We start from the raw sequence: 72,089 nt of genomic DNA, 5'->3' as shown, positions 1-72,089 counted from the left end.
TTGAAACTTATAAAAATTGTTCTGAAAAATTATTTGAGTGAGCCTTGTGGCCCTAAGAAAAATTGCCCGTTCAGCGTGATTACGTGAGGTTTCAGGAGGAGGAGCAGGAGGAGGAGGAGGAGGAATATTAGACACAGATTGATGAAGCAGAAATGTCCCCGTTTTGGATGGTGAGAGAGAACGTAGCTTCCATCCGCGGGTGCAGCCTACGTATTGCTTACGTATCGCTGCTGTCCGCTGGTGGAGAACAGAAGTCTGGGGAAATCCAGCCTTTGTTCATCTTGATGAGTGTTAGCCTGTCGGCACTGTCGGTTGACAAGCGGCTACGCTTATCTGTGATGATTCCCCCAGCCGCACTAAACACCCTCTCCGACAACACGCTAGCCGCAGGACAAGCAAGCACCTCCAGGGCATACAGCGCTAGTTCAGGCCACATGTCCAGCTTCGACACCCAGTAGTTGTAGGGGGCAGAGGCGTCACCAAGGATGGTCGTGCGATCCGCTACGTACTCCCTCACCATCCTTTTACAGTGCTCCCGCCGACTCAGCCGTGACTGGGGAGCGGTGACACAGTCTTGGTGGGGAGCCATAAAGCTGGCCAGGCCCTTAAAGACTGTTGCACTGCCTGGGATGTACATGCTGCTCGATCTACGCACATCCCCTGCTACCTTGCCCTCGGTACTGCGCCTTCTGCCACTAGCGCTGTCGGCTGGGAATTTTACCATCAGCTTGTCCGCAAGGGTCCTGTGGTATAGCAACACTCTCGAACCCCTTTCCTCTTCGGGAATCAGAGTGGGCAGGTTCTCCTTATACCGTGGATCGAGCAGTGTGTACACCCAGTAATCCGTAGTGGCCAGAATGCGTGCAACGCGAGGGTCACGAGAAAGGCATCCTAACATGAAGTCAGCCATGTGTGCCAGGGTACCTGTACGCAACACATGGCTGTCTTCACTAGGAAGATCACTTTCAGGATCCTCCTCCTCCTCCTCCTCCTCCTCCTCCTCAGGCCATACACGCTGAAAGGATGACAGGCAATCAGCCGGTGTACCGTCAGCAGCGGCCCAAGCTGTCTCTTCCCCCTCCTCCTCATCCTCCTCATGCTCCTCCTCCTCCTCCTGTACGCGCTGAGAAATAGACAGGAGGGTGCCCTGACTATCCAGCGGCATACTGTCTTCCCCCGCCCCCGTTTCCGAGCGCAAAGCAGCTGCCTTTATGGTTTGCAGGGAATTTCTCAAGATGCATAGCAGAGGAATGGTGACGCTAATGATTGTAGCATCGCCGCTCACCACCTGGGTAGACTCCTCAAAATTACCAAGGACATGGCAGATGTCTGCCAACCAGGCCCACTCTTCTGAAAGGAATTGAGGAGGCTGACTCCCACTGCGCCGCCCATGTTGGAGTTGGTATTCGACTATAGCTCTACGTTGTTCATAGAGCCTGGCCAACATGTGGAGCGTAGAGTTCCACCGTGTGGGCACGTCGCACAGCAGTCGGTGCACTGGCAGCTTAAAGTGATGTTGCAGGGTGTGCAGGGTGGCAGCGTCCGTGTGGGACTTGCGGAAATGTGCGCAGAGCCGGCGCGCCTTTACGAGCAGGTCTGACAAGCGTGGGTAGCTTTTCAGAAAGCGCTGAACCACCAAATTAAAGACGTGGGCCAGGCATGGCACGTGCGTGAGGCTGCCAAGCTGCAGAGCCGCCACCAGGTTACGCCCGTTGTCACACACGACCATGCCCGGTTGGAGGCTCAGCGGCGCAAGCCAGCGGTCGGTCTGCTCTGTCAGACCCTGCAGCAGTTCGTGGGCCGTGTGCCTCTTATCGCCTAAGCTGAGTAGTTTCAGCACGGCCTGCTGACGCTTGCCCACCGCTGTGCTGCCACACCGCGCGACACCGACTGCTGGCGACATGCTGCTGCTAACACATCTTGATTGCGAGACAGAGGAGGAGGAGGAGGAGGAGGGTGCTTTAGTGGAGGAAGCATACACCTCCGCAGATACCAGCACCGAGCTGGGGCCCGCAATTCTGGGGGTGGGTAGGACGTGAGCGGTCCCAGGCTCTGACTCTGTCCCAGCCTCCACTAAATTCACCCAATGTGCCGTCAGGGAGATGTAGTGGCCCTGCCCGCCTGTGCTTGTCCACGTGTCCGTAGTTAAGTGGACCGTGGCAGTAACCGCGTTGGTGAGGGCGCGCACAATGTTGCGGGAGACGTGGTCGTGCAGGGCTGGGACGGCACATCGGGAAAAGTAGTGGCGACTGGGAACTGAGTAGCGCGGGGCCGCCGCCTCCATGATACTTTTGAAGGACTCAGTTTCCACAACCCTATACGGCAGCATCTCAAGGCTGATGAATTTTGCTATGCGGACGGTTAACGTTTGAGCGTGCGGGTGCGTGGCGGCGTACTTGCGCTTGCGCTCGAACACTTGCGCAAGCGACGGCTGAACGGTGCGCTGAACTACACTGCTGGATGGGGCCGAGGACAGCGGAGATGAGGGTGTGGGTGCAGGCCATGAGGCGGTAGTGCCTGTGTCCTGAGAGGGGGGTTGCATCTCAGTGGCAGGTTGGGGCACAGGGGGAGAGGCAGGGGTGCAAACCGGAGGCGGTGAACGGCCTTCGTCCCACCTTGTGGGGTGCTTGGCCATCATATGTCTGCGCATGGTGGTGGTGGTGAGGCTGTTGGTGTTGGCTCCCCGGCTGAGCTTTGCGCAACAAAGGTTGCACACCACTGTTCGTCGGTCGTCAGGCGTCTCTGTGAAAAACTGCCAGACCTTAGAGCACCTCGGCCTCTGCAGGGTGGCATGGCGCGAGGGGGCGCTTTGGGAAACACTTGGTGGATTATTCGGTCTGGCCCTGCCTCTACCCCTGGCCCTGGCCACCGCACTGCCTCTTGCAACCTGCCCTGCTGATGCCCTTGACTCCCCCTCTGAAGACCTGTCCTCCTGAGTAAGCGTTGCACACCAGGTGGGGTCAGTCACCTCATCGTCCTGCTGCTCTTCCTCCGAATCCTCTGTGCGCTGCTCCCTTGGACTTACTGCCCTTACTACTACCTCACTGCAAGACAACTGTGTCTGATCGTCATCGTCCTCCTCACCCACAGAAAGTTGTTGAGACAGTTGGCGGAAGTCCCCAGCCTCTTCCCTCGGACCCCGGGAACTTTCGAATGGTTGGGCATCAGTGACGATAAACTCCTCTGGTGGGAGAGGAACCGCTGCTGCCCAATCTAAGCAGGGGCCCGAGAACAGTTCCTGGGAGTGTTCCCGCTCCTGAGCAGGTGTCATTGTAGTGGAGTGAGGAGGCTGGGAGGAAGGAGGAGCAGCAGACAGAGGATTCGGATTTGCAGCAGTGGACGGCGCAGAACTGCGTGTTGACGATAGGTTGCTCGAAGCACTTTCTGCCATCCAGGACAGGACCTGCTCACACTGCTCATTTTCTAATAACCGTCTCCCGCGTGGACCCATTAATTGGGCGATGAATGTGGGGACGCCAGAAACGTGCCTCTCTCCTAATCGCGCAGCAGTCGGCTGCGACACACCGGGATCAGGAGCTCGGCCTGTGCCCACACCCTGACTTGGCCCTCCGCGTCCTCGGCCGCGTCCACGTCCTCTAGGCCTACCCCTACCCCTCAGCATGCTGTATTACCAGTGATTTGATTTCACAGGCAGGAAATAAATTGGCGCAAGACTGCAGGCCAAATATAATTTTTTCCCTTTTTGGAAAACGAAAGGCCCCACTGCCTCTAGTGAATGAATAATCTAAGTTTAATAACTGTGCTGTGTCCCTGCTAATGTGTCACAGAACGTGAGGGTAGCAGAGTTATTATAACTCTGGCAGAGCAGGTATTTTTTTTCCCAATTAAGGAAAGCAAATGGCGAAGCCAGCAGTAAAGCGTAGCTGGGTGCGTATGATTTAGCAATGTTTTTCACGCAGCTCACACGTGTCCACCGCCCGTAAGGACGGACAGAGGCTGGACAAATAGATTTGTTTCCACTTGTTTTTCCACCAAAAGGCAGCACTGCGTATATTCAATGAACATGAGAAGTTTAATAACTGTGCTGTGTCCCTGCTAATGTGTCACAGAACGTGAGGGTAGCAGAGTTATTATAACTCTGGCAGAGCAGGTATTTTTTTTCCCAATTAAGGAAAGCAAATGGCGAAGCCAGCAGTAAAGCGTAGCTGGGTGCGTATGATTTAGCAATGTTTTTCACGCAGCTCACACGTGTCCACCGCCCGTAAGGACGGACAGAGGCTGGACAAATAGATTTGTTTCCACTTGTTTTTCCACCAAAAGGCAGCACTGCGTATATTCAATGAACATGAGAAGTTTAATAACTGTGCTGTGTCCCTGCTAATGTGTCACAGAACGTGAGGGTAGCAGAGTTATTATAACTCTGGCAGAGCAGGTATTTTTTTTCCCAATTAAGGAAAGCAAATGGCGAAGCCAGCAGTAAAGCGTAGCTGGGTGCGTATGATTTAGCAATGTTTTTCACGCAGCTCACACGTGTCCACCGCCCGTAAGGACGGACAGAGGCTGGACAAATAGATTTGTTTCCACTTGTTTTTCCACCAAAAGGCAGCACTGCGTATATTCAATGAACATGAGAAGTTTAATAACTGTGCTGTGTCCCTGCTAATGTGTCACAGAACGTGAGGGTAGCAGAGTTATTATAACTCTGGCAGAGCAGGTATTTTTTTTCCCAATTAAGGAAAGCAAATGGCGAAGCCAGCAGTAAAGCGTAGCTGGGTGCGTCTGATTTAGCAATGTTTTTCACGCAGCTCACACGTGTCCACCGCCCGTAAGGACGGACAGAGGCTGGACAAATAGATTTGTTTCCACTTGTTTTTCCACCAAAAGGCAGCACTGCGTATATTCAATGAACATGAGAAGTTTAATAACTGTGCTGTGTCCCTGCTAATGTGTCACAGAACGTGAGGGTAGCAGAGTTATTATAACTCTGGCAGAGCAGGTATTTTTTTTCCCAATTAAGGAAAGCAAATGGCGAAGCCAGCAGTAAAGCGTAGCTGGGTGCGTATGATTTAGCAATGTTTTTCACGCAGCTCACACGTGTCCACCGCCCGTAAGGACGGACAGAGGCTGGACAAATAGATTTGTTTCCACTTGTTTTTCCACCAAAAGGCAGCACTGCGTATATTCAATGAACATGAGAAGTTTAATAACTGTGCTGTGTCCCTGCTAATGTGTCACAGAACGTGAGGGTAGCAGAGTTATTATAACTCTGGCAGAGCAGGTATTTTTTTTCCCAATTAAGGAAAGCAAATGGCGAAGCCAGCAGTAAAGCGTAGCTGGGTGCGTATGATTTAGCAATGTTTTTCACGCAGCTCACACATGTCCACCGCCCGTAAGGACGGACAGAGGCTGGACAAATAGATTTGTTTTCACTTGTTTTTCCACCAAAAGGCAGCACTGCGTATATTCTATGAATAATAACTGTGTTGTGGCCCTGCCTATACAATTCTTTCCCTGCAGTATCAATGGAGGGTGGAATGCTCTGCAGAGGCGATTTTGAGAAGCCCAAAAAAAATGCAGCACAGCTAACAGCAGCCTGGACAGTACTGCACACGGATAAATATGGCCCTAGAAAGGACCGTTGAGGTTCTTGAAGGCTACACTCACTCCTAACACTCTCCCTGCCTATGCAGCACTTCTGTCCCTAATGCCAGGTGCAACGCTCTGCAGAGCCGATTTTGAGAAAAAAAAAATGCCACTGCTAACAGCAGCCAACACACAGCTATCAGTGGCCCTAATAAGGACCTTTGGGGGGTCTTGAAGCCTACACTAACTACCAATTCTTTCCCTACAGCAGCTCCGGTATAAACAGCACTGTCCCTCAGCTAACTCACCAGGCATCTGAGGCGAGCCGCGGGAGGGGCCGACTTTTATATTAGGCGAACACCTGATCTCGCCAGCCACTCACAGCAGGGGGGTGGTATAGGGCTTAAACGTTGCAGGGGGAAGTTGTAATGCCTTCCCTGTCTTTCAATTGGCCAGAAAAGCGCGCTAACGTCTCAGGGAAGGAAGTGAAAGTAACCAGAACACCGCATGGTGTTCGTTACGAATAACGAACATCCCGAACACCCTAATATTCGCACGAATATCAAGCTCGGACGAACGCGTTCGCTCATCTCTATTAAATACCCCTCTTGCCTTCTCCTCCAGGTTATCAGTTGTCACTAACAGCTAAGAACCCATCCTGCCTCTAATTGATTGCAGACACAGGAGGCCTAAAACGCCACCGTAATTTTACTATCAGCTGGGTTTTAAGTCTAGGACCAGGCGCCGTACACTTACCGCGCCTGGTCCTTAATGGGTTAAACAAAAAACAGGAGTACTGAGGGTTGCAGAGTTGGGTCGCCGGAGCAGAGGATGGGTAAGTACTGCTTATTTTGTTATTTTTACACATTTTCAGCTATGCTTAAAAAGTCAGCCAGTAACTGGAATACCTCTTTAAAGCACCAGAATTTTGTAGGACAACTAAATAGGATTTTTATTCTTCCATTGTGAACAATATAAATGCTCTCAAATATTTGCAGGCCCACTAAAACGATTTTATACCGTGCGAGTAATAAGAGGGGCAGGATTAATAGAACCATAAAACGCTTTTGTAGTCTTTGTAATGATACTTTAAATAGGATTTTATGACATACATCAAGGTAAACAGCCTAAGACCTAGTAACACAAAAGGTGTCTTTCTAAATATCGCTGATGCTCCTGCAATTGTCTAGAAGGAGGATTATAAATTCTTTGATGATCAGTTTAAGATTTGCTCTGTTTACTTTCCAGCCAATTACATTAAACACTTCAAAGACTAAGAGTACGTGTAAATATGAGCGAATAGTGTAGCTATATCAAGTAGAAAGAGATATAAAAAAGTGTTAACATGTTGCCTTCAATAAACCTTTGTCACGGGAAATATGTCCCACTTTATCCTGTAAACAGTGTTCTTTCAGCTGTGTTCATTGTTTAACACATGGTATGACCGTAGTCTATATTGGAAATATAGTGGTGAAGGTAGGACTGCCCAAATGAGTACAAGTTAAGTCAAATTCCAATCAATTACATGTATAACACAAATGCATTCATCACAACTGTATTATGTGCTTTCCCCCTTCCATCGTTCAAGCTCTCCATTACAAATTAAGGCTGCTTACACAGGCTGATACAATCACATTAGATTTGTATGTTGTGAGATACAGAAATCTTGAACGAATATGAACCCTATTCTTTTGAATGGGGTCATACACATGTCCTATCTTTGCGTGTTCCCTTGCATTGCCCATTGTTTTCAATAGGGTTGGCAAAGCATTGCATGGTGTCTGAGATGCACGCCAGTGTGATGCGAAGTTTCCCATTGAAATGATGCCAGGCGTTTTTAACATAAAAACACTTTGCATCCATGAATGAAATCGCAGAGGCCCGCACCGAAATGTGCGTAGGGCCGGGCCCACCTCCGCTCTGTGCATGTGGCACATCACAGAGAGAGGTGACGCCGGGAGCCGCAGTTCTCTGCAGCGGCACGGGTCCGCATCCTGCTGTGAGAATTCTCGCAGTGGGATCCAACCCAGCCGTCTGCAGGCGGCAAAAGGCACAAAACCCTAAAAGTGAGCCAAAATGGAAATGCTTATAGCATATCAGATGCCATTGTTTCATTTTGTAGTTGTTCCTCTGTAAGGTTAGGCTAATATGTGCTTTGCTCACTACTTCTATGGAGGGACGGCTGCTCTTTCAAAGCGGCTCTCTGAGCCTGGACGAACAGGGATGGCTGCACCACTTTTATGACTATCTGAGCATTAGTTTCCATCATTAGTCTTGACCAACCAGTGCAGCCCTTATGAGCAGGGCTGGCCAATCAGTGAGGCATGTAGTGTCTCATGGCCCTTTAACTTGGGCCGACAGTGAGGTGAATGACTGCACGAGCGATAACGTAACCGCTAAGGTCATTAGTGCTCATGCAGAGTGCTTAAACTCACAGACTTCACCGTTGGATCGCGGGCTTCTCGCTGAGCGCTTTACCTTCTATGCGAAGCGCTGAGCATTTACACAGAACGACAAGCCTGCGATCCAGAAATGGTTTTTAAGCTGACTGAAATTGGCTTTAAGAACCTGTGGATGAAGAGTGAGGGATTTTTCTGCATTTACACTGCACGATTATCGCTCAAATTAATTCATTTTAACGAATTTTGCGAGAGAATCGTCCCGTGTAATTGGCCTATTAGACTACCAATGAATACTACTGCAGAGTGTGCAGCGGTAGTCAGAGAAGCGGTATGGCCATCTGCTCAATTTACTCAAGATCTTTGACAAAGTATCCATGAAAAGGAAGACTAAAAGAGAAGCAATACTTTCTGGTTTTATTGAACTGACCCCAATCCCTCTTTTTGGGTTCAGAAATCGTAAACCGAAGATAAAAAACGGTTTATTAAATTATCAGGCAAATGTACTGTAAATCATCAGCAGAAGGCTTGGAATGTACGTATAACCCTTGTTAATGGCTTATTGACTCTACATAAACAGTGTAGTTGTTGTCACTACTGACTCCAAATGCTGATGCATCGCTGCCTTTGAACCGCCCATACTAACCCCTGCAGACAGCATAAGATCACATTATAAACAAGTCCACCAATGACGCCGTATGCTGGTGACAGGAATATGGGAACCCTGGAATGTCACTAGGACTCTACCTGTCTTATTGGAAATAAAGATATTGCGTGTAATTCAGAAAGCAGATACTGTAAAATGTATCCATAATTGTATGCGCTTTGGTGTTGGACATGACTTTTCTAAAAGCAGAGCATATATTAGTAAATCCCAAGTCTTACTAGGTTGGTGGACTGCCACATCACGATTTGTAATCATTCCACTCATTAAATCCAGCACATTTCACATGCATGCTTAATCGAAATTGTTAACCTTTCTTCTTTGCCTATTACAACATTAACATAAAAAGTCACGTAAAGTGCAAAGAACTATTTAAAAACACAAGCTTTCACTTAATGGAAAAAATGAGAAAGTTCCCCGTATCGGTTTCTATGCAAGTTGTAGCTCTTTCATATACAGTGAAAAGCCACTTTATTAAGTACAAGCAGAAACATGTGGCAACACTACTCATACACATTTAATATCAGAACGATATATAACTCTTATATATGCTCATCACGTAAAAAATACAAGGTTCTCAGCATATATTTTGATATGCTTTTACTATATAGTCGCAGCCATGATTTATGTCCACCTATACCAGTGATGGCGAACCTTTCAGAGACCGAGTGCCCAAACTGCAACCCAAAACCAACTTATGTATCGCAAAGTGCCAACATGTCAGGGGGCGGGGCTAATCGCAACATGATTTTACCCCCGTCGTTCTAAAAAGGACAGGGCTGCTTAAAAATAGACAGGGTGCAGATTCTGACTGCTTTTTGGATGTGGAAAATTCTGCAGCATTTCTGCATCCAAAAAGCAGTCAAAATCTGCACCCTGTCTATTTTGAAACAGCCCTGCCAGTTTCTGCCGCATGTAAACATACCCCAGTGGTAATAGTGGCCCTCCTAGCGATAATAGTGACCCCCCCCCCCCCCCCAGTGGTAATAGTGACATACCCCAGCGGTCCCCCAGCAGTAATAATGCCCGCTTCTCCCCCAGCGGTTCCCACAGCAGTCATATTACCCCCCCCCCCCCAGTGGTCCACCAGCAGTCACAATGCCACCCCCAGCTATCTGCCAGCAATAATGCCCCCCTCCCCTCAAGCGGTTCCCCCAGAAATGATAATGCGCCCCCCTCAGCGGTTCCCCCAGCAGTACTAATGCCTCACCCCCAACAGTTCCCCCAGCAGTCCTAAAGTCTTCCCCCCCAGCGATTTTCCCAGCAATCAGAATGCCCCCCCCCCCCAGCGATTTTCCCAGCAGTCAGAATGCCCCCCCTCCCCCCCCCCGCGATTTTCCCAGCAGTCAGAATGCCCCCCCCTCCCCCCCCAGCGATTTTCCCACCAGTCAGGATGCCCCCCCCCCAGCGATTTTCCCACCAGTCAGAATGCCCCCCCCCCAGCGATTTTCCCAGCAGACAGAATGCCCCCCCTCCCCCCCCAGCGATTTTCCCAGCAGACAGAATGCCCCCCCCTCCCCCCCAGCGATTTTCCCAGCAGTCACAATGCCCCCCTCCCCCCCCAGCGATTTTCCCAGCAGTCAGGATGCCCCCCCTCCCCCCCCCCAGCGATTTTCCCAGCAGTCACAATGCCCCCCTCCCCCCCCCAGCGATTTTCCCAGCAGTCAGAATGCCCCCCCAGCGATTTTCCCAGCAGTCAGAATGCCCCCCCTCCCCCCCAGCGATTTTCCCAGCAGTCAGAATGCCCCCCCTCCCCCCCCCAGCGATTTTCCCAGCAGTCACAATGCCCCCCTCCCCCCCCCAGCGATTTTCCCAGCAGTCAGAATGCCCCCCCAGCGATTTTCCCAGCAGTCAGAATGCCCCCCCAGCGATTTTCCCAGCAGTCAGAATGCCCCCCTCCCCCCCCCCAGCGATTTTCCCAGCAGTCAGAATGCCCCCCCTCCCCCCCCCAGCGATTTTCCCAGCAGTCACAATGCCCCCCTCCCCCCCCCAGCGATTTTCCCAGCAGTCAGAATGCCCCCCCAGCGATTTTCCCAGCAGTCAGAATGCCCCCCCAGCGATTTTCCCAGCAGTCAGAATGCCCCCCCTCCCCCCCCAGCGATTTTCCCAGCAGTCACAATGCCCCCCTCCCCCCCCCCAGCGATTTTCCCAGCAGTCAGAATGCCCCCCCAGCGATTTTCCCAGCAGTCAGAATGCCCCCCTTCCCCCCCCCCCCCGCGATTTTCCCAGCAGTCAGAATGCCCCCCCCCTCACCCCCACCGATTTTCCCACCAGTCAGGATGCCCCCCCCAGCGATTTTCCCACCAGTCAGAATGCCCCCCCCCCCAGTGATTTTCCCAGCAGACAGAATGCCCCCCCCTCCCCCCCCCCAGCGATTTTCCCAGCAGACAGAATGCCCCCCCCCTCCCCCCCAGCGATTTTCCCAGCAGTCACAATGCCCCCCTCCCCCCCCAGCGATTTTCCCAGTAGTCAGGATGCCCCCCCTCCCCCCCCCCAGCGATTTTCCCAGCAGTCACAATGCCCCCCTCCCCACCCCTAGCGATTTTCCCAGCAGTCAGAATGCCCCCCCAGCGATTTTCCCAGCAGTCAGAATGCCCCCCCTCCCCCCCCCCCAGCGATTTTCCCAGCAGTCAGAATGCCCCCCCCCCCCAGCGATTTTCCCAGCAGTCACAATGCCCCCCTCCCCCCCCCCCCAGCGATTTTCCCAGCAGTCAGAATGCCCCCCCAGCGATTTTCCCAGCAGTCAGAATGCCCCCCCAGCGATTTTCCCAGCAGTCAGAATGCCCCCCCTCCCCCCCCAGCGATTTTCCCAGCAGTCAGAATGCCCCCCCTCCCCTCCCCCCCCAGCGATTTTCCCAGCAATCACAATGCCCCCCTCCCCCCCCCCAGCGATTTTCCCAGCAGTCAGAATGCCCCCCCAGCGATTTTCCCAGCAGTCAGAATGCCCCCCCCCCCCCCCCCCCAGCGATTTTCCCAGCAGTCACAATGCCCCCCTCCCCCCCCCCAGCGATTTTCCCAGCAGTCAGAATGCCCCCCCAGCGATTTTCCCAGCAGTCAGAATGCCCCCCCCCCAGCGATTTTCCCAGCAGTCAGAATGCCCCCCCCCCAGCGATTTTCCCAGCAGTCAGAATGCCCCCCCCTCCCCCCCCAGCGATTCTCCCAGCAGTCAGAATGCCCCCCCTCCCCCCCCAGCGATTCTCCCAGCTGTCAGAATGCCCCCCCTCCCCCCCCAGCGATTTTCCCAGCAGTCAGAATGCTCCCCCTCCCCCCCCCCAGCGATTCTCCCAGCTGTCAGAATGCCCCCCCTCCCCTCCCCCCAGCGATTCTCCCAGCTGTCAGAATGCCCACCCCCTCCCCCACATACGTACCCCTCCTCCTCGCGGGAGCGCCGCTCCTCTCCTGCCTGATCCCAGGTGCTCACTGAAGGCAGTGTGCTGCTGTTGGATGCCTTCTCCCCCTGCTCTTGCGGAACCAAAGTAGGAGACGTCGGGGGACGGGGGAGAAGGATCCTAGCTGCACACTGACTCACAGTGTGCTCCGGGATCAGCACAGAAAGCAGTGCTGAGTGAATGTCAGCAGGGGAGCTGCGGCCCCTGCAGGCATTCACTAAGGTGGTGAGCGGCCGATGGCGACCCGTGCCAACAGGGAGGGCTCTGCGTGCCGCCTCTGGCACGCGTGCCATAGGTTCGCCACCACTGACCTATACAGTTAACCTATTTGGAAAGTGCTAACTTTAGGTTTTTTGTTGCATTTGTGGAGTAATGGCTGCCTCTGCTTATGTCCTGCACCCCCCTTAACCCATCTGCCCTACTTCCTGTTAATGAGACTTTATAATTTGATATCCTACTTTCCCTGGTTATAGTTGTAGGTTTCGGCCCAGTGAGAAGTGTCTGCTAAAAAGGTAGGGAACCCATCTATCTCAGGTCATTTTAAGTAGACCATGTACCATGGTATTTATCAGTGTTAGGACCCATCTGTAAGCATGGTCATCTGGACGTTGGTGGATGGGCCAATATGCTTTGATCAAAACATATGCTAAGAAACTTGCATTTTTTATGTGGTTAGTATATATACAATTTATGTATTTTCATGATATTAAGTGTATATGAGAGCTGTTGCCATGTGTTTCTGCTTGTACAGTACAGTCACAGACATGGTTTACGGTCACCTATAGATTTAACCTATTTGGCAAGTGCTGACTTTATGTTTTTTGGCCACTTTATTAAGTCACCGACCCTTTCACAACTGGAGACTCCCTATATGGTAATTACACATGTGACCCCGGAGTGCAGCATAAAATCAAGCAAGCACGTTTTCTGTTGATCAGTTTCCGTGGAAGGGTGAAAAGAATCGATTTGGCAAAGAAGTGATGCATAGTCAAGCAAATTGCAGCTGAAAACAGCGCTGAAGTTCCAACGAACATAAAGGTAAGTCCAACAAGAAAGAGGTTCCACCAGCGGTATAGAAACTTGCAGCCTTTATTAATACAGTGTTACAGCTTCATAGGTTACTAAAAGGGACGTGTTTCGGCCGTAAGAGGGACCAAGGCCTTACGGCGAAATGCGTCCCTTTTAGTAACCTATGAAGCTGTAATACTGTATTAATAAAGGCTGAAAGTTTCTATACCGCTGGTGGAATCTCTTTCTTGTTGGACTTACCTTTATAGATTGCGTGGAAGACTGCATGCACCACCGCGAGGAGAAACACGTACAGCCGCATTGTTTGAAGCAAGAGGACAGACAGGAGACAGTGAGCAAATCTTGTTTGTATTGCTGTTCCAACGAACATGTCCAAATGCACAATCGTCGTTTTTTAGCATGGATGGGCTATAACAGTAATCAGTCCAATTGCCATTGCTGTCTATAAAAAACAGAAAGGCAAGATACCAGTGGGCAAAAGAGCACAGAAATTGGATCAATGAGCAGCGAAAAAACATCAGTTGATTAAATGAATCAAAATTTATGTTGCACCATGCTGATGGGAGGGGAAGCAGCATTAATCAATGAGGCCTTCCTGTCAAGTGTCAGGTTGGCGGAGAAGGCGTAATCAGGGTTGGCATCTAGCTGACTCTGGCATACTGGTAGTTAAAAGAACAGCTGGTTTGCAGAAACAGGCAAAGCTGGGATGCTGATTTGGGCCTTCTTTTCTTAAAGAGGTTATGTGAGACTTCTAGGAATTTTCCCATTGATGATCTATCCCCAGAATAGGTTATCAATAGATGATCGGTCACTCTAGATCCCCATGATCGGCTATAATGATCAGCAGCTGCCAGCAAAGATAGCAATGGAAGCAGATACCACTGTCTGTATTGAAATGGCCCATTTTGGTAATATGGACAAAGCTTCCATTGAATTCAATGGTAGCTGTGCCTGCACTATCAAACTGGGCCGCTGGAGTTAGCCAAGGCAGTCTGATGGAAGATGGTCAGATTACGACCAAAACTCAACGCTCCACCGGCTGTGTAAGTATGTAACATATATATTGTTATGTGTGTGCAAATGTATGCCTGTGTATGTATGTGAAATGTATGTATGTAAAAGGGTCTCTGTGTATGCATGTATAAAACTGTGCCAACTCAATGTGTTAATGTATGGGCAATGGTATGTCCCCACAGGAAATATCTGCCGTGGATTTTGCCACAATTCCACAACAAAGCCAGCAAAGATTTTGGTGGAAAAGCTTTATGTTATACATGAGAGTCCGCTGCATAGTTTAGTTTAAATTCTCCATGGCCTTCACCCTCTCATTTAAAGTTTCCATGGGTTTCTGTTGGGTACTCAAGTTTCCTCCCACACCCAAAAACACAGAGACAGGTGAATATAGATTGTATAGTCCCAGTGGGGACAGGCCCCAGCATCAAATGATGTAAAGTGCTGCACAACATGCTTGTACTATGTAAGTGAAGGGGATTATTATTAGTAGTACCTCCTTTGCTTTCCCCTGGTCCAGTCCTGCCTGACTTCAGTTTGAATGTCCAAGTGTTAAGGCGTGTGATCATGCAACCCAGGACTCTGAAAGGACTGGTGTACCGAAGCAGTGCAACTTGAAGAACAAAAAAGGTGAGCACACTGTCTCTTTACTCTACAGCATAAGATTGGCAGGGGAACATTTTTACTGATGGAGCAACAAGGGGGGCATTATTACTGATGGAGTAACAAGGGGGCATTATTACTGATGGAGTAACAAGGGGGGTATTATTACTGATGGAGTAACAAGGGGGGTATTATTACTGATGGAGCAACAAGGGGGGTATTATTACTGATGGAGCAACAAGGGGGGTATTATTACTGATGGAGCAACAAGGGGGGCATTATTACAGATGGAGCAACAAGGGGGGCATTATTACAGATGGAGCAACAAGCGGGGGCATTATTACTGATGGAGCAACAAGGGGGGCATTATTACAGATGGAGCAACAAGGGGGGCATTATTACAGATGGAGCAACAAGCGGGGGCATTATTACTGATGGAGCAACAAGGGAGGCATTATTACAGATGGAGCAACAAGGGGGGCATTATTACAGATGGAGCAACAAGCGGGGGCATTATTACTGATGGAGTAACAAGGGGGGCATTATTACTGATGGAGTAACAAGGGGGGCATTATTACTGATGGAGCAACAAGGGGGGGCATTATTACTGATGGAGCAACAAGGGGGGGCATTATTACTGATGGAGCAACAAGGGGGGGCATTATTACTGATTGAGCAACAAGGGGGGCATTATTACTGATTGAGCAAAAAGAGGGGCATTATTACTGATGGAGCAACAAGGGAGGCATTATTACTGATGGAGCAAAAAGAGGGGCATTATTACTGATGGAGCAACAAGGGGAAGCATTATTAATGACAGGAGCAACGAGAGGGAGCATTATTAACAGGGGCATTAAAGAAGAGCATTATTACTGACTGGGGCAATAAGAGGGAACATTTTTAATGATAGGGCAATATATTAGGGAAGTATTAGTGAGGTGGCCATAAGGGTGGCATTATTACTTAGCTGGAGCATAAAAGGGTGGCATTATTACTGATTGGGGCATAAACAGGGTGTGGAAAAAGTAGAGAGGATGCTAAAAAAGCAAGAAGCAAAAGATGTTTTTGTGTCAAATTCTGCAGAAACAAATTGTGGCCGGAGAGGTTGTAGTGGTCTGGGAAGAAGAAAAAGGGAACTGAAGAAATCCAGTCAGAGAGGACGTCAGCTGTGATCATTGGATATAACTGTACTGCAATCACTTATATGGTCTGCAGAATGCCTGTGTACAGCTGCTATACACCTTTACATGGTCTATGTTTGGAGGTAATATTGGTCTTTTTATGTGTTTTTGTTTTCGTAACAGTATAGTGGTATTATGTGGTCACAGTGTGGGGGAATATTTGAACCTCATACAGTGATATTATTGGTAATCTTGATCTCTGTAGTGTTTTTTCAGTAACAGTATGGCAGTCATATGCAGTCACTATAGGCTGATTATATGTGATCATGGTGTGACTGTATTTTTTGGCCCTTATATTGTGTGCCCTCCTGCGTAATCACCTAAATACCATGGTCGCTATTGACTGTGGCATGTAGACAGTTAAATGACCAAGACTGGATTTTTTTCTCAGCCTGGCCATTACAGCAGGAGCCCAGCTGTTAGTGAACACAATGCACCCGCGATGATCACACAGGTACCGGACTCATGACACAAATACGCTTTATAGAGGCTTAAGACAAGTCAGTCTAGGACAGTGATGGCGAACCTTTTAGAGACCAAGTGCCCAATTTGCAACCCAACACCGACTTATTTATTGCAAAGTGCCAATACGGCAATGTAACCGGAAGGGCGGTTTCAGAGGAGTTTGAATGGCCTGATTTTAAAAAAAACTGTTCATGCGCAACTATGCTCTGTAGTGGCGGGCATAATTACACATATGGCCTTCTGTTTTAACCCTGAGGGGTAGTTTTTAGGCGAACGTGGTTTCCCCCCTTATGCTGCTGTAATATTCACGGCCATATAACGGGACAAAAAAACCACTGAAGCCAATGGATTTCAGTGGTTGTGTTTTAACTAGTTCTTTACTTGCCCTTTAATACTATGGCCGAGAAAAGATTAGCCCTGCTCTGTAGTAAATAGGTTGTGCGGGGAAGATCGGGCAATGCCTATTTTCCCACAGTTTTTTTTCCAATTCCTGCGCTCTGGTGCAGTATGTGAATGACCAGCAAAAGGGAAGAAATTGCCCTCAGTCAGGCGCAACTGCGCCCCGTGCAGGTGAGCGGAGGTGCGCATACGGCCATCTGTTTTCACCCTAAATGGCCTACTCTGGTCTTCAGCTCAGTTGTGTAGGCAGAGATAAGGTAGGCTTAGGGCCCCCACCCACTTGCGTTTTTTTAATGCTGTGATATCGCTGGGTTTTTTTTAACGCGATTGTCAATGGGACTTACTAATGTTAAAAACGCATCACACTAAAATCACAAAGCACAAACTTGGGATGTGTTTTTAACATTAGAAAGTCCCATTGACAATCGCAGCGATATCGCAGCGTTAAAAAAAAACACAAGTGGGTGTGAGCCGTCATTGAGAGGGATATACTTTGCAACAAAGACAGCGATAAAATTGACAGGTCGCGGATTAAATTCCGCACGACAAGTCTCTCTTCATACAGAGTGGGTGAAAGCTGTTTACTACAGCTGAATCCCACGGGCAATAGCTGCAATCAGCAGCAACTTTTAAATTCCCGCAATCGATGTTTGGGGGTCCCGTACGCCCACCTCCCCTGTGAGATGGCTTGATAGGCTGCCTGTCAGATCGCAGTATGATGTAATGCTATTTAATTTTTAAAAATTAAATGTGTTTGAAAAAAATAAAAATACTGAAAAAATAAACTATTAGTTAGGTATTGTAGTAATTGTACTGATCCGTAAAGTTTAACAGGTCATTTTTGTTGCAGTTTGTGCGCCATAGAATCAAAATGCACCGAAAGATGACGGAATGTTTTTTTTTTTCATTTACTCCACTTAGAATTTTTTTTAAGTTTTTCAGTACATTATATGGTAAATTAAATAGCACCCTTGAAAAATACAACTCGTCCCGCAAAAAACAAGCCCTCATACAACGACGTCGATGGATAAATAAAGGAGTTACGATTTTTTTAAAGGGGGGAGGAAAAAACGAAAATGGAAAAAAAAGGGGCGGCGTCATTAAGGGGTTAAATGTGACCTTTAAGACACCTGCACACAGCTGGGTCAGATCCCGCAGCGGAATCCAACCCTGAGCCTGGCCAGTGACCTCCGCTTACCTATCTGGATTCTTCATAGTCTGTACAGCGGATGTGTCAGACAGCACGTATGCGCAGTACAGATTATGCCGCGCTGACACTGGTCCTGTGGTCATTCTGCAATCATGACTGCAAAATTGGCGCAGGACAAACTGCTTTCATTGACTTCAATGGAAGCCGTCCATGCGTAGCCCTCACAGAATTGCTGCATGCTGCGATTTCTCCTCTGCGAGCAGAAAATTGCAATTTCTGTTGATGAAAGTGAGACCACGTATTTCCCCAGCATGCTATGGGGCGGTATGTGCTGTGGAGTCCGGAGGTGGACGCCCGCTGTGGACTCCGCAATGCAAATCCGCTGTGTGCATTTGGCCAAAATAGAACATGCTGAGATTTTCCATCCACGAGCGAAAAGTCGCAATTGACTTCTGCTCGTTGACTTGGAAAAGTGATTTTCCACAGCGTGTCTGTGCAGTATTTGCTGTGGAGTCCGGAGGTGGACGTCCGCTCCGGATTCTGTAATGCAAATCCGCCCGTGTTTATGTGTGCAGCGTGAGCTGAGAAGGGTTTAGCAGTGAAACCATTGTCAGTTACTTTCTTCCACAAGCTTCTGTACATTCAGGTGTTTCTTACAGGATCTTATACTAATGATGCCCTTATCTTTGCAGTAAGTGCTGTTATCTTCCATTACCCAGGCAGCTACAGTCTTGGTCTTCCTTTTAACCTCCGCCCAGGTTTTCCTTACTGCTGCACACCAGCTCCACTCCACTCGCTCACAGGGCAATCCCACTGAGTGCAGGCTGCCGTCGGCTCCGCATATGAATTGCCCGCCTTCCTTCTGACAGGGGAGGAAGTGCTCTGATTAGGCTGCTGTGCGGAGGGGGGACAAGGAGCTGCTAGATAACAGCGTGCGCCGGCAATCCCCTTCACCTGAGGCTGCCGTCAGCGCTGGATTTGAACTGCCCGCCTATACTTCTGACAGGGGAGGAAGCTCTCCTATTGAGCTGCAGTGCGGAGGAGCGGGTGATACTAGCGAACAGCACGCGTGACGGCAGAAAGGGCTCGGCGTGCCCTCTCCGGCACGCGTGCCATAGGTTCGCCAACACTGGTATAGGTCATCAGTAGAGATGAGCGAGCACCAAAATGCTCGGGTGCTCGTTACTCGAGACGAACTTTCCGCGATGCTCGAGGGTTCGTTTCGAGTAACGAACCCCATTGAAGTCAATGGGCGACCCGAGCATTTTTGTATATCGCCGATGCTCGCTAAAGTTTTCATTTGTGAAAATCTGGGCAATTCAAGAAAGTGATGGGAACGACACAGCAACGGATAGGGCAGGCGAGGGGCTACATGTTGGGCTGCATCTCAAGTTCCCAGGTCCCACTATTAAGCCACAATACCGGCAAGAGTGGCCCCCCCCCCCCAACAACTTTTACTTCTGAAAAGCCCTCATTAGCAATGCATACCTTAGCTAAGCACCACACTACCTCCAACAAAGCACAATCACTGCCTGCATGACACTCCGCTGCCACTTCTCCTGGGTTACATGCTGCCCAACCCCCCCCTGCACGATCCTGTGTCCACAGCGCACACCAAATTGTCCCTGCGCAGCCTTCAGCTGCCCTCATGCCACGCCACACTCATGTCTATTTAGAAGTGCGTCTGCCATGAGGAGGAACCGCAGGCACACACTGCAGAGGGTTGGTACGGCTAGGCAGCGACCCTCTTTAAAAGGGGCGGGGCGATAGCCCACAATGCTGTACAGAAGCAATGAGAAATATAATCCTGTGCCACCGCCATCAGGAGCTGCACACGTGCGCATAGCAATGGGGAACCTATGTGCCACACACTATTCATTCTGTCAAGGTGTCTGCATGCCCCAGTCAGACCGCGGTTTTTTATAGTCACAGGCAGGTACAACTGGGAATCCCCAACTCCGCAATGGGAATTCCGTGTGCACCCACAGCATGGGTGGCTCCCTGGAACCCACCGGCTGTACATAAATGTATCCCATTGCAGTGCCCTGGACAGCAGAGCTAACGTCAGATTAAATGCAGGTGGGCTTCGGCCCACACTGCATGCCCCAACCTGACCGGGCTTTTTAATTCATAGACACAGGCAGGTACAACTCCCTATTGTGAAGTCCCTGTGGACCGACAGCATGGGTGGGTACCAGGAAGCCACAGGCGGCACATAAATATATCCCATAGCATTGCCCATCACAGCTGAGGTAATGTCATGTTTAATGCAGGTGGGCTTCGGCCCACACTGCATGCCCCAACCTGACCGGGCTTTTTAATTCATAGACACAGGCAGGTACAACTCCCTATTGTGAAGTCCCTGTGGACCGACAGCATGGGTGGGTACCAGGAAGCCACAGGCGGCACATAAATATATCCCATAGCATTGCCCATCACAGCTGAGGTAATGTCATGTTTAATGCAGGTGGGCTTCGGCCCACACTGCATGCCCCAGTCAGACTGGGGTTCTTTAGAAGTGGCCACATGTAGTTACAACTCCGTGTGGACCGACAGCATGGGTGGCTCCCTGGAACCCACCGGCGGTACATAAATATATCCCATTGCAGTGCCCAGCACAGCTGATGTAACGTCAGCTGTAATGCAGGTGGGCTAAAAATTAATTGGATTACACTGTAGGCGAGGGCCCCAAAAAATTGGTGTACCAACAGTACTAATGTACCTCAGAAAAATTGCCCATGCCCAACCAAGAGGGCAGGTGAAACCCATTAATCGCTTTGGTTAATGTGGCTTAATTGGTAACTAGGCCTGGAGGCAGCCCAGTTAAAATAAAAATTGGTTCAGGTGCAAGTTTCAACGCTTTAATGAGCATTGAAACGTATAAAAATTGTTTACAAAAATTATATGAGTGAGCCTTGTGGCGCTAAGAAAAATTACCCGTTCGGCGTGATTACGTCAGGTTTCAGGAGGAGCAGGAGGAGGAGGATGAATAGAATACACAGATTGATGAAGCAAAAATGTCCCCGTTTTTGATGGTGATAGAGAACGATGCTTCCATCCGCGGGTGCAGCCTACGTATTGCTTAGGTATCGCTGCTGTCCACTGGTGAAGAAGAGAAGTCTGGGAAAATCCAGGCTTTGTTCATCTTGATGAGTGTAAGCCTGCCGGCACTGTCGGTTGACAGGGGGGTACACTTATCCGTGATGATTCCCCCAGCCACACTAAACACCCTCTCTGACAAGACGCTAGCCGCAGGACAAGCAAGCACCTCCAGGGCATACAGCGCGAGTTCAGGCCACGTGTCCAGCTTCGACACCCAGTAGTTGTAGGGGGCAGAGGCGTCACCGAGGATGGTCGTGCGATCGGCTACGTACTCCCTCACCATCCTTTTACAGTGCTCCCGCCAACTCAGCCTTGACTGGGGAGCGGTGACACAGTCTTGCTGGGGAGCCATAAAGCTGGCAAAGGCCTTGGAGAATGTTCCCCTGCCTGCGCTGTACATGCTGCCTGATCTCTGTGCCTCCCCTGCTACCTGGCCCTCGGAACTGCGCCTTCTGCCACTAGCGCTGTCAGATGGGAATGTTACCATCAGTTTGTCCGCCAGGGTCCTGTGGTATAGCATCACTCTCGAACCCCTTTCCTCTTCGGGTATGAGAGTGGAAAGGTTCTCCTTATACCGTGGGTCGAGCAGTGTGTACACCCAGTAATCCGTAGTGGCCAGAATGCGTGTAACGCGAGGGTCACGAGAAAGGCATCCTAACATGAAGTCAGCCATGTGTGCCAGGGTACCTGTACGCAACACATGGCTGTCCTCACTAGGAAGATCACTTTCAGGATCCTCCTCCTCCGGCCATACACGCTGAAAGGATGACAGGCAAGCAGCATGGGTACCCTCAGCAGTGGGCCAAGCTGTCTCTTCCCCCTCCTCCTCATGCTCCTCCCCCTCCTCCTCAGCATGCTAAGATATAGACATGAGGGTGCTCTGACTATCCAGCGACATACTGTCTTCCCCCGCCTCCGTTTCCAAGCTCAAAGCGTCTGCCTTTATGCTTTGCAGGGAACTTCTCAAGAGGCATAGCAGAGGAATGGTGACACTAATGATTGCAGCATCCCCGCTCACCATCTGGGTAGACTCCTCAAAGTTTCCAAGGACCTGGCAGATGTCTGCCAACCAGGCCCACTCTTCTGTAAAGAATTGAGGAGGCTGACTCCCACTACGCCGCCCATGTTGGAGTTGGTATTCCACTATAGCTCTACGCTGCTCATAGAGTCTGGCCAACATGTGGAGCATAGAGTTCCACCGTGTGGGCACGTCGCACAGCAGTCGGTGCACTGGCATATTAAACCGATGTTGCAGGGTCCGCAGGGTGACAGCGTCCGTCTTGGAGTTGCGGAAATGTGCACTGACCCGGCACACCTTTCCGAGCAGGTATGACAACTGTGGGTAGCTTTTCAGAAAGCGCTGAACCACCAAATTAAAGACATGGGCCAGGCATGGCACGTGCATGAGGCTGCCGAGCTGCAGAGCCACCACCAGGTTACGGCCGTTGTCACAAACGACCATGCCCGGTTGGAGGCTGAGCGGCGAAAGCCAGCGGTCGGTCTGCTCTGTCAGACCCTGCAGCAGTTCGTGGGCCGTGTGCCTCTTCTCTCCTAAGCTGAGTAGTTTCAGCACAGCCTGCTGACACTTGCCCACCGCTGTGCTGCCACGCCACGTGACAGCGACTGCTGGCGACGTGCTGCTGCTGCTGACACATCTTGATTGCGAGACAGAGGTTGCGTTGGAGGAGGAGGAGGAGGAGGGTGGTTTAGTGGAGGAAGCATACACCGCCGCAGATACCAGCACCGAGCTGGGGCCCGCAATTCTGGGGGTGGGTAGGACGTGAGCGGTCCCAGGCTCTGACTCGGTCCCAGCCTCCACTAAATTCACCCAATGTGCCGTCAGGGAGATATAGTGGCCCTGCCCGCCTGTGCTTGTCCACGTGTCCGTTGTTAAGTGGACCTTGGCAGTAACCGCGTTGGTGAGGGCACGTACAATGTTGCGGGAGACGTGGTCGTGCAGGGCTGGGACGGCACATCGGGAAAAGTAGTGGCAACTGGGAACTGAGTAGCGCGGGGCCGCCGCCACCATCATCATGCTTTTGAAAGCCTCCGTTTCCACAAGCCTATACGGCAGCATCTCCAGGCTGATCAATTTGGCAATGTGCACGTTTAACGCTTGAGCGTGCGGGTGCGTGGCGGCGTACTTGCGCTTGCGCTCAAACAGTGGCGCTAGCGACGTCTGGACGCTGCGCTGAGAGACATTGCTGGATGGGGCCGAGGACAGCGGAGGTGAGGGTGTGGGTGCAGGCCAAGAGATGGTAGTGCCTGTGTCCTCAGAGGGGGGTTGGATCTCAGTGGCAGGTTGGGGCACAGGGGGAGAGGCAGTGGTGCAAACCGGAGGCGGTGACTGGCCTTCGTCCCACCTTGTGGGGTGCTTGGCCATCATATGCCTGCGCATGCTGGTGGTGGTGGCTCCCCAGCTGATCTTGGCGCGACAAAGGTTGCACACCACTGTTCATCGGTCGTCAGGAGTCTCTGTGAAAAACTGCCACACCGTAGAGCACCTTGACCTCTGCAGGGTGGCATGGCGCGAGGGGGTGCTTTGGGAAACAGTTGGTGGATTATTCGGTTTGGCCCTGCCTCTACCCCTGGCCACCGCACTGGCTCGGCCTGTGCCCACACCCTGACTTTGGCCTCCGCGTCCTCGCCCGCGTCCACGTCCTCTAGGCCTACCCCTACCCCTCAGCATGCTGTATTACCAGTAGTGCAGAAACAGAACGCTGTAATTAAATGTGCCACTTATTGGTCTGTGGTTGGAGGCTGACTTCGCTTACGGAACGCACAGCAGAGCCAGGAAATAATTTTGCGCAAGCCTGCTGTAACACTTAGCTGGCTGCGTATGAATTAGGACAACTACCCCCAGCACAGACCCAGTACACTGAGGACGGTCACATTTTTTTCCCATTGATTTCAACAGGTTTACAAAGAAACTGAAGGTTTTCAATTAGCTTCAGTTTTTTACCCAAACAAATAATAAAGTTTGCTACACTATTTGTTCCAGTACAAAAACTGACACATAATGCAACTGAAGCAAACTGAAAGCATTTGTTGTTTTACAAAAAACAATTGTAATCAATGGGGGGAAAAAAACTGAAATGTTTATTTCAGTTTTAATTCTCTGCTCCAAAAACGGAACAGAGACGGAAAGCCTCGACTGAGGTAAAACAGCAGTGTAGAAGGCACCTGTGTAATATACTAGAGCAGTGGTGGTGAACCTATGGCACGCGTGCCAGAGGTGGCAAGCACAGCCCTCCCTGCTGGCACACGCTGCCATCGGCCTTTCACCACTTGTGAATACCAGCAGGGGCCGCAGCTCCCCTGCCGGCATTCACACAGCTGCACTGGGTACTTGTGTATTATGTCGCCGCCGGGTGTTAGGGGTGGCGACATAATACATCAGCATGCATTGCCAACTGTTAATGCCCCCAGCTTCTGATTAGCTGGGGGCGTGGTTATCTCCACAACTCCCGGCCTGGTCGGGGAGCACAGCGGGAGCAGCGGCAGGGCCAAATCCAGTACCGTCCTGCTCCTGAAGAAGAGGCCGAACCTCGGCATCGGCAACAGCGCGGCGGCAGAGACGGCAGCGGTGGCCCCTATTGCAGATCCGTCCTGGGAGCAGCAGAGACGGCGCTAATGCAAGGGGGACCCTCCAGGCAAGGTAAAAAGGAATAGTGGGCCGCAGTAGGCCTCCCATTACCATGTGGGGTGACGCTGTTACACAGGGGTTGGGGGTGTTCGCTGTTACACTGGGGGGCTGCTGGGGGGGTAGCTGTTATACTGGGGGGATGCTGTTATGCTTGGTAGTAGCTGTAGGGGGGTTGCTGTTACACTGGGGGGCTGCTGTGTGGGGGGTCACTGTTACACTGGGGGGCTGCTGTGGGGGTGGGGGGGTGTCGCTGTTACACTGGGGGGCCACTGTGGGGGGTGTCGCTAATACACTGGGGGGCCACTGTGGGGGATGTTGCTGTCACACTGGGGGGGAGCCGCTGTTACACTGGGGAGCCGCTGTTACACTGGGGGGCCACTGTGGGGGGGTGTTGCTGTTACACTGGGGGGGCGCTGTGGGGGGTGCCGCTGTTTCACTGGGGGGGGTCGCTGTTATGCTGGGGTATGTCTACATATGGTGGAAATGGCCAGGGCTGTTTTAAAATAGACAGGGTGCAGATTTTGACTGCTTTTTGGATGCGGAAATACTGCCAAATTTTCCACAGAAATTTCCGCTGAGGACATTCTGCAGTATTTCCGCATCCAAAAATCTGTCAAAATCTGCATGCTGTCTATTTTGAAGCGGCCCTGTACTTTTTCGAATGACGAAGGTAAAAATCATATGTCGTGATAAGCCCCGCCCCCTGACATGTTGCGATAAATAAGTGTGTTTTGGGTTGCAGTTTGGGCACTCGGTCTTTAAAAGGTTTGCCATCACTGTACTAGAGAATGATTTGTATTTCACCAGTAAATGCACAGCACAAGCACTAATGGAATTAATAGCAAACTTTACAATATACTTTACTGGACTTCAGGTAGAAATATTGGTACAAAAGCTGAGTTGCAAGAATATAAAGGCATATACTGTAATATCAGAATGACTTTCATCAGATACAACAGTTGTAGGGTGGAAAACAGAACGAATAATGAGGCACCTTAATAATATATATGCCAATTTAATCCTCTGGCCAAGGTAAAAAATAAATATTTTACTATATGACAAAATATTAATCATACATTCAATTTATGGGACAAACACTATTTTGCTATACAGAATGTATAGGGCAAACAGTTAGAACTGGCCATACTCTGGTCGTCGTATGCAGCGTTTTTACTTGCCGGTCACATACTTTCTCTTGTAGATACAGCTGTTCCATTGTTTTTTGTCCTTGCTTAATGATATAGATAATGACAGTCAATCTCATACAATGGGAATCATCATAGTGTCAGCACCACCACTGAAACTGACATGAGTAATCTGTGTAGATAATAGGGAGCCCAAAAACACAAGCGTGGATCTAGAGAAACCAAACTTCAGGCCAAACCGTTCTTTAGGTCTTATATTTATAACTGAAAGTGATTCCTAAGGTGATATCAATAGAAAATAAAGTGTAATATACTGTCACATTCTTGCAGGGCCTATTCACCTGGCCTAGATGAACGTTACCAACACGTCACACCGTGATGCAATAATAATCCTTACTGGACCAAATTAAAAATGTTCATATTGCACCATAACAAGAATGGGGTCACTATCCTTAAAGGGGTTTTCCATGGAAACATTATTATTATAGACCTGACGTATCCTCAGGATAGGTCATCAGTAGTTGAACGGCTGGGGTCCACCACTCAGAACCCCAACCAATCAGCTGCGCAGGTGCATGCTGTCAGCACCATAGAAACATAGGTCAGAGCGGAAGCCTTCCCGCCGACCTCTGTGTAGTGGACGGCGCGTGTAACTGCAAGCAAATCTCTTATTGAAATCAACACGAGCCGTGCCTGCAGTTACAAGCGCCGGTCACTACACGGAGGTCGGTGTGGAGGCTTCCACTCTGACCTCTGTTTCTGCTGTGCTGACAGCATGCGCCCGCGCAGCTAATTGGTTAGAGTCCCAAGCGGCGGACTCCTATCCTGAGGATCAGTCATCAATAGTATTTCCACGGAAAACCCCTTTAAAAATATGTACTTGCTTGAAAGCAGGGCAAACATCCTGAAAAAGACAGCCCCATATCATATATCTAAGGACGGTAGCCAGGACAGACAGGAGACCGGCCGCAGCAAACAGAACATGGAACAAGCATCCACAAACCTATGGATGGAGGGGATTCGGGTGTCCGCACAATGATGGACCAAGGGGATTCGGGCATAAAAGAACAATACAGACTGAAGACTACAGACAGGACAAGACCAACACATCCACCTAGTAATAAACGGGTAAGACAAACAAAACAAGAACCGGGGAATCCAACAACCATTCAAACACATGGTAGAAGCAGAGAGACTTAAATAAGGTCAAACTTAGACTTGAACAGGCAGACAGACAGGGCTCTGCCCAACACGCATGCAACAACATAACAGATAGATCTGGATCCAGACAGGTATGCATGCAGACACAAGCAAAATAACCAGTGACCATGATAAGGAGTGGCCAGGTTATATAGCAACACTTTATCTCTGATTGGTCAACCAGGGGAAACTCCTCCTTGACAACCAATCAGAGCATGCACTACAGGGGATGATGCAGCAGGGAGGAGGGGAACCCTGAGGTTTTCCCAACAACCGTCACAAGGAACTTCTGCAACAGCACAACTTCTGAGGTATTCCCAACAGCCAACACAAGGCAGTGACAGGACATGGATTCCTGATTGTGGCCAGCATGCTGCAACACTTCTTCAACCTTTAAGAACAACTGGTAATCAGATGGAATGTTAATTGGCTGGCTGGACTAAAACCAAACATAGTCAAAACAGAGGGACAGAATGTCAAGACTACCAGCCAAGTCACACCGTGACACTTACATTGTTTCTGATTGTTACGATGTAATCCATGTACTTATTTGTACAGTATCAGTGTAGCTACAGGGAACTGGACTACCAAAATGTAACTTTACTAATACTTCATTTTGTATTTAGAACACGTGAGCACAAGTATCAATATCCTAAGCATTACCATTCACTAAAGGGAAAAGTCAGAATTCAGCAATGTGCCACTTCTCTACAGACCATGGAGTGTACAAAAAAAATGAAAAGTGATTACATAGCTCCCTCTAGTGGTTATTATACTTAATTACATTACCATGAAGTAAGGTTGGTGCTTCTGAAACTTTTACAAAAATTAAGCACATTTCTTGCTTTTATTAGTTACTGATATAATAGTCAGTCTGCCGATTTGTTGAAAAGACAGCAAAAAGCTGAGTATCTCCAAGCAAATCAGGAAGTTAAGTTTCCCTTCATTTATTCTAAATACAGTATATAATGCCATCAAGAAAGACGGGAAAGGTGGGACAGGATTGAAGTCTTTAAAGAGTAACTGCACTTTTTAAAAACTTTTGATATTTCAAAGCAATTTGTCAAATGTTTTGATCAGTGGGGTCGGGGAGCTGGGCTTTGTGCCCCCTTTGGCTGTCTCTACTACCTATTGGCTACTCATGGCAACTGAAGAGAGATGCATAAATGTCTATAGAAGACCGTGTGTCTTGTTTCTGGTCTTTCCCCAACTGATTTAGGTGGATGGTGTTGGTGTTATGGGGCGGCGGTGACAGATGGAGGCGGAGGCAGCACACATTTTTTCAAAACAAAGTTTATTAAACTGAAAACTTTGTTTTATATCACTCTATAGGAGTGTATTTGTTAATTTAACATTACATATTTTCTTAACAGAGATTCACACTGATAAATGTAAGGTTCTGCACATGGGCGAAGGAAATACATATCACAATTACACACTAAATAAGAAACCACTTAGTAACACTGACATGGAAAAGGAATTGTGGATTTTTGTTAACTGTAAGCTTAACTGGAGCAACTAGTGTCAGGCAGCTGCTGCCAAGGCAAATAGGATCATGGGGGCATCAAAAGATGTCTAGGGACACATGACGAGAATATTGTTCTTCCTCTTTACAGGTCACTGGCCAGACCACACATGGAATATTGTGGACAGTTTGGGGCACCGGTATTCAAGAAGGACATATCAGAGCTTAAAACGGTACAAAGGCAGGCAACTAAAGTAATAAATGGAATGGGTCGACTGCAACACCCACAGAGGTTATCAAAATTGGGATTATTTAGTTTAGAAAAAAGACAGTTGAGAGGCAACCTAATAACTATGTATAAATATATTGGGGGACAATACAGAGATCTCTCCCATCATCTACTTATACCAAAGACAGTGGCTGTAACAAGGAGGCACCCTCTACTTCTAAAGGAAAGAAGGTTTCTACACTGACATAGAAGCGGGTTCTTTACTGTAAGAGCAGTGAGACTATGGAACTCTCTGCCTGAGGACCTGGTGATGGCAAATTCAATAAAAGAGTGTAAGGCGGGCCTGGATGCCGTTCTTGAGCGATACAATATTATATGTTATAAGCATTAATAACTTCAAAAGGGTTGTTGATCCAAAGATTATTCCGATTGCCAGATTGGAGTCAGGAAGGAATGTTTTTTACCCCTTAAGTGAGAAAAATTGGCTGCTACCTCATAGGTTTTTTTTTCCTTCTTCTGGATCAATATTAGGGTGTAATAGGCTGAACTGGATGGACATGTGTCTTTTGATGGCCTTACATACTATATTACTATGTTAATATCAATATCCATACCACAGTGATACTTCGGAGCGACAATACACTTTACACTTCACTCATGACTAACCACCATTCTCGTAGTCCTCCATACTTATCCTGGTACTCTGTGCTATATTCTCGAAGGTCCACGGCATATTCTCGAAGGTCTACGGCATATCAACATCACGGCCCCACACTCAGTAGGTGCCAGAGTACAATACCAATTGAGGTGTTCCGTGTCATCGCAGATTCAAAGTACGGTACATGCATCCCGTCTTACATTATCTTTTGTTGACGCACTCCACAAAGTGCATTGTTTCCCCTGTTACAGAACAACTATACAAGATATCAGTCCTTCACATTGCTTTCTTACTACGTTACCTTATATAACATATCGTATTTTACTAATAAACATCAAACCAACTCATAAACCAGTAGTCCATAAAAACTGCATGAGGATTCACACATAGCAACAGTCCCTTCAGGGAGGTACTCCTCCAACTCATATCAGTCCATCATAGTCCCTAGTGTGCACACACTACATTGTCGTTGGACTGGTCTTACATGTTGTGCAGCTCTGTCGTCGCCTTCAGTTTATGGCGCTGTCTGCTTCTTCAGGGACCGAGTCCCCTGAGGGATGAGAGACTCCCTCTTCTTCCACACGGCATATTATCATTTTCAGCCCCCAATTCATCAAGGCCCTTTTGCTGTCAGCTCAATTCTTTGGCCCCCTAGTCATCGGGACACTTTCCAGCACTGCATCTCCTGCACTGCTCCCCAGTCTGGGGATAGCACTACGTTTAGGCTCTCTCTGTGTTGGTCATCACTCCTTGTTTTAATGCTGGGTTCTTGTTGGCTGCTGTGGCTTTTGTCATTGGCCATGTCAGATAGCTAAACAACTTGACCCCTCTGCATGTGCTGTGGCTTCTCTCTGCTCCCTGTCACAGCTCAGTTGATAATACCTGCAACTTTCGCACCTTCAACTGCAAGAGTTTCTGATTACTCTGGCAACTGGCACTCTATTCTGCTGTTAACACAGGTAGAACTTTGGTTAGGTCTCCTTGCCTACAAATAAAGAGCTAAAAGATACAGTAAGCTATTGAAAATTTTACTTAAAGGGGTTGTCCAAGATTTAAAAAAAAAATTTTTATCAAAGGAGTCCAGTCCCCCAGTGTGTAAACATAACAAAGAGCTCAAAACTCACCTCTCCCCGCTTGCCTAGTGCTGGCAACTCCGGGTCTCCCTGCTGACGTCATCTTTGTAGGCTGCAGTCATCTTGACCCATCTCCAAAAAAGCTGCTCCAGCTAATGACAGAGCTTAGTAACGATTGCTGAACCCTGATATTGCTGCAGAAGCAGGTTTACAAGTCGTTACAGGCTGACTGTAGCCTGTAAACAAACAACACAGAGGAGACCTAAGCTGCCAGCGTGGGACAAGCGGGGAGCAGGGAGAGGTGAGTATAAGTAAGGGACCCCTTTACACACTGAGGGACACCTTTGCAACAAACGTTTTTTTTATCTCATACAATCCCTTTAGAGGGAATCTGTCACCATGAAAAGCAGTTGTGAGCTACTTTAATGTTTAGATAGCTGAACAGACAGATTCTAGCTGATGCCAGGGATCAGGTGGCTGAGAAGGGAAGAGAAGTGAGATGGCAAGGACAGTAGCGGTCGAGAGCGCAGTGAAAAAAATCAATAGTGTCTCTTTACAGGACCAAGTTCACATCACTTACAGCGTCATTCATAGGTAGGTACTGAAATAAAAATCATGATTTATAACATAATTGGTGCATAAACATCTTCACCCCACCCCCCAGGCTGTAAAACTTTATATTACACACCTCGCCCTTCTCCGCTATAAACTGGGCATTAAACATAAGTGTATATCTAAGTGGTGCTTACTTACTTTCCCTAACAAACTAGCTATGCTAGAGAAACACATTGGAATATTTGGGTCATAGGTTATGAAATATCTTTTTATATACTTCTGAATTGGAAGAATTCTGCACTTTGCACTTTATTCACTGGCCTATGTCTATGGTGGTCAGGATCCCTATTAATTATATGCATTGAATGGAGTTCTTATAACATGCAAACAATAATGAAGTTTGCCTTTGTGGGTTTTGTGATGAAGCACTCGACACTTCATTACTTATATTTTAACATATATCATTTCAATTTGCTGGTATCATTGTAATATCTGTATGTGTATGAGGTGGATATTTCCCTCCAATTTTGTAGCACTTTCGTGAATCCAAAGGTAGTAATAGGAAATCATTGTGGTATTGTGTTTCATTTTTTCCAGTAAGGCCATATTTGGGTCCTGCACGGGGCTGCCCTTTTCAGGATGATCACGCCGCTATCAGGGCTACATTATCCAGGAATATTGGAGAGTAAGCCAAGTATCTGCTTATTTGTCTGGTTCCTCATATCCTATATTATTATTACTTTTTATAATTGCTGCTTTTAATTTTATGGTGGCTTATTATCTTTTATAAATATCTAATAAAGGTTGGATAAAGGTAGAAAGAACATGAAGAAATGGAAGGAAGAAACTGAAAAAATGGGGCTGTGCCTTAACATTAAGAAAACAAAAATCATGACAACAGACAAAAATTGACTGCGATGGCAAATCCCCCCCTAGAAATCAAAGCTAGGATTGCATTTGGTGGATCTTTAATGGTTGGCATGGATAAAATTTGGAAGAGCAATTAACTACCAGAAGCAAACTAATTAGAGCCATTGTCTTTCCTATGATGATATATGGGTCTGAGAGTTGGATACTAAGAAAGGCCGACAGAAGGAGAATCGATGCATTCGAAATGTGCTGCTGGCGGAAATTATTAAGAATACCATGGACAGTCAGGGTAACAAACAGAGAAGTGTTGGATCGCAAAAACCAGGGATATCACTAGAAGTTATAGCCATTAGACTGCGACTAACTTACTTTGGCCACGTCATGCATACAAACTCGCTAGAGAAGTCAATAATGTTGGGAATGACCAGTGTGACCAGAAGAAAGGGATGACAAAGAACTGGTTCGACACCATCAAAATGGATACCAATATGTGCATCAAGCAGTTGAAAGAAGTCGTGCTTGACTGGGAACCAAGGAGAATGTTCGCCTATAAAGTCACTGAGAGTCGAACATGACTGAATGGATAGATTGATTTGAATAAAGGTTACCATTTGTCACCATCTTTTTGCAGCCCCCACAGAGAGTACCATAAGGTAGTATATGTCACACTTATTACAGTGAACCTTATAATCAGGAGTGCATTGCCCTCTGACACACAAAAAGGAACTTATCCTTGTAATGTAAGGAGCTGTAAGACCTGCTCACATGTACTGACCATGGACAGGATACAAATCCCCAACACACAGCAGGACTATAAGATCCCGGGGACATTCATATGATCCATGTCTGATGTTGTGTACCTGATCATGTGCGGTAAATGTCCTGTTGTGGACCTTTATGTTGGGGAAAAAGAACAAAACTGAAAGTGAGGAGAGTTTGGATCGTCACACAATTAAAGAGAGAAAGACAGAATCATCTGTGGCCGAGCATTTTTCTAGTCACAGACACAACTTAGACATATAAGAGTCATTATACGTAAAGGCAATTTTAAGTCCCAACGCATAGAAGAGTTTGGGAATATAAATTTATAACCAACTTTGATACTATCAAAAACGGAATGAATCCCGGAGTGGGTTTTTACATCAGTGGGAATTATGAGATATTGGAAACCCAGAGCAGAGGTAACACGTTGGCCTGTTGACCCCCTAACCTCAATTTAGAGACCAAAAAACTTTTGCATTCCTTATGACTGGACTAATTAAGCATTTACTCCTCTGCAAATTCCTTTCTGGTATTTATCTAAGTGCTATTAATCACAACATATCTGTGTCCTCTTATCCTGTTCTGGAATTCATTTCAAGTGCAAATTAAGCACACCATGTTTGTGTCCTCCCATGTGATCATGTATATATGTTTTTATATGTGCGTCTTTAGATCTGTTCCATTATGCTTGAGGAAGAACCCTGAGTTGGTTCGAAAGCTCGCAATAACATCATATATTTTTGTTAGTCATTAAAAGGGATGATAGGTATTAGTGTACCTTGACGCCACCGGAAACTAGGGGTTTGAAAGGAGGAATGCCTCTGTCACATCCCCAGCTCCCGATAGGGTCAAGGCACAAAGGTCCTAAGACCGTGTGCATTGAATTGTGCCAGCACTGTAGCCTTACACAGAAGGCTCCTTAGCTTCTTAGGCTTACATTCATCCCTGTAAATGCTGCCATGTTACCGGTGTAACATGCCAGCATTTACATGTAATAAAGTAAGGCTAAAAAGCAAAGAAACTGTGTGGCTAAGGCTCCATGCCAGGCAGAAAGGAATCCAGGCGCTGGAGCCTGTGTGCTCCATCCCACCCGGCATTTCAGAGATGCTTACCACCTGACACAGCCGCCTCCGTTACGCCCGCCAGCCGACGCCTTCGTTCGGCACATAGGCTGCGTGCTCCATGACGGTGGGTGGCTGTGTGGGGTCCGAGCCGCCGTGCGGCTCAGTGTTCCCTGACGGCGGCCGCCTGTCATGTCGCTGACGCCGTCCGGCTTTCTCCTCAGTGACGGCAGCGTCCTTTGTGAGGGCTTCTGCCTCTCCACCATGCAAAGGCGGTTTACGGCAGCATGCGCTCCCTCATGCCAACCCTCCTCTGCACTTCTACACAGAGCGGGGTGGCAGCTTCAGGCCCACAGGAGGGGAAGGGCCTCTCTGCTGCAGCAGGGGCCTGCAACGTACTGCTGTGCAGGCCGCCCTGGATTCAGCTGCACTATCACCTTACTCAGTTGCCAGGACCTGCAGGTAACCCAGCTCTCCAGCCAATCACGTTCAGGGGGTGTCACCCTGTGTCAATCTTAACTCCACCAGGACTTCCTGGTGGCGTCAAGATACACTAATACCGGTATCATATCTACAAGATTACTTGGTTTCTCTTGCTGAGAACAAATCACACTTTGCTCTACTGGCTAACACGGTGCAAACTTTTTTAGTAATAAGTCTGTTATGTAGATCTTTGCAGTAGTTTTGGGAGAAATTAGCTTTTTATTAGTAGAAGCCAGACACAGAACTAGTCCTGCATATTCATGAGCTGTAGGTTGACCACACCCGCCCCGTCCTCCAGCCAATGATTAGCAGCTCTCTCTATGTACATTAATAGGCCTGGCTCACAGGCCAGGAAGCCGGTGCATGATAGCGTGCGTGAGATACACTGCCATGCGCAGGCATACACAATCACAAATGCCATGATACGCAGCTCCGCACACCGGTAAAATGCTGCAATTTTTTTGCAACCCTTTACCATACGGTTATGTGAGCCCGGCCTTAGGTAGACAGCAGTAAGTCAATGGCTGGAGGCCGGGTTGGGTGTAGCCAGCCTGCAGCTCATGAATATCCAGCACTACTTTAAGTAGTCCTCTATGCATGTGCTGCTACTGATAAAAGGCATGTTTCTCAAAAACTACTACACGGATACAAATAGCAGACATATCACTATAATCAGTATGACGGGCACTCCGAGAGGGATGCAAAAAGATGGTGACAGAGTCTCTTTAATACACTCATTGTCACAAACAACCCAGCTCCCTGAAGAAGTTGTCGTTTTGCTGCAAAACCTGGCATGCAGTTACATCTCAGGCAGATATGCAAATGATTAGAGTCGTGGTGTGATTAGATGAACGGTCGTGCCGCCTGAAGCCCTAAAAGTGGTTCTACCCTTAACATGTAAAAAGACTCTCAGAGGCTCCTTGTGTGTAGTGACCTCTTCTTCTGATTGTGTAGGGCTTGTTGACCACTAGATGCCTCTATGAGGCAATCAAAGAGATTTCACCCCATAAATAGAGTCTGAGAGGGGGCCAATTTGTAATGTGAGAAGCTGGATGGTCGTATCGACAAATTGCCCACAACCTGAGCCATTCTGACCAGACTGAAGGGGTTGGGACGAGTGAATGCATGAGGCCACACAAGAAACCATTTCTAGGCATTTGGCTGAAGGACATTTGGTCTCATTTTGCCTATTACATGTATTTCATTACGTGGAACCAGGTTGTCTTCAGAGATGAATCTAGGTTCAGTTTGGGCACTGATGATGGTCATGTTCCTGTCTGGAGACCTAGGGGTGAGCAAATCAATCCTGTTTTTGTTGTGAAGTGGTACACTGCTCCTGCTGGTGTCATGGTCTGGGGTCCATTGCATACAACAGTCAGTCAGTCAACCCCCCCCCACCCCCCCACCCACCCACCTTCCGTAGTGGTACGAGAGACAATTGCAGCTCAATGATATGTTCAGGACATCCTGCAGTCACATGGCTGGGCTTCCTAGAGGCATTTTCCAGCAGGATAACGCTTGGCCAGAGGCATAACTTGAAGCTTCTGGGCCCCAATGCAAAACCTATAACAGGGCCCCCAACTATAATGCTTTATTCATAGTACTGGGCTCCCTATATGGAGAAGAGAGGCCTTATGGGCCCCCTAAGGCTTCTGGGCCCATGTGCAACCGCATCCTCTGCATGCCCTATAGTTACGCCAGTGCGCTTGGCCGCACACAGAAGGGTGTCACAGGAATGTCTCCACAACATTGCCACACTTCCGTGGCCTGCCCGGTAGCCAGATTTATCCCTATGAGAACATGTATGGGACCATCTGGGCCGCCAACTTTGACAACCTACGAGTTTGTATGATCTAGAAGTTCAGTTACAGCAAATCGTATCACATCTTGATACAAGCTAGAAGCAGTACAACGGGGTACTAGGGACTCCATGTTCACCTGTATCACATCTTGTATCCAAGCTAGAGGCAGTGCCTGCCCATATCACATCTTGTATCCAAGCTAGAAGCGGTACAACAGGGTACTAGAGCTTCCATGCCTGCCCATATCACATCTTGTATCCAAACTAGAGGCGGTACAACAGGATACTAGAGTCTAAATGCCAATCCGTATGACATCTTGTATCCAAGCTAGAGGTGGTACAACAGGGTACTAGAGCTTCCATGCCTGCCCATATCACATCTTGTATCCAAACTAGAGGCGGTACAACAGGGTACTAGAGCCTCCATGCCCATCCGTATGACATCTTGTATCCAAGCTAGAGGTGGTACAACAGGGTACTAGAGCCTTTCTTCAAGTATTCCGTTTTCCTCAATAAATTACCCTTTTGCTCTGACATGTAACCATTTATATCAACGTTACAATCACACATAAAACGTTTAATTTGGTTCCGACAACTCCGGCTGCATGCTTGTTGTTTTTTACAATGAGTGTATTTCTGATATCCGATTTCAGTTATATGTATACAATTCCGTTAGCCTTTGGCCACTGTACGGATATAATTGTGTTGCTTTCTATTAAAGGGAAAGTGTCATGTTGTTTGTGTTGTATTCACGGAGGGCAGCATAAAGTAGTGGCAGATGGCCTAATTTGCTGTCGTTTTTTAGAACCTACATATTGATCTAGCAGTGTGCGGCCAGAGAAGAGTCACGGATGTTCACGAGCTGCCGCTAACACCAGCCGAGCGCCGTGATTGAGAGTTTTCTAGCTAATAGCAAAAAATATAGTCTTCTAAGGTCTGTAGCCTAAATGTATGTATAATGACTTTGTTTTGGGAGGGTGGGACATATCTTCATGCCCCCTAGTACCACAACTGGGACTGGTATATTCAAGCATCAAACTTGGAGAAAGGGGGCTCATGTGCAAAACTTCACTGAAGCCCATAAGACTCTATATATTGCGCTGTAGATGACAGCGGACCAGTCCTGCCGGTATGGACAACTTCCATCTAATGTATATGGGGGCCATGGTTGCCAACTATACAGAAATTCCTGGACAGCCCGAAAAAATGAGCACTTTTTTCAGGTTTTTTTGAGGCTTGTGATACTTGAGCGGGTTATTATGATCATAATTATTGCCATTTTCCAGCTCACAGTAAGGCTGCCTGTCCACGGCCATGACGGAATATCATTAGCGATTTTCCGCCATGGGGGAGAACTGACAGGTCTCCGCGATGTGCCTATCTAATAGATAGGCTCACGGCGGAGAATCGCGGCAAATCGCAGCATGCCGCGATTTCAATCCCGCAAGCGGAGAATCACTATGATTCTCCACTCGTGGACGTCGGGCTGCGCTTTCCATAGTTAGCCAATGGAAAGCTTTTCATAGCGTGATCCGCGGGCAATTTATCGCAAGCAAATCATCCCCCGTGGACAGACAGCCTAAGGGCTTCTTCGCACAGACATATGCGCTTTTGTGTGCGCCTCAACGCAATGCATTCTTGCTATGAACGAGTCTTTTGCATGCATCCTGGTATATACCACGACACTTTTTGCACGCTCCGATTTAAACGGCTATTTAGCCTGAGTTCCAGGTGTGTTCCTTTTCTTGCAGAATTATGCAGCCTATTGCGTATTGCGCACGCATTTGCAAACCTTCCCCCCACAAATGTGCACAAAAGTAGAGCATGCTATGCACAAAGAAAGAAAATGAGAACGAACCCAATGAAATCAATTGGTGTTATTCACTGTGCACATATACGCCCGTATGAAGCCGCCCCAAGTGCTGGCAATGAGCTCATATGGGTCTCTGATCTGTAGACATGTGGCACTGAGAATCTGCCTCGTTCAGTACGGTTGTCCAGGCCGTCTGTGATAAATGCTTTCTGTCTGTGATTTTTGGAGTTTTTTGAAAAAAAATAATTCCGGCTGGCAACCCTGATGCGGCCTAAAAAAATACAACCGTTCTTCTTCCACACAGGCGGCATCACCACTACAAAATCGCGGCGATATCGCAGCTGTGTTTCTGCGATTTTGTAGCGTCAGTGATGCGGTTTTTTTTGTAAAGAATCACACATCAATTCTACTAGCGATAAACTTGTGCGATTTTATGACAATGTTAAACCCTACCTCTAAAATAAGCCCTAGCTGCATTCCCTGAAATAAAAAAAGGAATACTTACCTAGCAGGCGCGGTCCGGGTCCCCCTGCTGCTGTCTTCAGCTCTAACATTTATCCCGCAGTCCTCATTCGCCCACAGAAGTTCACTCACTCGCTGCAGGACTCATAAATTTCGCCTACAGGAAGCGATAGCTCTGATTGGTTCATTCAGCGCTACTCAGCCAATCAATGCAGCACTCGATGAACCAAAGCGAGGGCTGTGATTGGTTCATCCAGCTCTGCATTGATTGGCTGAGCAGAGTTTGAAGAACCAATCATGTTGTGGAGGTGGGATTTATGAATTGGCCAATCAATGCCATGGCTCAGCTAATTCATAAATCCCACTTGCACAATGCGACGGCTGTGATTGGTTCATCTAGTGCTACTCAGCTAATCAATGCAGTGCTAGATGAACCAGTCACAGCCATCACATTGGTTCATCAAGCGCGGCATTGAATGACTAAGCAGCCCTAGATGAACCAATCAGAGGCATCGCTTTCTGGAGGCGGGATTTATGAATCCCGTGACCAGGAAGTGAATTTCTGTGGACAAACGAGCACTGCAGGATGCCCCGCGGAAGCTCCAGACAGCAGCAGAAGGACCCGGACCGCACCTGCTAGGTAAGTATGCCTTCTTTTGTTTCAGGGAATGCAGCTAGGGCTTATTTATGGCTAGGGAAATGTATTGCATCTCACAAAAATTGCTAGTTCGTGAGATGCGAAAAACAAGAAGGCTCCATAGGGAAACGTGGGCTACAGGAAAAAAATGCAAATTGCTCAAATATAGAGCATGCCACGATTATTTTTCTAGCAACATAGCATCATGGAAAACATGGCGAACCCATAGGAGAGCGTGGGCCTCACATACATGCCTAACAGATACATTGCAGCACACTGTAGAAGCACCCACACCCTACTCATGAGAGCAATGCCCTGCAGAAAACTACACGCCCACACGTGACTGATCACATGATCATGACGTCACGGGAGTCACACTGCTGTAGCGTCAATCCCCCTCATGACGTCAGCGCGCTGCACCTTACGAACACACCTGGTCATGTGACAAGATCACGAGGGCTTTACTAAACCAACAATAACATCCGCCTTTCTCCCGCCCAATCTGGTGTGACGACGAGGGGGCGGGCAGGATGATTGACGGATGAGTCAGCCAATCCTGTGACAGACAGGTGACTGTGATTGCAGGTGGGCGGGAACCTGAGGGGAAAGCGGAAGTGTGTTGTGTGTGGAAGGAGCGGAGTGGTGACCGGTGACGCTGTGGTTACTATGGGCCGTGCACTGTGTGCTCCGGCTCACTGAGGTGACAGCAGTAATTCCCTGGGCCCTGCAGTCCACAATGCCTTGTACTTGCGGGAACTGGAGGCGATGGATCCGTCCTCTGGTCGTCTGCCTCTATGTGGTCGGGCTAATAGTGGCCATTCCTGTGTGTATCTGGGAGCTGCAGAAATTGGAGGTAGGAGCCTCAGTAACCGCGGTGTATGATGGGATTTGTAGTCCATAATGTCCAGCGTCCTCTCCATAGCTGCCCGTCAGATATTAGTGTTCTGTTGCAGGGCATGCTGGGAATTGTAGTCTTATGAGAGCTGTGGGCTGGAGATCACTGATGTGGAGGATGTATAATGCACTTCATTGGGAACTTAGCTTGCAATACTAAGCCTGTCCACTTAGTGTGGACGGAGCTGTCCTGAGGATAGGCCATTAGTACTTTACACTGGACAATCCCTTAAACTATAAACAATATTTTTCACGGGTACTCCCTTTAATTGTGTTCTCCGGAGTGTTCCCTTAAAGGGGTTTTCCAGGACAGGTAGGCCATGAGATCAGCGGCAGTCCACCGCTCGGCCTTCCTGCTGATCAGTTGTTGGAAGGGGCAGTAATGCTGGTGCGAGCGCTGCAGCACTTCCTTGGCCGGTGACGTCACATGTGTTGGTCACATGACTCAGCAGGGTCTGAGTGCTGCAGACACTTCCTACAGCTGATGAGGGTGGGGGGTGCTGGGAGTCGGACCCCGACGATCACTAGAAAGGGGGAAACCACCGTAATTTTCCCATGAGTCTAGTTCAGTCTGTAGAGATCAGTAGGGCCGGAGATCAGCGGCTATCAGCCACCGCTGGTACGTAGATGGCACCAGAACGACTCATCCTGGCCTAAACCATTTACCTACCCGCAGCTTCGAGACCCCGGAAAGTAGAGACATCGGATTGGTGGCGTCGTATCTAAATCTAGTGGATCTCTCCGCAGCAACTTATAGGGAACCGGTCTGTCCCCAGGAGACCCGTAAACTAGAGGGATGGCGGATTGGAGTCTGGGGTGAGACTTTATACTTCCAGTGGGGTAACAGAGAGGCGGGGAGGTATGACAGTCGCCCCCCCCCCAGTCTCTTCAGCGCCTCCAACAGTCCCATAACTCTAGTATCTGGGGCCCACAGGAGTTTCAGGAGTTCTTCCCGACGCACACATTCATGGCGTGTCCACAGGATAGGCTAGAAGTCTGATGGGTTTGGGTCACACATCTATCAAGATCGGAGGCCATTTTTTAAAGCTCCTCAGTTTACTTATGTTCCTTAGTAGAGGACAGAGAGCCGTTCTCCCACAGGGGGCGCTCTTACCGACATAGTGGGTGTCACCTCTATCAGCCATGTATAGCATATCCTGACTCGGGGATCCCCCTGTAAAGGGCTTGTCTGGTCACTAGACGCATTTCCTTGGTGTCCAGATGTGCTAAAACTAGAAAGGTAGCTCTACTTACGTGCCCCTGCCATACGGCGCTGCAGCCCCACCATCCTCCCGGCACCTGTTGTGGGGGGTGGCATCACCAGATGTCACCTGACCGCTTCATCGTTCTGAATGTCTGCCATTATGGCGCCCAGGATGTAAGAGCTGATGCCAGGCGCTCAGAACGATGAGGCTGCTGCCCCTGAATGGCTGTTGGTGGTCAGGTGATCGCCGGTGACGTCATCCTCCACAACAAGCGCTGGGAGGACAGAGGGTCTGCAGCGCTGGATCACAGGAAGTGAGGGCAGGTAAGTGGAGATCCATTGATGGTGTTCTGGGCCCCCCACCGGTGATGAGGAGTGATGCTTATCTCTGTGGGGCCCCTGGAGATGGTGTGACCTCCGCTCTATCCTGCGGGAAGACTCTGGATCTCCGTTCTTGTGATTGGAGACGGTCGGCTCTGCGCCGATCACTTGTCTGGGGATAGCTGATGCCATCTTTTAGTGGAACGAGCTTCTTGAAAGACCTCTCTGATGTTACAGTATAGAAATGAACATCAGCATTATATAATGAAACAATATGTCACTTTCATGTTACCTGCTTGCTGGCAGTGAACGGCAACTTGTTTGCACAGTATTCCTGCACAAGCATGGTCGTCGGGCTGCTTTCACATTTGTGTTGGGGGTTCTGTAAGCCTGCTCTGTTCAGGTAGCAGGAAAGGGGAATCCCCGCCGTTGAATGAATCTGTCTTATGATGGAAAGGAACAGCGCCGAGGGTCCCTATTGACTATAATGGGGTCCATCAGTTTCTGCTCAGCTGCCCAGCTGCCCAGCATTACTGGAAGCAAAAACGCTGCATGCAGCACTTTATTTCGGTATTTTGTGGTGGATTAGCGACGGAGCTTCCAACGGCGATGTGACCCCGGCCTTCTTGTACGACATGTAAAGGATCCTCTGTGTGCACCAAACAGCTGCACTCATATCTGCCGCCTCTTTGGTTTTCCTACTAAAGGCCCATTTAAGCACAAAGATGATCACTCAAAAGATGGCTTTTGAGCGATCATTTTGCATAATCTGCTAATTGGTACTATTGCCTATCAGTACCAATTAATAGTGTGTGAGCTGAATTTATTCAGAGGACTGCTTGCTGTTCTCTGAATAAATTCCTTTTGTTCTGCCGGCGGGGCTGACAGCTGAGAACAGCTGAGATAATGCAATCGGTTGTTCTCAGCGCCCCCCCCCCCCGGGCAGAGCACAGCGTGCGGTCCTGCTTATCAGCTGTTCTGCTGGATTTCATGCTGAATTAAAATTGATCATTCGGCAGAAAACTGAAAGATGGGCACATTTACACACAACGATTGTTGCTCAAAAGATGGCTATTGAGCGATAGTCGTTGTCTAAATGGGCCTTAACACATTAGTCGTTGTTGTGTGAGTGGAGGCATCTTGCAAATGGTGAGCAGCTGAGACACAAGTGATCACCGAAGGTTTTATCACCCACTGATTAACTGTTCCTTACCTTAGATCGGACCATGCAAAGTTTGCCATCTGACAGATCTCTAAGGGCTCCTGCACACTGGCGAGGGTGATGTCGCCTTCGCGATCCTTCTGAAAACCTCGGGAGGCGAGGCCTTTTTACATGGAAACAGCCTGGCATCCCTGTGGGCCTGAAGGAATCCCCCGCTGGAGCTGTCACAGCTGCGGTAGGGGATCATGATCTTCTCCCATTGGTTTCGGTGGGGCCGATGCTGCTGCCGCCGGCCCCATTGAAAATAATAGGATATTGCAAAAAAGAAAGAACATGCTGTGATTTTCTTATCACGCAGCATCGAAAATGAGAATGAAACTGTTGAAATACGTTGATTTTGTAATCATTCGTTTTCACTCACTCTCGCATCGTGAGAAAATCACGAAGGAGCCCTAAACCTAAGGTGCCTGCTGGAGTGATGTAGCAGCGACATCATGAAGAGTGCGCCGCTTATCTTGCTCTCAGACTAATGTGGCCTTTGGACTGTGTTGTAGGTCGGCGTGCACACCAAGGCCTGGTTCATCGCTGGCATATTCGTGCTGATGACCATACCCATCTCTCTCTGGGGCATCCTGCAGCATCTGGTCCACTACACGCAGCCCGAGCTGCAGAAGCCCATCATACGGTACAGTAACCCTCTAACTGCACAAATCTGCTTTGCACATTATTATTTTGAGATTTCTCTGAAAAGTCCTTTTTTTTTTATTCCCCCTCTGGCAGCATTCTGTGGATGGTGCCCATTTACAGCGTGGACAGTGTAAGTACTGCAGGATCATGTCGTATGCTCTGCCAGATTCCTGCCATTGCTGGAGTTTAATGGTTTCTTTGTAAGGGTATTTCTGTATTGTAGTCTATGGCAGGGTCTCCTGCTCTGGGGGTCTATAGTAAAGGCCCATTTAGACCCAACAATTCTCACTCAAAATTTGCTCAAAGCTGTCTTTTGAGCGATAGCCGTTGCATCTAAATGCATGGACATCCTGTAGTTTTTGTGCACGAGTCATTCCTCGCTCAATTCTAGTCTTCTTGAACTCTTTATCAGCGGTGCAGGCTGTTATCACAGTCGGCAGCGCTGATAAGATTCTTACAGCCTGCGTCCCACTGGTAGTTCACAGCGGGACGCGAACTGTAATCACTGAGAACAATACAGCTGTTTGCTTATGCAGAACAGCTGTATTGTTCGCTGAGCGATAGTGGCAGTTTCCCGCTCCACCTGCATGGCTCTTTAGTAGCTACTATAGACTATGCAAAGATGATCACTCAAAACTGTTATTAAAACTATCGTTTGAGCGATCATCTGTCAGTGTAAATGGGGTCTAAGGTGGTATTACCAGCCTACATACTCTGGGACCCTCCCCTCTCAGGAGAACAAGGGTCCTTCACTAATTCTTAGTGGCCAGTTTGCCCATTTATATGATTGGCATAGTGACTGCTCACATGCATCTTGCTCAGTTGAGGTCTATAGAATTTTAGAAAGACCCAAACAAGCAGTGCTAGTTTCTTAGCACCCATTGACTGCAATGAGGAACGCTGTGTGCAAGCATGGCCACTACTCCAAGGGGGAAATAGGCACTTTACATTAATAACGGGTGCTCACAGGACCCTCTTTTGTCTAATGGCATAACTAATGTTTAAAGGGATGATCCCACCAATAAACATGTATCCCTTTTCTAGAGGAAGGGGATAAATATTTGATCACCAGTGGTCGAATCACCAGGCATCATGAGACTGATGCACCCCGAGTCCCCCTGGAGCATGGAGCCGCTGTGCACATATATGCCCACCGCCATATATATATAATATATATATATATATATATATATATATATATTATAGCTCTGCTCACTAGGGGGACCCGGGGGGGGGGGGGGGGCACTGTTCTTGTGCTCCTTCAAGCAGTTGGATCCTTGCCGATTAGTAATTTTAGTAATTGATCACCTATCTTGTGGAGAGGTGAGATGTTTTGGTGGGAGAACCCCTGTAAGATGGGAATACCCCTTCATCTTGATGCAGAATCTATGTGATTATTTTCCCCTCCCCTTTGGACTATTATTTGCTGCCGAATCCTAATTGTGTGAGTGTGAATGTTCCCCATGATGATATATGCAGCGTCTGTATGAACGCCTTCTCTTCTGTACCAGTGGATTGCCTTGAAGTACCCGGACATCGCCATTTATGTGGACACCTGCCGGGAGTGCTACGAAGCCTACGTCATCTACAACTTCATGATTTTCCTCTTGAGCTATTTAACAAATCGCTGTCCCAACCTGGCCCTGGTGCTGGAAGCAAAGGATCAGCAGAGACACCTACCTCCTTTGTGCTGTTTCCCACCCTGGCCTATGGGAGAGTAAGTACCGCCACTGTGTGTTTTATAGGTGATCTTAATCCGTACAAACAGTTCTGATTTTTGGGGAGAAGCTGAAATGTTCTACTAGATGGGAAGCATTACTTAGCAAACTGTTGTTCCATGAAAATAAGTTATGCCCAATCCAGTCATTTGGGACTCCCCGGTCTCCTGATTGGTGGGGGTCCCAGTGGTCTGAATAAATTATTTTTATTGGATAACCACTTTATAGCGACCCAATCCTGGACAAAGATGGTTGCATGGCTACTCTGACTGCCCGATGTACACTGTGTGTTGGTATACATCATTGCTAGAAGGCACTACACCTGCTTTGATTGACTAGTGATGCCCATATGAGCGGTGCTGGCCGGTCAGATCAGCATGTAATGTCTTGTGCTGCTCTCACACTGGCGTCTGTTTTAAACGTGGCGTTTTCAAACGCCTTCACCATTTTTTTTAACACACCGCATCATTACAATGGGTGATGAGGTGCGTCAAAAAGCACTGAAACACAGTAAAATAGACAGTGTTTGAAAATTGCGCCATTAGAAATGTCGTGGCTTGGCTGAGAAGCCCCTTTGACATCAACGTTTTAAAGCATTTAGCATGGCTTTGTAACGCCATGCTAAACGCTATAAAAAACTGTGTCTGTGAGAGCGGCCTTAGGCTACCGACATGTACGAATCCACTGTGTGCGTCAGGTAGTCGGAGAAGCGGTGCTGCCATCTTTCTCCCAGCTCGGAGGGTCACTTTAAGGATTATTTCCAGCTATTAGAATGATGAGCAGTAAATATAAATGTACTCTTCTGATACATTGTAAAAGACACCCTAAATGTAAAACTGCATCTCCCAAACCCATCAATGTCCTCTTTTATTATCCTGTTCTTGCTTTCGTATTGAGGATAAGCTATAAAGAATCCTTCTGTGTGTTGCAGAAGATCCGTACGTTTCTCTCTAATGTGTTTGCCTGTAAGTCACCTTGTTGCTGCAGGAGCTCTCCCCCACTACTGGGAGGACATTAACATCTTTGTTCTCTGCAAGATTCTACAAAAGTTCTTCAGGAGCAGAAAATCCTGCAGACTGATGAACAAGAGTAGCCAAGTTTTTCTTTGTGTTTGACATTTAGGGTGTTTTCACACGGCCAAGAAAATGGCGTGAGATTTGTGCTTTGCGAGATGCACAAATATCATGCACATGAGTGATTTTCTTCCCGCTTCGTGGCATGTTCTATCTTTTGGGCGTTCCCTTGGAACACCTTGCATCACATTGCCCATTGTACCACGGCGGGCGAGGTACACGCTGGTGCAGCATTGCACGGCGGGCGAGGTGCACGCAAGTGCGATGCAAGGTTTACCCATTGAAAACCGAGGGGAAAAACTTTGCGATTCGCTTTTGGCCGTGGTGGAGGATCGCTGCTTCCCTGAAGTGATGCAAAGTGGTTTTACCGCAAAAAACGTTGCATGTTGGCGAGGGTGTTATTTCGCAGAGTTCCACTGCCCAATATCACTGTCACCCATGTGTAATTAGCCTTAGCCCTCCCTCACACATGCTGTGCTGGACTTTACTTTAGTTTTCTGAAGCCGACGCCGGCTTCTATCACTCTTCATCATTGATGAGGAGCGTTAAACGCCCAAAGATAGAACAGACTCCGCTTGAAAATCGTGGCGCTAAATGCTCAAAAAAAAAGTCTGTGATGGAGGCCTTCCTGGTCATTTCCAGGTTCGGCTATTTCCTAGTGATACTAGCTCAAGAAACAAAATGAAACGTGCGTGTTTTGCTGTACATTTTGCGCACGCACATAGTAGGTGGTGAACATTCCTCCACAGCAATGTAAGACTCCTCGCAAGGTGTCACAGATGGTAGTACAAAGGGGGCACATGCACGGATCCGCTTTAGGAAGGACAATTACCTCTTCACATGGGCAATGTAGGTTTTAAATAAATCTTTACCTTCAATAAATGGAAGGATCGTTTAACCCCTTAGTGACCGCCCTACTTTTACGTCCTGGCTTGCTGGGCTTTAATACCCAGGGCCGTAAAAGCATGCTCCCTGCAGGGATGAAAACCCTGCAAGCTGTGGACGTGATAGCTCTATGCTGCCAGCTCCTGGAGGTAGCGACAACCTGGAGCTGTCATCCCAGGCCGCGGACTTCTCGGCGATCATATGAAATTCAATGAAAAGTAAATAAAAGTTAAAGATCTAGCTGCTCTGATGGTTCGGATCCATTAGGGCAGCTGAAAGTAAATACCCTCATCCTCCGGCGTTCTGTCCTCCTGGTCCCGACAGTGCCTTCTGCGCATGCGCGTCATACGCCGGGCACATGCACAGAAGGGCACGTGGCCCGGGAAATTTTAAATCTCTCTGGCTCCCAGCTAACATGTGTGGCAAGGAGCAGAGAGATATCACTGGGAGATGCTGTATGTGGTTTCCAGTCACATGATCGCTGCTATCCAATGGATAACATATAAAGTAAAAAAAAAAAGTTTGAAAACAAAGTTACTTTTATCTCCCCCTTATATCCGTGAGAGGAGATCAAATTGCGTACCTAAGGCCCCCGGATTTATCTGCAGACCTCACCACTGCTTCTGCACCCGCTGCCAAAATGGACGCATGTGCAAAAGCCGCGGATTGCCAGGGCAGTTCAAAATTTTCAGGCTTCTGGCTAACATATGTAGCCAAGAGCCTGAAGATTTCACAGGGCCGCGTGAAGAAGTAAAAGTAAAGAAAAGGTTAAAGTTTCACCTCCCATCATGATTCAATCCGCGAGAGGAGGTGAAATTACTTACCTAAGGCCTTCGGCGATGTTCACCGACAGGTCCACGGATAAAGATCCCTTCCCCAACTTCGGCGCATTTGCCAATCAGCAAAATGGCAGACGCAAGCGCAGAAGCTGTGGAGGGCCTGGGGAATTTAAAGTCTCTTTGCTACTGGCTACTAAAGGTAGCTGAGAGCCTGGAGCATTGACCGAAGGCTGCGGTGAGCCGGCCCCCAGTCATGTGATCGCCCTTATCCAATGGATAATGGCGATTACGTAAAAGTTCAGGTTTAATGTTCCTTTCGATTTGGGCCCCTTTGTGCATATGGACATATTAGGGCTACATTGTGTATGTTTCTCAACACGGGACAAATGTGGAGGGTATCCATTTTGGGGTGCAAGTCTTTATTCATATGTGTGCTGTACAAAAAAAAGTTGTTTTTTTTTAAATGACACAATTGCCAAAAAAATGAAAATTGTAATTTTTTTCCTTCTACTTTGCTTAGATTCATTCAAAAAATGTGAGGTAAAAAAACGCAATACACTGCTAAATGAATTCATTAAGGGGTCTAGTTTTCAAAAGGGGGTCATTTATGGGGATTCTCCATCGTTTTGGCAGCTTAAGGGCTCTACAAGTGTGCTATGGGCCTAAAATACCTTCAAGCAAAATGTCTGTTCTGAAAGTCCCCAGCTGCTCCTTTTGGTTTGGGCCCCGTGCATACGGACATAAGATTAGGGCCGCAATGGGTATGTCTCTGAACATAGGACAAGCAGGGGAATACATTCTCAATTTCTTGTGCACTACAGAAAAAAATTCTGTCTCTTACATGACATATTTGCAAAAATATGACCTTTTATATTTCCTCCTCTAAATTGCATTAATTCCTGAAAAAAACTGTGGGGTCAAAATACTCCTGACCCCCCTCAGTGAATATATTTAGTGGTGTAGTTCTTAAAACGGGGTCATTTGTGGGGGTATCTATCATTCTGAAGTCTATGAGCCTTTGCAATCTTGGCTTGGTGCAGGAAAACAAAGTGTTCCTAAAAACGTTAATAATCAATGTTAAATTTGTACGTCTCCTAAATGGTTAAAAAAAAACTGAAGTTTTTCCGATGTGCGCCCAGAATAAAATGAACAGATGGAAATATATATCTTATCAAAAATTTGTACAGTATGTTTGGACATATTTGAGATATTACAGTTGAAAATTTGAAAAATGACTTTTTAAAATTTTCCCAATTTTGGCGCTTTTAATAAATATACACAAATTCTATCGGACTATTTTTACCACCTAAATGAAGTACAAGATGTGGCGAAAAAACAATGTCAGAATCACTTGGGTATGCAAAACCTTTACGGAGTTATTCGTTGCACATGCTGATTTCCAAAATTTGGCCTGGTCATTAAGGCTAAAAGCTGCATCTTCTGCTTATTTGTGTTTAACTTGATTAGTTTAAAGATCTGAAACATTTTAGATGTGATAAATTAGTAAAAGAAAACAGAATCAATCGGGTGAGGAGCGAATACTTCCTCAGCACTAAAATTAAAATGAGTTCTTATTTAAGAAGAATGTTGTTTTCTGTAGATTAACGATTTACTAATTAATTACAAAGAAGTCATATTAACTTACAGAAACAGAATCCTTTTGGATGTAAATAATTGGACCCGCTGTATAGAAGTGTTAGGCCTGCTGTAATGTGCTGAGGATGACCCGTTTATCATGTCTGTCATCTCTTCCAGCGTGCTGCTGTTCCGCTGTAAGCTGGGTGTGCTCCAGTATACGCCTGTTCGCATAGTTACCACCATAATTGCTTTGTAAGTATATCATATAATGGCAGAACTTGAGTAGCGGGTTTTCTCTTTTTTTAGATTGCTGTTGTATTTGCATATTCTAACAGAAGCGCTTTGGAGAATGATTGCCCGAATCATACAGCATCTTCTGGAAGCCGGTCAGTCCATGCAGTCCTATGGGACTTGCATTGGGCACCACATAGAAATGCATAGAGAGGCATGCTTCTGGTCCGCGCTGGAGCCTCATGCAGGACGTCGGGCAGCGGATCCGGAGGTAAGTATGGGGTCTCTGGGGGGGGGGGGGGGCGTCGTGACTGGTTCCGCTGCGGTATTCCACTTGCGGAGCCAGTCACTGCCGTGGGCATTAGGCCTTACATTCCAGACTAGAGATTTGTCATTCAATTACACAACCATCATTCAAGATCTGAACCCACTAGATTGGTGTAGAAAAATTATTAACCCTTTCCAATCCAATTTTGGATTCAGAGCTTCCTAAAAGGCTTTCCCTTTTTGCTGTTATACAGCGGTGCCATCTGCTGGCTAAAGCCAGTGTGTGCACTAGAGAGGCTCCGACAGCAGAGTGGCTGGTCATAGACGGTAAGAATACCCAGTTGGATGTCTTCTGACATTGGAGCTGTACAAGCTTCAATCAGAATGTAGGAAGACGTCAGTGGATTGGAAAGGGTTAAAGTCTGGCCTTTTTTATGCACCTTATGCAGGCCGCCTTCCTAAAGCATAGATAGAACATAACTTGCATCTTTCTTGTTCCTGCTCTCGCTATCACTATATGCGGATATGATGCACACTAAAAACTGCATCAAATCCACACCTTTTACTGCAGATTAGCAGCAGAGTTCACCCTTTCAGTTGATGGGTTAAATTGTGCTCCCGATCTGTACCATTGGCGGGGATCTCAGAACGCATTTTCTGCTGCGGAAAATCTGCACTAATTCGGCTATATGTGAATGCACCCTCATACATGCAGTTCAGTAGTGGTCATCCAGAAGGCAAGTTAAATTCTTACTTGGCAACCTAAACTAGTGCAATAAACATCCAAGTATCTTTTGCTGACCATACTGTGTATGAAGTTAGGCCGCATTCACACGAGGGTATTTGTACACAAAAAATAGGACCCATTGATTTCAATGTGTTCATTCACACGCACGTATTTAGCATGCGCAATTCAGTTTAAAAAAAAAATATGCAGCATGCTTTTTTTTTTTTTTTTTTCTCCTGTACATTTGCATAGGAAAGGAACACTTTGAATTCATGAAACTTTTGGCCATTTCAATGACGGAGCACATGGTCTGCACGTTTGTTTGGGTTTTTTTTGTATACGTAAAAAGTGCAGTAAAATACGCAACGCCCATTCTGCAAGAACACGCGCAGATACACTTATGCTTGCCTGAATCTGGCCTTACTGCAGTGAGTTGAACCTCTTGAATTTTCTTTCCCTAAACTCCTTTTTTCTAGTGTTTTCAGATTGAGATGCACTGTGAATTTCTGTAATGGGCTAGATGCAGTTTCTGGTGCAGATTCTATTATGTTTGAGCCGAAATGAGGAGTGGAAGCAAAAAGCATTACAGAAAGACTGATATGTCTCTTTTCTATATCATCCACTCTTCTTTTGTATCCGCTCCCACCCTTGGCTCAAAATAAATGCATCAAAATGTTTTTTTTCTGTATCCGTGCTGCAAAAGCTTCCTTTTCTTTGCATTGAGGGAAGAATTTATTAAGATTGGCATTTCAAATGCTGGCCTTAAAGGGGTTGTTAGAGTTGTATTTTAGGAAAATCCCTTTTTCCCCATGCTATACATATAACTAAGCAGTGTATGCTCTCCTCTCCCCGCTGCGTCCCACGTCGCAGCTCAAGGTCTCCCTCTGACATCTCATCTACAGGCTGCCCCAGGCCATTTACATGGTGTCACATGCACTGCAGCCAATGACAGAGCTTCATGCTCAATCACTGAACACTGTGATTGGCTGCAGTGCCTGTGACATCTGTAAACCGGGAGGGACTGCAGTCTATAAACAAAGGAGTGGGGGATCGAATAGTGCTGCAGGACGCTGAGGGGAAGAGGTGAGTATACACAGCGGTTAGTTATATTATAGCATGGGGAATAGGGTTTTACTGCAGAAATAGAACTCTGACAACCCTTTAACGATTACAGCAGACAAGATATGCCTAATGTACAGAGAGGCGCACCCCTCTTCATACATTAGGTACACACATCAGGCCATCCGCGCAGTGAAGCAGAAATCTTACCAGCTGCAAGACTTCCCAAATTATACATAAATCTATGGGCCACGGTGGCCATACCTGCTCTCCACAAGGCACATCCCCTTTTTCTCTGCTTTGTTTTGGGTTTTTTTCAAAGGTGCAACAACAATTTTTTTTTTCTTTTCTACACCAATTTTGGCTTGATAAATCCTCACTTAGTGTGTTAAATCTTGATTATTAAGGGTTATGGGGTCACTCCAGTAAATTTTTTTTCCATTTAAACTAGCCCCAGTGTTATATATAATAATATTACATTGTTTAGTTCCTTTCTATCTGAAACTTTCTGGAGTCCTTCTCTTAAGGTGGGTCATGTGATCTCATTCTGACCAGCTGAGATTTACTTGGCTTGATGCTCCTCTCAAAAAGTCACTTTCTCAGTCAGCACAATTCCTGCGTGATGGACCCTACCACACACACTCTTTAGAGGGGGATACAGAAACCCTTATCACAGTTACTGATGATTCGAGGCTTTGGTCACAGTTCTAATGAAGGAAATGATGGTTCAGCCCTCCTGACTGTAGAATTATGGTCTCTAGCTTATTTAGGTGAATATACAGAATAGTGATAATCGCAGTATCCTCCCTGCAGGCAGAGATGGAACAGGAATTAGTTGCTCATGTGATGTTGTCCTGATGCATTATGGGATTAATAGCACAATAGTGAAAGAGAAACCTCAAGATGGTGCCTGATAAGTATCAGACAGGAGGCTGCACAGCATGGGAGTGACTACAACTTACATAAGAGACATCCAGAGTGTGACAATCGAGTGAGGGTCAGTGATGGAAAAATGTGTTTTCAACTGATTGGCTTTTACAGGGGTTGTCTGAGTTGGATCATCTTGGTATAACTTCTTCTCCAGGATGATACATCTCAAACAACCCCTGTAATACTGCTTTGAGATGTATTTAGTCAGCCTATATCATGGGAACCTGTAATTATGAGGGATAACTAGCATTTCGGGGACAACTGATAAATAGTTGCTTACTTTTCTATTGTGTCCAGGATTTGTCAGCTGACTGGTGTCTACGGCGAAGGAGATTTTAGTCTAAAAAATGCATGGACGTACTTGGTGATAATTAATAATGCCTCACAATTGGTAAGTGGTGTACAAAAATAGAAGCTATATTAAAATGTATATATTGCACTACAGCTCGCTGATTTCATTGCACTACATATAAGGTAACAGGCTTTGCACTTACACATATTGGCTACAAATGACTTGAGCCTTGATTTCCTCTAAGTTTTCTCTCATTAAAGTATCCAATCAGAGGCGTAACTTGAAGCTCCCGGGCCCCAATGCAAAATCTGTAACAGGGCCCCCAACTATAATACTTTATTCATAGTACTGGGCTCCCTATATGGAGAAGAGAGGCCTAATGGGCCCCCTAAGGCTCCTGGGCCCGGGTGCAACCGCATCCCCAGATTCATCACAAACTAGCCTCTTTTGTACATTTCATAAAAATCAATGATTTGTTTGTGGTATTGAAATTAATGAGCTGTACTATAGTGTGTAGTTTGTGAAATACAATGTATGCTTTCACCAATGCTATTTCTAACCGTGTGTAAATTGATTAATGTAAAGGTTTTAAGTACATTTTAAGATATTGCAACTCTCTCCTTATTACACGTGATATCAGGCTAGATTGGCACTAGGGGGTAGACATTCAGAAGCCAATGTTTTACTACCCAGACTCGTAGAGGAAGCGTGTGAGTCCTGCTTCACCTGCCCACATACTGCTAATTGACAGCTTCTCCCTGTGAGTTTGTATACAGGGAAAGCTGTCAATCAGCAGTGTGTGGGCGGGTGAAGCAGGACTCGCAGGCTTCCTCTAAGTCCTGGCAGCAATTATTAAAGCTCTTTAACAAAACAAATTGTAAAACGCTTCATAATCCTGAGCTCGTTAACAGAGACTAGGGGTTGACCACTGCCTGTAAATTCACAGGTAGTCTATAAAAATAAATAAATTATATACCATATATACTCGAGTATAAGCCTAGTTTTCAGCAAATTTTTTAATGCTAAAAAAGCCCCCCTCGGCTTATACTCGAGTGAGGTTAAAAAAAAAAACAACAAAAAAAACCCGCAATACTCACTTCTCAGCTGGCGTCTGTGTCCCAGGCGCGATGGTCTCCCCGGCGGTGCAGCAAGCTACTTGAGAATTCTCCCCTCTGATCTCCCTGCTTAGCTTTGAATTCCCCTGCCGACTGTGATTGGCTGGCACTCGATCCAATCACAGCGCTTACTTACACAGGGCTGACAGTGGGGGAATTGAAAACCGAGCAGGGAGATTACAGCGAGGAGAAGTCTAAAGCAGGTTGCCACGCAGGCGGGGAGACCATCATGCTGGGGACAGACGCCAGGTGGGAGGTGAGTATTGTGTTTTTGTTTTTTTTTACCTAGTATATACTCGAGTTTAGCTATATACCCGAGTCTACCTAGGCTTATACTCAAGTCAACAAGTTTTACCAGTTTTTTGTGGTAAAAGATATTAACTCTGCTTATACTCAAGTATATACGGTAGTTAAAAAAGTATTTATTGGATTTTAAGAAAAACTGCAGCATGCTAACCTGCCACGAATACTCCACGCAGGGTGTTATAGTGGCTGACAAACATTCAAGTATTGCAATAAGGCAAGTAAAATTGAAACAAAAACAACAATTGTAACAATTGAATCGCATAGAAGAAAACATTGGTACATCTGAGGCACAGAATAGAAAAACTGTAAAATGACGTGTTTGCAACATAATGACAATTCTATCATTATGGTAGTTCTCGACTACACCTGGAAAGGAGCTATAATTGAATATAATGCAAGTTAGTCACATGTAGGGCTTATTCAGATGTGCGTATATCGGACGGGTTTCACGTCCAGACGATACACGCTGTCCCTCCCACTCACCGGCTCTCTGCTTCTCTCCTCCCCTCCGAGTGATTGGCAATTGGAGTGGGCGGGACAGGAGCGTAGCTAAGCTCTTGCCCCTTGTCTATAGTCAGCAATGGGAGTGGGCGGGACAGAGTGGGGCTTAGCTCCGCCCCCATCCCGCCCCTCCAATTGCAAATGCAGGAGTGGAGGAGAGAGGCAGAGAGCCAGTGAGGGGGAGGGAGGGGGAGAACTGCTTAGATGGAAGCGTATATCGGCCGGCTGTGAAAACGCCGGCCGATATACGCTCGTGGGAATAAGCCCTTATAGTGTATATACACAAATCCCATATTATATTCTAGTGGTCAAGCTTATTTAAGCATATAGCCTATGTCTCATAGAGCATGACTTTATACCAGAGATTAAGGGGTATAAAGGTATTCAAGGACGTTTCAGTCGGAATACTCGCCAACTATTTTTGCTTTAAAGATGCACAGCAGCAGTGCCAGCCGCCCAAAGTCAGGGTGCAACTTAGATCTGACCTCCAGTGAATCTTATAAGGGAGCTTAGTGGAATGTAGGTTGCCATTCATCATACCGTATAAATAGGAGAGGATACCCGGAGACATGGGTTGAAATTTACAAATCACTACCATAGGGCTCAGTTCAGTCAAAGCTGAGGGGTTTGTAAGAGAGGTAAGAAAGGGAATAAACCCACATCGTCCTCCACCATTTCTCTGGAAGTGGCTTGCCATTAATAAAGTAAGGAAGGGAAATCGGTCTGGCATGGAGTAAAAAGTCATCTAGGGTAGGGAGTGTATTGGCCTGCCACCATGTGACTTGTGTAAGAAATGCAGCATTAAGAATTAGCAATTCTCATTATTTTCCACTAAACCCAGTTTATGTACATATTTGTATACTTCTCTTTAACACTCTTGGTTGTCTCTAACACAAGCAGGTCAGGGTGTAGTTTACAATTCTTCATGATCTATTACAACTCAACTCTGCATTGTTTTCCTAAACTGTCGGTCTGTGCGTCCCTTTTTATTTTCTAGTTTGCTATGTACTGTCTTGTCCTGTTCTACAAAGTGCTGAAGGAAGAATTGAATCCCATTCAACCAGTTGGCAAATTTCTGTGTGTGAAGATGGTCGTCTTTGTTTCTTTCTGGTATGTGTGTCTTTAGTTCTTGAACCTTCTATACAATGGCTTCATTGTTCTATTAAGGCTCATTGGCTTATTTTGGGCCGGGTGCTGCACATGAACCTATTCTAGCCTGTTCCACTGACAAGAAATAGAGCATGTCAGTGTGCAGCCACTGCGTTAGTCAGACAGCATACGGACTTGTGACCAACTGCGTTAGTCAGACAGCATACGGACTTGTGCCCATGTGCAAAAAAACAAAAATATATATTCTATTATATTTCTCTTTTTATGTTACTTTAGCAAGCTTTGTGCACTGGGGTCCTATAAATTAGAAGTGGTCACGGACAATGTTAGGAGGTGTGTGTGTGTGTGTGTGTGTGTGTGTATAATATTTATTTAGGCTACAGGTGACTTCTACATCCACAGTGAAACTCTTACTCCCATCCATATGTTACTTTCAATTATTAGCATGGGGTTATGCATGGTTTTTCTTTTTCGGGCTGCTTCCAGGCCTTCCATTAGCATTTTTTAGTAGAGTGCTAGAGCAATTGCTGGGAAGCATGGTGTCAAACAATGAAGGGGCTGCTTTTGATCTTACCAAAGAAGCTACTGTAATGTGATGACTAAGATTTCATTGTATTTTCAGACAGCATGGGTGCTTACAAAGTTGGGGGGGGGGGGGGCATAGAACATGCTTATTAGAAATTGGTCACACTATAAAAATTAAGGGGGTATTTCCCTCTTAGATTTTTATGGCCTATCCACTGGATATGCTATAAAAGTTTGATGCATTTGGGTTCCACCTCTGGGACTTGTACCCACTTTGAGATCTCGCTTCCTCAGTTCAGTTTCAGCTATATGTTGTGGTCGGGAGTAAAGAAACAACAAGCTGTCTTGCGCTGTTTCTGTAACTCCCATAGCAGTAAATGTGATCTATGAGAACAGCAGAGCAGTGAGCTATTCTGCTTCCTCTGTTACCAATTTACAGGAACCTCGGTCACTGTGCCATTGTTTTTGTAATTGCCATTCACTTTTGTGGGAGTTGTGGAAATAATGTAGCACATCCCGCTAGGCTGCTACCATGCTCCTCACCTCATCTATGATGGACTGAGATGGTAATACCCTTTTAATGTATGCAAGTTTACACAACACTATGTACACAAAAAACCAAGGTGTGAAAAGCACCTGCTTCTCCTCAGGTTCTACAAGACTAACGTAGTAACATAGTATGTTAGGCTGAAAAAAGTTATACTGTATGTTCATGTAGTTCAGCCTGTTGATCCAGAGGAAGGCAAAAACCCAATGAGGTGGAAGCCAATTTTTCTTATTTAAGAGAAAATAATTCTTTTCTGATTCCCATCTGGCAAATCTGATTAATCCCTGGATCACCGACCCTTCTGGAGTAATCCGTGACTATAACATACAATATTGTAAAGCTCAAGATGTACACTGGACGGCATTGCCAATCATGGAGCACAATCTAAACGGGGGTTGTACAGATAGATTAGATACAAGTAAAATATGTAAAAATTAAAATGGATAAGCAGTAAATAAATACAAGAGACTCTTCCAAAGTCTCTGAATCCAAAGTTACTAATCTCAAGTCACTCATTTAAGAAACAGCACACTTATAAGTGATTGTAGTGGCTGTATCTGTCTGCTTCACATAGCACTTATCTGTAATGCTGCTACTCCTCCTCCTCCTCTGCTTGGAAAGGACATAGGAAGTTCCACAGATGCAATTTATCACACCCTCAATTAACCACTTGTGCAAAGCAATGGAGACTGAAACCCGTAAGCAGATTAGATGTGCTTTTAAGGGCTTATTCAGACGACCGTATATCGGCTGCGTTTTCACGCCGAGCTGATATACGGTGTCCTTGTCTGTAGCGGGGGGAGGATAGAAGAGCCAGGAGCAGGAACTGAGCTCCCGCCCCTCGCCACTATTTGCAATGAGAGGGCGGAGCTAAGCACCACTACTTAGCTCTGCCCCCGTCTCGCCCCCTCCTATTGCAAATAGTGGCAAGGGGCGGAGAGGGGGCGGGAGCTCCTCCCCCTGCAGATAAGGACACTGTGTATCAGCTCGGCGTGAAAACCCAGCCCATATACGGTCGTCTGAATAAGCCCTAAATGTAACAAAGTTTAACAATATAACCCTCCAATATACCCCCTCAACACAATGTATTTAACCTCTAGGGAAAGAAGACAATATAGCACAATCTATAAGGTAAAATATTACTCTGACTTGATATAAAACACAAATAAATGAATGCAAATAAAATCGGGAAAGTTGCATTCAACTTTCCACTAATCCCAAGTCACACACTTAATAAACAGCACACTTCAGAAGACAGCACACTCGCTCAGGTCGCACGCTCACTTATGTTTGCACTTCTCTGTAATACTTCTGCTCCTCCTGTGTTTGAAAGTATGCAGGAACCCTGTAGACTGATTAGGCGACTTTGTGTGCTTGTGTTTTTTATTTTACCTTTGTCCATTTCTGAGTTACTGTTCCTGATGCCATTAGCCTGTGTGTGGTTGTACAATAAATCACATCTTCAATCTCTCCCAGGCAAGCTGTATTGATTGCACTGATGGTGAAAGTCGGAATCATTTCTGAAACGCATACTTGGGACTGGAAGAATGTCAAAGATGTTGCAACAGGCCTTCAGGTAAAGGAACATTTTAGAATTACATCTGTCTGTATCTGTATAAGACTCACCAGGTATTTTATAGAAATAGATCCAAAGTGCTTCTAGTTCTTCACTGTGTTTGTTTCTACTCTCGATGTTTTAGTTTTCTGTGATGGGACACAAGTTTGTTTCTTCATGAATAACAAGCTGAGTATAGTAAGAACCTTTTAGATTAAATATTAGGTTTCAATGCAATGGATTTCTGGGACTTTACAGGCACAGTTCCCATTGAATTCAGTGGGAGCTGTGCCTGTAATTACCAACCCAGCCCTCTACAATGCAGATGGAGTGGTCAGCTTCTGGCTGTCTTCACACTGATGACGTGACATAATCTGGACTGTGCATGTGCGCCGGCCGGCACATCCGCGATACAGATTATGAAGAATCCAGGCAGGTACGCAGGGGTCACCAGCCAGGCACAGGGTTGAATTCCACTGCGGGATCCCGCGTGCAGAATCCGACCCGGCCGTTTGCATTCGCCCTAAAGACAGCCATTTAGTGCAGGAGCTTGTTGGAGTCGAGGTGTGCGCTCCAGCAGGGATTACTATACTATTGTAGTGCACGGTTACAGATGGAGGGGTGCAGCGATCTAGTACTGTAATACTGAGCTATCTGTGGTTTGAACTGAGTGAGCAGAGCTGAGATCTCCTGTATGCGCATGCTCGCCCAGTGAAGGAGCAGGTCAAACTGCGCATGTGCGAGTTACTCGCTACTGTATGCGGGCCCAGTGAGAGGAATAGCACAGAAAGCTGGAGGACTGTGCATGCTCGACCAGCGAATGAAGAACTACTGGAGCTTGTCAACAAAGGGGAGCAGTAGTGGTGCAAAGTGGAGAAAAAGTAAATATAAAAAGGGTGCACTTTTGTATGTATTTTGGGAGGTTAATGTTTTGACCTACTACACACTAAGCCACCAATGTAAATGTACAAAAGGGGTTTAAAGCATCTGCTGTTGAAGTCAAAAAGGAGTGTCTGTTGTCTAGCTTCTTAGTATATCTCCTGTATCCACTTGCGTATGCTCAGTGTACTCGATGAATGCTGTATATGGACACAATGATCACATGCCCTCTAAAGAGTTGCCTGCCACACTAGTCAAGTAAAAAGAAACAAGACAACCCGCCAACCCCAAACCATACATCAAAATGACTTCACAGAAAGGAGGACCCATTTAAAGGCGTTCTACCATGAAAGACCTATATTCCCTATCTCCCAATATAGGGAATAAATGTCTGGTTTTTGGGGGTCCAACAGCTGAACCCTCAGCAATCTTGAGATTTGCGCACCTGAATGCCACATGTGAATAGAGTGGCGGTCCACCTACTCGAACACCACCTCATTCACTTCTATGGGACGGATGGAGGTTGCCAAGCGTGTCAATCTTCACTATCGTACTATGTTTTGGGCTCTGTCCAAAAAGTAATGTGGACCAAAGCTTTGGCCTCCATTTCAGTAGCTGATGCCTATGGCTCTATCTGGATGCCATTTTGGCCAATAGAGTTGGAAACCCAGGACTGAGCCTAAAATGTGTTGTAAACACACCCAATACTGTGGTTGTAGCAGGACTTCACTATATAGTAACGTTGTACAAATGCCCGTGTTTCTGTGCACACTACTGCTTATAACACTGAAGAACACAATCCTATAGTAAACCAGTAGGAATTCAACAGCCCTGTCTGTCAGTATAACTAATGGCGCAGCGATGATCACGATGAACACGTTGGTGGAGTCTCGTTGATGTTTGGTAAATCTAACGTCTTGTTTTCTAAATATTTTTCCCTTCAGGATTTTGTGATTTGTGTTGAAATGTTCCTGGCAGCCATCGCTCATCACTTCAGCTTTACCTACAAGCCTTATGTGCAGGAAGCTGAAGAAGGCTCGTGTTTTGATTCCTTTCTTGCTATGTGGGATGTATCGGATATCCGAGCGGATATATCAGAGCAAGTACGCAATGTCGGTAAGCACAAAATGTTAACACTTGACAGGGAGAAAGGTTCTGCTACATGCAACTATTTTATTACCCAGTAGACTTTTATAAAGAAAAGTACATTGTCTAAGGCCTCTTTTATATATCCGAAATCCTACAAAACTGGATATACAGCGCTAGTAGAGCTTGCCCATATTCCTACTGGCTCTAGCTGCATCCATGTACTACTACCGACTGCTGCCTGCAACTTGGCAGCTCAACCGAAGCTCCTGCGATTTTTTTTATTTTATTTATTTTTTTAATCGGCCTAAGTAAGCTTTTTTTATTTTTTATTTTTTTTATTTTTCGCCCATTAACTCCTTAAGGACATATAAGGGCTTGTTTTTTGTGTGGCAACTGTAGTTTTTGATGGTGCTATATTTGGGTACATTGACTATATTGTAAAACTTTTATAATTTTTTTTTATGATAAAAGGGAGATAAAACGCATCAATTCTGCCATAGATTTATTTATTTTTATTTTTTTTTACAGCATTAATCATGCAGGTCGGTACAGTTACAACAATACCTAAATTCTTATATTTTCTTTAGGTTTTTCCACTTTTATGCAATAAAACCCCTTTTTTTTTGGAAATCTTTTTTTTTCCAAATCGCTGCATTCAAAGTCCTGTAACTTTTTTTTTTTCCAAATCGCTGCATTCAAAGTCCTGTAACTTTTTTTATTCTTCTATGTACTGAGCTCTTGAGGGCTTATTTTTTGCGAGACGAGTTTTTATTGGTGTCATTTTGGGGAATATATGGCTTTTTTGATCACTGTTATTGCTTTTTTTTGGAGGCAAAATGGTAAAAATTAGCATTTTGCTGTTTTTTTGCGTTTTTTTTAACGTTTTTTGATGTGCAGAGTAAAAAGCGTATTCAACTTATTGTACACGTCATTACGGACGCGTTGATAGCAAATATGTGCCATTTTAATTTTTTTTATGCTAATTTCAGAAAAAGCATAAATGTGGCTTTTAAAAATTTTTTTTTTTTTTTTTAACACAATTTGTGTCCCTCTGGGGCACTTACAGTATAGCACTGATTATCACTGTGATAAGGCATGGCAAGGCTACTGCCCTGCCATGCTTTATCTCTTATACAGCGATCATAGGCTCTGGCAACACAGGACGCTGGTATCTGGCTGGTTGCCATGCCATATAATCGCAGAGAGCCCGGCAACTTCACAGAGGGAGCGCACTCCCTCTGTGAACCCTACCCATACCGCTATCTACATAGATCGCGGCAGGGAAGGGGTTAACAGCAGGAGGCGGGCGCATCTCCTATGCACCCCCGCTGCTGCAGCGGGAGGCCGGCTATGGCTGACAGCCGGCTCTCTCTGCGGGATAGCACGAGATCTGTCATGATCTCGCACTATCCCCATAACGTAAGGGTACGTCATTTTGTGGGAAGTACCCCACTCCCATGACGTACCCTTACGTCATGGGGAGGCAAGGGGTTAACATCTCTAGGAGGTCTTTTAACCCATTCAATGCTTGTAATGTAATCTATCAAATTTCTTCTAAGATTGTAAGCACACTGTCATGTTGATAAATGGGGCAATGAGAAAAATCAAAGTAGGGTTTACAACTTTTACACAGTCTTTCTTCGCTAATACAACTGTGTCCACCGCAGATCCCTCATATCTTAGGAGAATTGAGTGCCTCTTATCAAGATCAACACTGTTGTGAGGTCATCACTGTAGTTGTACAAACTGCCAGGTCTTACTGTGGTGCATAATATGTTCTCCCATCTAGACTGTAAGGGCCCTTTGACACGGGCCGATAAATTGTTCAGATTCCTGCATCCACTGATTATTGTTCAAACAAGAATTTGTTCATTCCTCGTTCAGTTTCTGCTTGCAAAAAAATGAACACCGAACCGGCCTGTGTAAACTGTGAATGTTGGTGGGCGGGCTGGAACAATCCCCGGCCCACTCCACCTCCATTCACTGAGTGATGCTCATGCCTGTGTAAAGGGCAGAAACATTTATCACGGGGACAACTGCTGGGTATCTGCGCCCAACAGGGCCTCCCATGTAAAAGGACCTGAATATTTTCTCTCAAAATGCATATTTCTGTACAGATCATTACTGTTGAATATAGACCATTTTTTGTGATTATCCAGTAAGTACTCAGTCCAGTACTAACATGCAGAAAATGGTGTTTCTGTTCTCTCATTATAGGAAGGACAGTTTTGGGAAGACCCAGGAAGATGTTTTTTCCTGAAGACTTGGAGCAGAATGAACACACCAGCCTGTTATCGTCCTCCACTCAGGATCCCATATCTGCAGTATCCTCTGTGCCAGCGTCTCCTTCAGGACACTACCAAGGGTTTGGTCAGACAATAACTCCTCAAACTACACCCACCTCTGCAACAATTCCCGAAGAACTCTACAGCACAGAGTCCCCCGAGGAAGAGGTCAATGTGGCAGTAGCGGAGCCGGATGAGGTGGAGGTATCACATGAGGGCAGCACACGCTCTCACTCCTAGATCCTAGGAAACCCTGCCAAATGTTCTCGTGACTTGAAAAAAATGGTGCCCAAGTGGACATCTGCTGCTGTAACAAAATAAGGTCTGATTAACGTCTAGTTTGGGCACCGTTGGTAAAATGTATTTTGTATGTTAGGGTCTGTGGCTAAATAATGGACATTCATGTGAATCTACACCAACAGCTTGAACATATCTTAAACCAGTAGTGAAGGTGTTTCTCAACTTAACCAACTCACACGTTTTTGACACTTGTACCAAATACATTGCATTCTACCCTGTATATAACATTCAGCTGCCGTTATTAAGTTCTGTTGTAATTGTTTTTTTTTATAATGTTGTATATTTTACTGTACATAGTGAAGTTGAATAGGTTTCCGAGTATGTGTATGTACAAAATGTAATGTACTGTAGGCAGCAGCTGAAATAAGAGAGCCTAATGAGGTCACATCAGCACTGCGTTGAGATGGGTCAACTTGCCATTACTAAAAATGTGCCTTTCCACCCTCCAAACCACCCACAGTAATTAGGTTATCACCTATCGGGTCATCGGACAACCTCTGTCCAGTAGCCACTTCCTCTGACATAGTGGACAATCCCTTGAAATCTTCAGAAACCCCTTTACATTTTCAGAAGTACACTTAGTATGACTAATTCTATACAACATTGTAGTTCCGTGTAATCTGGGATGAAATAGAACATTTGGAAAGCAAGAAAGCCGCAGTATAAGTACTGACTAACTATGAGGGTAAAACACTAGCCCAGCCTGCCTTATTTATTGCCCTTAGGCCAGCCTCACACGGCTGTAGGCGCATTTACAATGTATATTTACACGATGGTTGCTACAGTAAAATGCACAGATGTGTGCAAAAATGCAACACGTAAGCATGCTCTTATTGATTTCAATGGGCAATTAAGTTAAATTAGTTTAACCCTTTGCAATCCAAATTTGGTTTCAGGGTTTCCTAGGGGGCTTTCTCTTTCTGCCATTAAACAATGGCGCCATCTGCTGGCTAGAGCCAGTACCGCAGTATGTGGCATGCCGGAGAGGCCCCCCGACAACAGAGCGGCCAGTAATATACAGTAAGAATACCCTGCCGGATGTCTTTCGACATCGGAGCTGTACAGCCTTCAATCAAAATGTCGTCAGGCAGTGGATTGGAAAGGGTTAATATATGATGATGATGCATAATACCTATGAAAATACAACATGCTGCCTATTTGTTTTGCACAAACTAAATGCACGCAAAATTCACTCATGTGAATGAACCCATTGGAAGCGATGGGCTCTATTCACTATGTATTACGTGCATAATAAGTTGCACACCTGCATTTGTGTGAATGAGCCCTTATGCTTTGTAAGATGATCTTGTAGCATTGACTGAAATCCCCAACATAGTAATACCGCTATCATGCCATAATGACATATACAACTCTGTTCTATTACTAATCTACTGAACATTGCATCTTTATTTGGAGTGTTTCACATATTTTAACTAGCGGAGCTCTAACATCTTGTAACTCAGATTCAGTCTTGGATGATATATGGAGCAATTACCATGGTATATGGGGGCGATCGGGTGTTTATTGCATGCAGAGAAAAATGCGTTCTACAAGAATTAGTATATTCTCCAGGACTGCGTTTGAATACATTACAAAATGTGTCAGCAGTGTACGCACGGATTTCAGCACGTTCCATTCAAGTGAATTTAATAATCGGCCATATCTGAATTTATCATACCTGATTGGGTCAAAACCACAGAACCCCTTTTTAAAGAAGGGCACTTGGACTATCAGCACTTCATCCAATGCCATGAGTAAAAAGTAGTTTGTGCCAATAAGGAATATCAAGTAATGAAAGGCTTCCTTATGTTGTGTAGTGTTTTACCGGTCAACTACATGGTGCTTCTTATAAGACAGTTTTACTATAAAGGTATTTTATGATGTGTAGCGGCTGCATTCAGTATACAGCCAGAATATACAGCCCTTCACCTACCATCATTACACGCAGACATTTTATTAGGATACATTGAAGTCTTACCCGAAAAATTGATTCCCATTGTTTCCCATATTAGAGGAATAAACTCCCCGGATTCCCTACAATGCAGTTCTGTTCATTTCTATAGTTCTAATAATGAGGATTGTTAAAGGGAACCGGTCATCAACTATAAGCACCGTAAACTAGTTATGGTGCTGATAGTTTAGTTGACGGCCAGTTCAGGGAGCGGTGTCTCTTACTCGCCCGGTACCTCGTTCCTACGGTGTTCCCCCAGTAGAAGCTTGACTTTTGCATGCACATCTCTAGTTGGGCACAGATTCGATTTAGGGCTCTTTTACATGGGCAAGCATTCATTCAAGTGTTTGCTCACCTGATCATTGCCAACTGTGAATGTGCTGGCAATCAGTTGACAAACATGCAAATAGACTTTTGTCAGGTGATCGCATCTTTTATGCCGATCCAAAAATCATCATTGTTGGCAGCACATTGCCCTATGTAAATAGGGGGTATGCCGTTGACAATGATGAAAGTATATGGGGGCAAATGATGGTATCAACGATTGGTCATCCTTTTATACAGTCTGCATCGGGCTGTGTAAAAGCCATATAAACGAGTGCCGATATCTTTGATTGGTGCTCGTCATCTTGCTCAAATTGAGCCATGTAAAAGCACCCTTAGACTTAATGGTCCAGCTTCTTGATCTGAAGTTGTGTTACGCACTGTATTCCTAGTTCTTCACTTATAAATGACACTTCCCTGTGCTGGTTCTCTCAGGCTACAGAATAAAGTGAGGCAGATGCCGTGGTCGATGGCAGCCTACCGCTTCACTTTAGGCAGTAGTCTAGTTATTGCGGCACATAAGGCATGGTGCGATTTTAGAACTTTACAGCAAATCTTAAAGTGCGTTTTTTTTAAATGCAAAGTTTGAAAGTGAGTTTTTTAAAGAAATTCCATTTGCTTACAACGTCTGGATGTTGCATTTAGGAGGTGGGAAGATAACCCAAACATGCGAGGTGCGCACTAGGATAGGATACGCTTTATTTAGAATGTCTGGATTAAATGGGAAGAATCAGAAACTAGGATGGAGCCCGCTGTGCCTATCCGAAAACTAATTTAATCTTCATGTAAACTGTTTGACTCTACCAGTCAAGCCCAACACCAGCGTATGCCTTGGGGTGTATTCACATTTGCTGCAGGTCTGCATGAGAATCAGCGATACGGATTTGGTGCAAAAAACTAATGTGGAATTTTTGTGGAAAGACTGAAAATTTATGTCAATTCCTATACAATAGAATTTCCATTCCTTTTTTTTTTTTTTTAAATCTAGTATAGTTTTGTAATCTTTCTAGTATCTGATGGTATCCGCCCCATCCAAGCTTTTAAAAAAAAAAAATTTGAGAAATTAACATTGCAATTCCATAACCTCAAGCTGGACTCTATCGGCAATGTCCAAGATCACCAAAGTGGCTACTGTATTGTACGCACAGTTAGTTTAACAAACCTGAGGAAGGTCACAGCACTTCCATTTGGAAAACGCAGATATTCGTGTGGACAAAGGATTAAGTTTTCTGGACAGACGTGCTGTAAGCTTCTCCATGGGTTGTATGGGTGGTCCAGGACATCACACCGCATGCTGCCCAGTTACTGCTTAAAAAGAATTGGTACACTTGCTTATTTGGTTTAATTGATACCTCGTTTGTAATACAGTTTCATAGGCCCTAGTCAGAAGGCTGCGACGACTGGGATCAGTCTTGTGTAGGTGAGGGATTAAAGAGGGGGCATTTTTACCATACTTTTTTGCATCGTTTAGCCTTAATGGCACTAAAAGGAGGAAAAAAGCTTACAATAAAAATTGTATTTAATAAAAACTTGCCAAATCTGACTAATTTTCAAAGTAAACAAACTGGAGAGTTTCTTTGCTATTTTGTAAATCTAACATCTTATTTCCAAAGTTTCCTCCACCACAGCTCTTTCTCCAAACAGTATGGGTGACAGCGGAAGGAGCTGCACGTATAATCAGCACTGTCTAAAGTTGGTGACTATTGTCCATTATTATTGCTATATATTGCAATGATTAATAGTACTGAAGTGTCTTTCCCTTTTCCATATACGGCTACGGGAGAGCATTTTTAAAACTGCCTAGTTATCTGGTAAAAGCTGCAGCCTACCATTATGGCTTGCCCTACGCAAGATATTTGTAGCCAGCATGCTTTTAAACAGTACCCAATGTCTTTTACTACATAGCTGCATTTAATGTAAGGATGTTACACTAAGAATTACTTCTTCAGGGTCTGTACAGTATAGAGAGTGTACCAGATAAGTATAATGGAGCCGTCCTCACTTGGTGTCCAAAGGAGCAACTCCAGGCCCTAGTAAAGAGCAGTACCACACTGTACTGTAGAGAGGCGCTACTAGACAGCCAATCGGTGCATGTAGTTCAGTAATACTAACATTTTATCTGTGAAATGGAAAGCCTTTGTCACTGGCTGGGTTTTCCAGCAAATCGCAGCAGCCACAGATTCGGACTATCTGTTATATTGTATGCTGACTTTGGCTTCCAGTTAGAATGGCCCCAGAAAGAGCATCGTATGTTGATAATCTTGTATCATCAGTCCTGCGCTGTGTGGTATTGCAGCTCAACGGCACTAAGCTGCAATACCAGCCCAGGAGCAGATGTGGAAAAGTTTCTGGGGCAAAAAGGAAACTAATTTTTTTTCTTTTTTTTAATTCCCGGCAATTCTTTTAATCTCCTTTTCTACAGGTCACATTTAGGACTCTTCCATGCTTATCCTAATGTCACCATTAGAGTTGAGCGAACATACTCTGCCGAGCTTGATGCTCGTTCGAGTATTAGCGTACTCGATGGTGCTTGTTACTCGAACGAGCATGAAGTCATGTTCGACCCCCGCCCCAGTTTGTGGCCCCTCCTCGCCGCGATGCAGCTCGTCATTGGCAAATTTTTTGTCTGGTAGGGGAAAGAGAGAGAGAGCGAACACACGAACCTAGGGGGGGAAAAAAAGCTCGGCACCCGGCGTCCCACATACAAAAATGCTCGAGTCTCCTGTAGTCAATGGGGTTCGTTACTCGAGTAGAGCTCTCGAATTTTAGGAAAAGCTCGACTCAAATAACGCGGACCCGACCATTTGGGTGCTCACTCATCTCTAGTCACTATCCATTGATGATGAGGGATACAGAGATTCTTGTTCTTGAGTTAGTCTTGTTGAGCACTAGACTATCTGAATGTATTACTGTGCGGTATATCGGTTCTCTATTTCGTATTCCATGAATAGTATTTCTATAATTTGAGTTTGGAATTCCTATTACTCACATTGTATCCGATTGGTTAAATGATGTTTTGTTGCTATGTGTATTTAGTGATTCATGTCTCTAATGCATAATTGCACTAGCATTTGTCCACATAACATATGCTATAGAACATTCTGATTTCTTTCCTATGAGCATGGCGATGTTGCTCATGAAGCTACAGAACTCTTCAAAATAAAGAGGTACCTCAGTTTTATTTTTTTGAGTGGTCATTTTGTTTTAGAAATCTTTACAGACTATGCCGTGAGGTCCAGCGTATGGGCCACATGCTAGAGAAATGCAACATCTACTGGATGTGGATGAGGGCAACTACCTCCATCGTAAATTAGGATGACTAAGCATGTTGGGTTGTTCCTGCCTCCATAGAGGGCAGTCTCGAGGGACTTTTGGTGAGACTCCATTTACACAGACTTTTTTTATGTTTTTGTTGCAATATGCACATAGCCAGAGGTGCAAGTACCATCATTTTGTCACGGGTGCAGGAAGACCATCTGCAAAGATAGTTTGGCTCCTCCCAGTGTGGCTGCTGGGCAGTCGTGTTACAGCTGAGCAGCAAACAGTATTTCAGCAGGGTGCTCGGCTGTATATGCCACTCGAAAGGAGCTAAAGGCTCATGGACAACGGCTTTTCATGACTGCTGGTGACAATGAATCTGTAATTTTCCACTGCATTGCTGGCTCTCTTAGGCTACCTTCTCGGCCTGATATCGCACTTGTGTTTTGCCCACGGATTCAAGATGTTCTTCATGCAAGAACACATCACTTCTCTGAAGTTCTGATCCTTTGGCACTTTATTTCACGTGCGTTGGAGGATTAGCAACTGTTTCCCATCGATATGAATGGGAAATATCACCTCGCACGGCAGGCAATGTGTTTGACGTCCCATTGAAAATGAAGGGCAATGCATTGAGAAAAAAAAAAAGACATGCAGTGATTTTTCTTTTTCTTTTCTACCTCCTACCTGAAGACAGGGCTGGGATGATCGCTCCATGTGTATGACTCCATTCAAAAGAATATACCGTATATACTTCAGTATTAGCAGAGTCAATAAAGTTTTACCACAAAAAACTGGTAAAACCTATTGGCTCGAGTATAAGCCTAGCTATACTAGTATATACCAGGTAAAGAAAAAATGCAATACTCACCTCCCAGTCAGCGTCTGTGTCCCCGGCGCGATAGTCTTTCCGGCGGTGCAACAAGCTGCTTGAGAATTCCCCCCCCCCCCCCCCCCCCCTCCCGCTGTCATCTTCCTGCTCGGCTTTGAAGTCCCCTGCCGTCAGCGCTGTGTAAGTAAGCGCTGTGATTGGATCGAGCGCCAGCCAATCAGTGATGTCATCCACTGAATGTCTGTGAATGGTCGAGCACCGGCTGGGATTGGCTGGTGCTCAATCCAATCGCAGTGCTTACTTGCACAGCGCTGATGGCGGAGGAATTCAAAGCTGAGAATGGGCATGACAGCGGGAAGAATTCTCAAGCAGTTTGCCGCACCGCTGGGGAGACCATTGGGACACAAATGGAGGCTGGGAGGTAAGTGTTGGGTTGTTTTTTTTGTTTATTTTAAACCTCACTCGAGTATAAGCTGAGGGGGGCTTTTTCAGCATTAAAAAAAACGTGCTGAAAAACTGGGCTTATACTTGAGTATATATGGTATTTGTGCATCATGCAACATGCAAGACTTGTGCTCGGGTGTACTTAGACTGGTCACACGGAGTAAATTTCAATGAAAATCCACATCAGAAATTTTCAGCTTTCTGACATGGATTTTCATCTGTTAGAGTTGTGAATATCAGAGGAGATGAGGAAAATCTGTGTGCAATTTTCTGATGGAGAATCCACATTTAAGAAATGACAGGTCACTTCCATTACTTCTGCACATGAATTTAAAGTCCACGTTTTGGGGAATAAACCTGCACTGTATATACACTACAGCACGGATTCCCATTAAAAAGGTCAGATGTGGAATTGGTGCAGATTCCATGTTAAATCTGCTGTGAAAACCCTATGTGAATATGGACTTAAGGAGACAGTCACCTATTTTTAGCCCTATATGCTGAATGTTAATTCACACAGTAATAGTTATTGGTGACTGTCCTATATCTTTTGAATTTATTTCCCTTCTATTAACCCTTTCCAAGCCACTGTGACATCTAAAGACATTATGATTTAAGGCTGTACAGCTCTGATGTTGGAAGATGTCCATTGGGGCTCTGTTACTATATATTGCCAGCCCCTCTGCTGTCGGAGCCTATCCAACGTGTCACCTCATGCAGTACTGGCTCTAGCCAGCATATAGCGCTGTTGTATAACAGCAGAAAAATAGTAAGCCCCCTAGGAAAACCAGGCTCCAAATTGGATTGGAAAGGGTTAAAATAGGGTTGGGTTGACATGTACCCCCAGCAGTCTGCTCCCCCATCACTTACCTAAAACCTTAAGTTTTAAACCACTGTCAGGTTCAGTGAATATAATAATCTAATGACAATGGCATCGAGGAAGGGGTGGTATATATATCAGACAGCGGAAGGGCTCATGTCCATGGTCATATACGTAAAACACTGCTGGTCTCCCCCACCCCGGTTTACACATTCGGCAGCCGTGTGCTCTGCTAGCAGAAACATGCGGTACATCCGCAAATCACACGGACATGGATGGTGGTTTCTCTTTGTTTAAACTCTGCACAGAGTTTCATACACTGCCCTTACAAGTGTAGGGGGCTCACGGTACGCAGAGAAATAGCGCAAGCTGCGGTTTATATAGTGTCCACATGCCGGAACAATGAAGGTTTGACTCCTTTCACTGCGTAACACGCGTGTTACATGCAGTGAAAACACGGTCATGGACTTGGGCCTTTAGCGTCTGTTCAGAACCTCCGTTGCTACATTCCGTTAAACAGGACAAAAATAGCGCAGCACACCAAAGCACTATAAAAAGCTTTTTCTTCTGCCCTAACATCAATAACCTCCTTACCAAACCCTTCATAGGAAATTTCAACATGTTTTGGTAATTTTTTTTTTATACCACCTTGGCAGAAGCGGCAATGTGCAGACCAATGCAGTGTCCACCATATCATCTATATATACACATTTATCAAAGCCCGATGCTCTTCATATCCTAAAGTAACATTAGGATGGACCAGTAAGAAACAATCTACGGCTTTCTTCATGCTCCTTAGTGCCGTGGCATGTGAGGTGCACCGTTGCCTTTAAGAAGTTAATCTGTCTGGGGAACGGAGGCTTAGCATTTTCTCAGCAGCTATTTCTGGCCGATGTGGTTTGCTAGCAATGTGCTGCCTGGAAGTAGGTATTCCTCTGATGAGATGAGTTCGAGCCCGCACGTGCCAGATGGCATGAAGCTCTGTAGCACTAGAGTTACAGACGTGAAGCACTAAGTTTGCTATAACCCACGGTGATGATGGAGTTTTCCACAGTCACAAGACACTACTGGTATGTAAATACAACATAAATAATCCTGGCAGTTGTCACACTTGTACTGGATCCAGGAATGTCGTGGTTTCATATTTAGGTCAATGGGAAGACCCACCTTGCCTCCAATTTGGTTGCGTTCAGACAGGCTGAGGAGGGTTAGGAGCGGGAGGATGTTTTTCCACTTTTTTTTTTTAATCAGTTGTAATTTTTTTAATGCTTTTGTTCTAACATTATACATTTTTTATAGCGGTCAGCACCCCATGTAGGCACTTTGCACAGTGTTTTATACAGACATTAAATGGGAGAAAAGATTAACAAAGGAATGGATGATTTGTAAGTTTGAGCATTGTTTTAGTGTCACCTTATGGGGGTTGTGCCATGTTTAAAAGCTATCCTCTATCCACAGGATAGGGGTCTGACTGCTGTGACGCCTACAGAATGGGGATGCTGAAGTGAGGGTGGCTGAGGTCACAAATACCACACCTTGGACTGCCAGATATAGCTGAGCACTTGACTAGGTTATGTCCAGTGGTCCCAGTCAAGTGAATGGAGGTGTGCATCTGTGACTCTACTGCCCTCACTTCAAGATGTTC

The 72,089-nt window shown here is 46.3% G+C and overlaps 1 protein-coding gene across 1 annotated transcript; it reads left to right on the top strand.

The window, feature by feature from the left end:
* Nucleotides 1-39,398: 39,398 nt before the first annotated feature.
* Nucleotides 39,399-68,271, top strand: TMEM184C (transmembrane protein 184C). The gene is made up of 10 exons (XM_066573666.1): nt 39,399-39,649; nt 42,932-43,062; nt 43,158-43,194; nt 44,576-44,781; nt 49,275-49,349; nt 52,609-52,702; nt 55,523-55,635; nt 58,184-58,283; nt 60,086-60,257; nt 62,448-68,271. The coding sequence occupies exons 1-10, from the start codon at nt 39,533-39,535 to the stop codon at nt 62,753-62,755; spliced, it is 1,353 nt and encodes a 450-aa protein (XP_066429763.1). The 5' UTR covers nt 39,399-39,532; the 3' UTR covers nt 62,756-68,271.
* The last annotated feature ends 3,818 nt before the right edge of the window (nt 68,272-72,089 follow it).

This window comes from Eleutherodactylus coqui, chromosome 7 (assembly GCF_035609145.1).
Source record: "Eleutherodactylus coqui strain aEleCoq1 chromosome 7, aEleCoq1.hap1, whole genome shotgun sequence".
NCBI classification, from domain to species: Eukaryota; Metazoa; Chordata; class Amphibia; order Anura; family Eleutherodactylidae; genus Eleutherodactylus; species Eleutherodactylus coqui.
The sequence above is the reverse complement of the archived record's forward strand: the minus strand, read 5'-3'. Positions and strand labels throughout refer to the sequence as shown.

Excerpts from the sequence above, each read along its gene's own strand:
- TMEM184C (XM_066573666.1), top strand. The coding sequence starts at position 39,533 with ATGCCTTGTACTTGCGGGAACTGGAGGCGATGGATCCGTCCTCTGGTC. Across the intron at positions 44,782-49,274 it reads CCACCCTGGCCTATGGGAGA|CGTGCTGCTGTTCCGCTGTA; the intron begins GTAAGTACCGCC and ends CATCTCTTCCAG. Across the intron at positions 49,350-52,608 it reads GTTACCACCATAATTGCTTT|GATTTGTCAGCTGACTGGTG; the intron begins GTAAGTATATCA and ends TATTGTGTCCAG.